We start from the raw sequence: 72089 nt of genomic DNA on the forward strand, positions 1-72089 counted from the left end.
TCATCAAACAGACTGAATGAAAATGGTGATGTACAATTCGTCTCCTGTTTCTTCTGCTGTTGAGTTTACAGTGTGTGTATTTTGCTACGTAACTAAACTCATGGTGCAACAACCTCCTTTAAGTCTGAATAACATGTGCAGATATTTTTTGAATTGTGCATTTTTATGATAAAAGAAAGTTGATACATATATCTGGAACATCAAATCGAACATTTTGAAGGTTGGAGGCACTGAAAATACCCCATAAAGTGGGGAGGGAGAATAATTGAAATGAGCACCATAGGGATCCTTAAAAGATCCCACGGGCTATATTTTGATACTAGCAGTTGCTTCGTAGATTTTTCAGCAAAAAATGCAGGCTCGATCAAGACTTGAACCCGTGTCTCTGGCATTGCGCCATTGTTCTACCACGGAGCTACCGAGCCATTTTAGGAATTAGCAGTTACTTGTTTTATATTGTCATTGAATCAGCTTGAGTGGATGAGAACAAGAGAGAACTTTTCTCTATACTTTATTTCCTGGAGTCTGTATTGTATTGCGTGGGCAATTAAACAGATGTTGTTTTGAAAAGTGTGTATCACTAGGACATTGTTAAGTTGCCCCAGCATGTGGTTATCGTGTCCAAAGTAGGTAGTTGTTGCTTCTTCCAGGTGGAGTGATGTATCTGCAGTGATAAGCCTCGGAAGCAAGGTTTTCAATATTACATCACATTCTGGTAGAGAATTTATTTCTCTCCACAAAAAGGGGGTGAAGAAGTGACATCAGCTTCATTTCCACTTGCTAACACAGGAACCTCTCTGCTAAATACATTTCCTGGTTGATGGGGCTCACAAATGAAAGAAAACCAGATTTGAAGGAATGGCTTCAAAATTTTCTATAAATACAAAAATAAATGTTACTATTATACAAAATACAGTGATTCTTACCTGTTCATTTCAGTTTGTGCTTCCACTTCTTCTGATACTTTTCCTCTGCTTCAGAAGTTTAGTAACAGAAAAGAAAGCATATGGTGAAAGAGGGAATATCCGTGCTGAAACAAATGAGCAACCTGCAGCTGAAAATATGGAAGGATCATATCAGGAAGGACTCAACAACCCATCATATTCTTCCCTCTATCCAGGGTTTGGTGATTTTCGGTATCGATTTGGAAGGTGGTCCCAAAATTTGAGGAACATATTTCCTGATTATGGAGGGATGTATCCTGGTTTTGGTAGAGGTTCTTCATTCTACAGAGCCAACCAAAGACAAAATAAAAAGACGTCATTTCATGAATGGAATAATGAAGATGAAAACTAAAAAATATGGATTCGCTCTTCAATTTGCTTAATTAGAGTAAGATGCAGTGCGAGTACCTCCTTACTAAAATACTTCGTGTAGAGTATCATTGTTATTACTTGTATTCCAGTTAGCTCCAATAAACGATGCATGTGGCTTCAAAATAAACAAGATTCAATGTTAAAGATTATTGCTGTCATTATGATTTCACAGCATCTGATGGGGTAGTGGGGCATAAGTTAACAGAACCTATGAAAACTCGGTTGGCGAATAAAAAACTTGAATGTAGAATATCAATTTATCACTGCAGTTTTTATTCCCTGCAAATTTGGAAATGTATTTATTTTTCAGAGTATTCTATTTGAGTTCTAGGTAAAACAAAAAGTTCCCCATGCACATAGCACTGTCATGAAGGCAGATTTAGGGGATGTGGGGGGGTAGCCCTACACATTCTCGATCTCAGCTTTTTTGGAGGTGATGTGATCAGCAGCATGCTGTGGCCACCTGTAACCCCCAGGTACCCATTGATTTAATGCTGGGTGAACCCCAGAGCTGCTTTATGCGGGGGGACAAGGCTGGAAAAATTCCGACAGATTACCCCCCCCCCCCCCAGGAATGAACCCAGGTCTCCCACATGGCAGTCAGAAAACTGAAATAAGTCTGAATATAAATAAAACTTGATTAATTTATCAGAAATGTATATTCAATATTTGTACATTGTTAGAATCAAACCAACATCATTACACTTGACTGGAGGACATAAAATTGAAGTTCTCATGTTTGCACTAGTTCTAACCTTTCCACAATGTTAATATTAATTACACACATTAATGTCTTGCAATAACTCACTGGAATGTCATATTTAATATAATGCATCACATCCAATGTGTACTAACCACATAAATACAAGTTCACTGGCACTATCGCTTCTTCGTCCATGTCGATTGGCATCTAATTACACAATTGAAATTATACTTGGACAAAATTCACAAGTCTTCAGAAATCTGTGTGGCATCCACTTGGATTCACACAATTATTGTTTGTCATAATGGCATTAGAGCATCATGCATGGCGTACTTCCATGTCCACGACCGTGCAATGTTGTCAAAAGATTTCCGGTCTTCAAGATACAACTTTCCAATCTCAGGCTCCATGCACACCTGCAAATAAATACATGAAAAGAGGATAAAATCACATTTCTTTGCTTGTATTATATGCACACAGAAAGAAATACCTCCAACGGATTTAAAGAACATCTTTAAAATGGAAAAAATGTACTATGTAGGGCTGAGCCAATACACATATTCTAGATTTAAAAACATTGCAACTTTTCTTGTTATCTTCATGCTACTTTTATAAGGTAAACCAAAATTACTATATCATGCATAGATATATTCAGTGCCAGCTAGTATGATGGGTAGTACAAACGTGATCAAGAAATGAAAAAAAAAATCTCTGCTAGTGTGTCATAGAAATCTAATGGAAGAGGTAATTTAAATTGAATTCTGCTTTCTAAAATGTACATGCTGACAAAATTTCAGAGGTTCTACTCTGAAACTAATCTGATTCACCTTCACTTCACCTTTCACATATTATCAGACACTTCACTTCATAACATTGAATGATTATATACACTGAATTGCACAGGAAATTCTTGCCTTGCTTTGATTACAATTCTGCAACTCCAGCAGGGCACATCAAAAAACAGTGTTACCAAAAAATAAAATATGGTTAATCCAGCAAATGTGGATTCAAAAATTGTAAAATGTAATGCAACAAATTGAATTCCATCTCCAAGTGAAATTCATACGGGTTTATTTAGTTTAGTATAAGTTAGATTGCAGGATTTTAATTTTTAATAATGTTGCCCGGCCAAATTCGTACCAGCTGCCACGGTTATAACAACAAGATAATTAATAAAAACATAAATCTACAAGGTTAAAAATAATTAGATATAATACTATCTCCAGCCACTATTAATTTTCAGCATTTTTTTTTTAAATATAAAAGTAAAAAATTCCCCGGTAATGAGAGTTTCCTATCATATTTAGACTTTTTTTTTACAAAAAAATATATAAAATATTTTCGAAGTTCAGTTGTAATATGTGCGTGTCTATGTGCAGTGGGTGAGAGGAAAGGATATATCTTTTCTTAGGGAAGAATTTGATAATGAAAAGGTGAATGGCCTCGAGACACATATATCCAAATTGTTATCTACATTCGTTCTTCCCAAAGTAGCCAGAAAAATTGATACTTTTCTCACGAAGTACTTCTCCAATGGGTATTCCGAATTGGTCAGAATTAGTGACTTCTCTCTGAAGTTGGCAACTATGTCAACACAATGCGAAAGCTCCCACATCCGGCCAAATGAAAATTGGCTCCTCTTATGGCCAGCATAGCTGTCCCCTACTACCTCATTCACCGCTAGTACATTTTCAAACCTCCACACATGCATCAACTGGACCATGGCACCTGGCTCAAACCACGAGTAGGAAGAGCTGGGGATGCCACATGGAGATTGAGGCATCTGTAAGCTTGAACGGTGAGAGATTAGGATCTCCTCGTCCATAAATGTATTAATTTAACTATATTTTGGTGAGAGTAGAGCTATGGCATGGTGGTTCTCCTCTTAGAGCTGCCACTGGATGCATTCAATAACGGGATGTGGATCAACTGACATATGAATATTATAATATTTAATTTATAACCACACAAGATCTAACCCCAATGTTCTATCAACTAAGCTACCCCATGCAAATCTATGCCCCCCCCAAAAAAAAACTTTCCAAAACTTAAATCTGCGGGAATATACACTATGTGGCCATTCGTCACCGGACACCCCTCAAAAAGTGCTCAGGATCGTCTGTACACGTTACACAACCTATAAAAGGCGTTGCCGGTTGAGAATACACTCATACCAGCTACAGCAGTCAATATGGACAGACAACGCGAACTGAGTGAGTCGGAAAGAGATATGATCATTGGAGCCCACAGGTTTGGGCCTTCGACCCTTGAAATTTCCAACAAATTTCAGATACCCCGGTCGACAGTGAGTGATGTTATCGTGAAGTGGAAGAGAGAGGGGGTCATGACATGCCGACCCAGACCGAGTAAACCGAAAATATTAACAGATCCTGACCGTCGATACTTGAAATGTGTGGTGAAGTCAAACCGGAAGGAGTCGTTACAGATGGTGGCACAGGAGTTTCGATCGGCTTCCAGTAATGCTGCAAGTGATCGTACTGTCTGCTGGGAGATCGTCGCACTTGGTTTTCATGGTCGCACAGCAGTTCACAAGCCGCATATCACAGCCTGCAATGCAACCCGTCGGTTACAGCAGTGGTGCAAGGAATGCCGCCACTGGACTCTCGAACAATGGAAATCCATCCTATGGAGTGATGAATCGCGCTACCAGATGTGGCGGTCCGGTGGATGTGTGTGGGTGTGGTGTATGCCTGGTGAACGCTGCTTACAGGACTGTATCGTACCCACAGTGAAATTCGGCAGAGGTGGCATCATGGTGTGATCCTCCTTTTCGTGGTTTGGTCTTGGTCCTCTTGTTTTAGTTCAAGGAAACATGAATGCCTATGCGTACCAAAAAGTTCTCGACAATTCTGCGCTACCGACATTGTGGGAACAATTCGGTATTGGCCCATACCTGTTTCAGCATGACAATGCTCCATGTCTCACAGCAGGCATTATCAACACGTGGTTCGAGGACATGGGTGTGCAACTTTGGCCAGCCCAAAGTCCAGATATCAACCCCAATGAACACCTTTGGGACGAGTTGGAGCGCTGCTTGAGAGCCAGGCCATGCCACCCAAAAAACACCACTGAGCTGTTTGCCGCTTTGCAGGGGGAATGGGGCAAAATTCCTGTTGACACGTATCACAAATTGGTGTAAAGTCTTCCTCGAAGGGTTGCGGATGTCATTGTGGTGAAAGGTGGCCCTACACGATACTGATGTGGTGCTGCGACCGGATTAACGTACTGGTATGGGGTGTCCGGTGACAAATGGCAACATAGTGTATGTCAAAGATGCATATACTGGTGATGCAAATGAGTGGATTGTGGTAGAGAGGATGGTGGATCACTGGAAGAGACTACCAATGAACAAAATTAGATACCTGGTTCGGAGACAGCAAAAGTTAATCCACATAAGATACTTCTGTTTGAATATGACTACTACTTGGTTCAGCTTGTCATGTAGTTGACTTACCGTCATCTTACGTGCCACTGCTGGGGGATCCAGGTTTATGTCTCGGCCTTATTCTTTGTTTCTTTCTCTCTTCCTCCTCAACCATCCATTCATCCATGTGTGCATGCTTCTTTCATTCATTTACTTAACACTCATCTGCATCATTGACCTTAATCAAAACTGGCAGAAAGATAACTTTCAATAAGAAAAAATAAGAGATAAGAAGGTTGAATCACTTCACATCTCATTCCAGCTGACTACCACCTATATAACGAAAACATTTTAAAAATACTTATCAATTACAACAGTATTTAAAAAATCAACCACTGAAATTACCTGACAGAATGGATCAGTCAGAAGACTCTGAACTGAAATGAGAACTTTTGAAATTGTTAAGGCCAAGCTCCAGTTATGCTGAATTGAATCAATACCCACATCCCCATGTCTTGACACGTTAGGATGGAAGATGCGTGTGATAAACCTCACAACAGGAGGGCACATTGGATAACTAGAAAAAGGTATAAATAAATATATCACACACTGGAAAACAAACATTCGACAATTGATAAAAGTAATTTTCATTTGCTTTTAGCAACATTAAAAGATGCAGATGGATGAAAATGGCTTACTACCAACACCTTACAATTAATAAAGCACAAACATCCATTGCATTGTACTTTCCAGAACAGAAATAAACAAGTACGATAATTATCTGGCATTCACCTAATTACCAATTTTAGAAACAATGCAATTCTTATACTGCACATAACAGCAAAAAGTTACATTTTCAATCAGTTTCGGAAACAGAAAATTATGTACCAACTGGTGTCCATTCACAGCGCAGAACGGTTAATTTGACAAAATCCTGTTTCCCTGCTGGCTGCTTCGGGAAGAAGGGATTATATTATTGTCGCTTCTTGACCAAGCAATAGGCCTAATTAGTTAGTTGATCGCAAGTTCCTTCGCAGCAACAGAGGGTTACTGCCATAAATGTGGTCTCTGCACCAGATTCTAGGCCGTCCCTGCTAAAGTATCAATATTACTGACTAAATAGTTGCAGTATCTTTGGCCCATGAAGACCATATTATGAAACACATACAAGTTGTTATGATTGTATTTATAGATAAAAAGATGATACACATTTATTTGTAAATTCTATTCTCTCTCTGCATGTTTTCTAATATTTCACGTGAACATCGTGCTACGACAGGGGTGCCCATCCCCCCCAAGGCCAATGGTGCAATCCCCCCCCCCCCAAATCATATCATTCGCGCCCCAAACCATATCGTAATACCCACAAAGTATTGAATTACGACATCATGTCTACCGAAAGTAACTTTCTTCTTAGCTTTACTGAACACTTTACTTGATCTGCCCCTCATCCCTAAACAGTGTTGCCCATCTCTCAAGACCGCCCCTAAAATCGTTCATCATAATCCCCCAAAAATAGTTTGGATGAATACGTAATAATTGAGATCTATTTGAATGAAATACCATGTTCAGCTGTCCATATTTTTTAATTCTTCAATTTTCGAAAAAAAAACTTAAAGCATTGATAAGTTAAATGTAGTAAATGTGGATACTATAAATAGTGTTTGTGAGTGGGTTTATAAAACTGGCAATTTGAGTATTTAACACAAATTGTTACACAACTTAAGATAAAGATAGAAAATTCAACCTTGGCAAATCAAATAACATACTCCAGCTGTATGACCAATTCAATTATTGTTTCATGAGACAGTGCAGAACCCTAGCTAGAAATTCTTAAGCTCAGGGCGATAATATAACATGATTTCTCTTTCAAAGAACTCATCCCTTCATCACCCCCATTTTCTTGGGGTAAATATAATTATTTTAGTAACCCATAACAATAATTAGGTGGATTTTATCTTCAGTGCAAATTTAATTTGTTCAAGTTAAATTTCCCTGTGACAAGAAGTTAAAAATGCAGATTCCATATATGTTTGTTCCAAATGATGCACCTGCTTTAAATAAAGCAGTATACCAACACTAAGCATTATATTTTTAGAAGTGATGTTATTAATGAATATCAAGAATATCGCTTATGTCTTGTAATGCAACTGTAATATAAAACTTCACAATCACCTCAGTAAAGCGCCAACCACCATGCTTGCAACACACCATTTCGAGCGAAGCGAGCAAGAAAATTTTAGCATCCATTTCCTTGCAGGCTTTCAAGAATATTAATTTAATGGAGTGTCAATACTTTCTTAGGATCTCGAGATACTTAGTCTTTTCCAGCTTCCCTTTTGGCACATTCGGGGTCGAAAACGTGTGGATACCACATCGCTAAATAGTCCCCAAAATTTAATGTTCGAACTCTCTCTCTCTCTCCACTACAGAAATTACTTGACAATCTAAGATTTAATTAACACTTTATCAAGAGCTTCCTATCTCCCCCTTTAAATTTAATACTCAATCCTACCACAAAAATTTCCATGCCCATTTTAGACTTACTGTTGATATTGAAGAGTGAATATTACCTACTTAAAAAAAAAAAAAATTCTCAGTCTCCACACCAGAATTTCCGCCACAGCTCTAGAAAATAGTAATATACAAGAATTGGATACCCCCTCAATTTAATGCTCAATCCCTCTAACTAAAATACCCGCCATAATCTAAGACCTAGAGTTGGATACTGTCGCCCCCAATGTTTAATTCAGAATTCCCCCAAAGAACCCACGTGTCAATTAAGGGCTAAAATGTAAGAGTTGGATATTTCTCTCCCCCCCACACCCCCTTCGAAATTACCCTTAAACACTTTATTTTGTCCATCTAATGGATTAAATACGGTGCATTTAAGGTGTAAAATTTGTACATATATTTTGTAGAAATATAGGTATAATGTTGAATTTTATATTATTTAAAGGGAAAAAATCCCCCCAAAACATCCCCCTGTGGGCACCCATGCGCTACAATGCCAGGCGTCCCAGGTTCGAATCCCAGCCTGTGCATGGATGTTTGTGAGTGTTCATTCATCAATTTCATCATATCACTCATCCCAATCTTTGCAAATTAGCCAAAAGTGGCACAAGAAGCGAAGTAAAATAAAGCAAATCAATTATATTTCATGTAACATCAGACATTCTTTCCTATGTTATTTCTTGGAAAAACTTCATGAAATATTAAAAGTAGCAACATGTGAAACACACTACACAAATAAGGAGACTTGGGTCTTGGGGAATGGTCTATCTGGAAGCCATGCAAATATCAACCTCTTATATGTAACTGTGACAGCCAATGCACATCACTTGTATAGAAGCTCTTTGCAGCCAAGGACTGGCCACCAGGAATTCCAGCAACGTCACTAGCCCCTGTTTCCCTCAGTGTTACTCTGTGTAGGTCATACTATGTGATCAGTAGATGCATGCATATTTCATTTTTGACGAAAACACGAAATGGAAAATTACATATTGTAATGTTAATTTTTGATGTTTCTGAAAGGTGTAAGGTGCATTTTTCTACCCTTTTTTGGTCACAAAATGATGCAAAATTAATTGCAAAATGTGAAATAGACTCAAACACAAAATTTAGTGTCTATTTACCTATGCGACACTTTCTGAAGTTTGAATTATCCTGCAATTCATGGAAAATTGCTTAGTACTCCTGTAAATATTTAAGAAGCAAAAATGGATGCCATTATACAAGAATAAACTTAACACTCTGGTAATTACATAAAATGTGGTATTAGAAGGGATATGTTTATTTCGTGTAACAAGTGTAGTTTATAAATCAAATTTAGGTATATATTCAAAATTTTAAAACCAAAATGTCATTCTAAATACTGCTCTTGATCCGATTTTTCACCGCTATAACACTGAAATTGTATTTTATTTATCGCTTTTGAACCCGAAATACACTCTTGTTTTTGTACTGAAATTTTGCATTTTTATTTACCAAAAATATGTGCACCTAGTGATCAGACCTGTAGCCAGAATTTTATTTCAGGGAGGAGAGGGGGCCTCATCCTTTATCAGCAGTCATCATCCAAAGGTGAAAAAGTTGCAGGTTTAAAAACCAATAAAACGTTTGTAGGATTTTGCAGCGGAAGGGGCTTCAGCCCGTGTCGAGCCCTCCCTTTTGCCCGTATGTCATTACACCTGTACACCCTGGAGACTGCATTGTTGCAGGTCAAAGAGGTTCTGGTAGATAGACCCACATACAGAAATATAGAAATGTACTTCACTCGATGTTGACAGTTTCTCAAGCAAGTAATATACCACAGAAAGTTGTTCCCCTAGGTTAGGTTGGGCTTTCTGGACATGTGTTGCAGATTGAAAGTTCACTAAAAATTCAGAATTACAGTTAAGGTAACGAAAGATGGGAAATTTTGAAATTGAGGTGTAGAGGAGAGAGTAAATAGTTGCAAACTTGCAAGAGAATTAATCATGGAAATGAATAGTACATATGATGCTATTACTACAGAATATAACATTAAAAGTTGTTCTTGGACTTTTAATGTCGCAGTTTCATTTACGCTAGAACATATTTTTGGTTTTACATTTCTAATTTACACTTTAAAACTGCTGAAGAAAACCCAAGGATTCTTTACTGTTTTTACTGCAAACTTCTAAAATAAACTAGCGTTAATAAATTTTTAATTTGCCCTGGAAAGCTGGAGGGCTTTGTTTTACATAGTTAAAACTAATACAAAAATTACCTCCAGTTGCCTTAGATTAATCTTAGGTTATAAACTAAAAGTAACATAGATTAATAAACAGAAAATAAACACTTTAATCTCAATTAAAAGAATATGGTCAACCTACTTACGAAATTTACTCAGCGCTGCATTTTCACTTTTACTGCAATCAACACTTCCGATATAAAAATACACATCTCGAGAGCTCTCGACACTAGAGGGGGAAACACTATTGGCAGAAGCTCCTTGATGTCTTCTTTCCGCTGCTTCTTCTTTCCCTCGAAGATCTTCAACGTCTATCCCTCGAAGTAATTCAGTGCCGCATTCATAGTTCAAAGGTCGAACTTGGTATCAACGTCGTCACCTCGATTAGCAATTCTCAGTTCACAACTACACACTTGCAGTGTTCTTTTCACTTCTCGCGCTATAAAAGTTGCCACGAGAAAACAGTCTGTATTTCAATAAAATTCCGCACGCTCTTTTCCCAATCACGCGAACGTTCAAATGTACGGAACACATGTCACTGTTAACTGTCCACTAGGCAAACGACATCTACAAAAACAGTCCCCGAATATCTAACTGCAACTTGCTGCCGATAGCACTATCAAATTCGCGAATTCTCCATACCCAGAGATCTCGACGCCAACTGCGCATATAAACTTCTGCAGCCAACGCACGAAGCAACGCGGCCTTTCACTCAAAGGCTCTACAAACACTGCTCGAAAAACTTCACCGCGTTTTTCTTTGTCCCTTTACACAATGAATAGTAAGGACAGTTCATTTTGCCCGAGGGGTGTTAATATCTCTATCCTCCTTCTTCTCTGAAGAAATAATCAGTCCTCAAAATAATCTGTTATAAGTGCATACTTGAAGGTCTTGAAGATGGCATCCAGTAGATGACGACCATTCCTCCTCACAAACCCTTTCAACTAGACCTACTACAACTAAAGGATCACTCAGATTCCTGTTCTTCAACAACTACAGGAATAAATACGGAGAAACTAGTACTCACTTAACTTTATCCGAAAAACTGTTTTTTTTCTTTTTCGTTCTATTAATTTCAGTGGCCACTGCCACCATCCTCGTTGGAACTTGCTGTACTGTTGCTTGGCGTGCGTCTTTTGTTTGTAGTTCTCCGGCTGCCGTATTTCCTCTCCCCCCTTGATAACATAGGTGTATACGATGCAGAGTGAAGTGCAAGGCACATTACATTGGCAGGTCCATCAGATGTCAATGAAAGAATCCAACAGCACCTAACAGATGCGAAAAAAGCCTGGTCCTGCTAAACACATCAAATACAATAGCCATAAAATTCAAAAGGTACAAGTCAAACACACTGCCCACACACTTGTGGACACCAAAATCAGGAAACACATACCATAATGCACTTCCCGCACGAGCTAAACATCGATAGTGAACAGGCACACCCCTACTACAACAGTTAACGCCGGGAAATAGCAGACGACACGGATGCAGACGTGTAGTTGACAACAGCGCACCTAGCGGCTACGAACAAAAGACGCACACCAAGCAACAGTACAGCAAGTTCCAACGAGGATGGTGGTAGTGGCCACTGAAATTAATAGAACGAAAAAAAAATAGTTTCGCGGATAAAGTTAAGTGAGTACTACTTTCTCCATATTTATAGACTACCGCTTGTCTCTTTTCCCAATTATGAACTGCAGGAAGTTGTGTGCAGGAATGGTCATCTACAGGAGGTCTTCAAGACATAATATACCCTTCTCTTCGGTGGTATGTACTGTTGTAATGGCATCCTATGTACTATTCATTTCCATGATTAAATCTGTTGCAAGTTTGCAACTATTTATTCTCTTCTCTACACCTCCATTTCAAAATTTTCAGTCTTTTTGAGACACCTTTTTAGTGCAATGACAAAAGTAATGAGAAAGCTTGTGCTACAGAGCATAAGCATACCAGTATGGAACCTGCAAGTACAGGTAAAATGTTCCTCCTTCATAAGGACTTCCTGCAGGTCCTGTGATTGAAGCCTGCCAGTGGCAACATTTTTGATCTAATGGTGTCGCTTCAATGCCTTCAGGTGGATCTGTCCGGAGACCTAGAATTCAATCAAAAAGATATTTTACTAAAATGTCTTGGGGAAAGGATTTTAAATATGCACTAGGAATATGACATGTTTTTCAGTATGGCAACACTGAAAACAACAGTGGAAATCAGTGGAGCCTCGATGTGCATTTTTCAGGGGACTAAGCTTAATATTAATAATAATAATAATAATAATAATAATTTAAAACATAGAATAATATAAAATCGATGAAAATTTTAAAACATTTTGCTGTATTGAGAACATCAAGATTGAATGTATAATGCAGGAAAATGGAAAATCCAGAAGCATAAAATTGGGGTCCCACTATAAATTATTTCCAATGTCTAAAGTTCGTACACAACTCACTCCATTATCATCTGTGATAAATCAAGCATACATTTACTGAATTTAATGTTACAAGGAACACGTAATTATTACCTTCAAAACAATAACATATATGTAATGAAATGGCAGGTTACAACTTAGCTCCTCTATTCCTTAATTATTTCTATCTGACCAAGTATGGTGCAAAATGTTAAGTAAATACAAAAAGGTTTTTTTTTTTTTTTTTTTTGTTGTGAGAACTAATTAATTCAGAACTGGTTCAACCACACCTACCTAGGAAACTATTATAAATGTCAGTGAATTCTGTATGTTATCAATGACCAATGCCTTTTTCTGGTACTCTGAAAGTTGCGTTGTTATTGTGTGATCATTAGGGGCATGCATATTTCGTTTTTAACGAAAAAACGAAATTTGAAAAAACACATTGTAGTGTTAATTTTTCATGTTTTTGAAAGATGAGAGATGCATTTTGTGACCATATTTTGACACGAAATAATGCGAAATGAACTGCAAAAAGCGAAATTAACTCTTAAACACGAAATTCAGGGTTTATTGACCGACGCGACACCTTCTGAGGTCTGAATTATCCTGAGAGTTATGCAATTCCCGGACAATTGATTAATTCTGCTGTTAGTATTGGAGAAGCAAAAATGGACTCCTTTACACAGAAATAAACTTAATACTCTGATAACTACACAAATGTGCTATTAGAAGTGAAATGTTAATTCTGTGGAATAAGTGTAGTTTTTAAATCAAATTTAGGATATATTCACAATTTTAAAACCAATATGTCTTTTTATATACCACTTTTCATCCATTTTTTCACCGCTATAACACCGATATTTTATTTTATTTACCGCTTTTGAACCCGAAATTGACTCCATTTTTGTACCGAAATTTTGCTTTTTTATTTACCAAAAATATGTGCCTCTAGTGATCATCATAAGAATTGCTCAAAATATTGTGGTGTGTTCATTAATGATCATGCATCCATGAAGTTAAACATACACTCATTTCTTTTGTTAAAATAAAATGGTTTTAGTTTTATTCTCATCTACAAAAAAGTGTCAGTATGGTGTATCATTGCGTATGCATACCTCCAGAAAAAGAGCACCCCCAATGACTACCATTAAATTGTCACACACACACACAAATGCTTCTAAGGTTTTTCCTCTTAGAACTGTACACTTACTTTTCAGTTCATTTCGGAGCCGATTCCTTCGCCACGTGCTTTCTTCCCCTGGAGGCTGCGACTGGAGAGCCATTTGCTGCAGACAGATCTTGCAGGGAGAACTTTTAATTCTGAAAATGACAGTACAGTTATTGAAGCAAATTATTTATTTATCTTGTAGTTTACGGTACATATATTAATGAAACAAGATTAAACATCTGATGAGAAAGTGTATGTTCTCCTGAAACGTTGCATTCAAAATGGTGTTTAAATGTGCTTGTAAGAACCATAAACTAGATGAGAAATAATTCTACAATGCAAGCAATACATACATACAAGTAAATTAAAGAAATCTGACATGTTTGTTTTGAAAGTTAATTTTAGATTCTGTTTACTACAGCCTTAATCTTCATATTTATCAATGAAGTCAAATCAGTAAAAAAAATTACACTGTATACATGTAGTATAAACATAGATATTGAATTATAAATAAACTTAGAGATGTTTCTTGACAATGTTTCTGCTTACTTAACCTCAGTCCTCATTATGAATTAATATCAAATAATACAAAAAATTAATCTCTCTTCTGTGCAAATGGCAAAATGTATTTTTCACAGACTAGAGAAGGCAGAAATGAGGTGGTATGAACATAGAAAGATTTGATTTGATTTTTGTTATTTAACATAGCTTTTCTGCCACTTTTTGCTAATTGCGACAATGAGGATGAATGATGAAAAGAGGAAATTGATGAAGGGAGACTCATACATGCCCAGGCTGGGATTCAAACCCGAAACCTCTGGCATCATAACATGCTGTGTTAACCTCTCTCTCATGGCGTTCAACGAACATGAGGATGGAGAAGGCCACAAAGCCATGAAATTACAACACAACAGGATCATGGAGATATTTAAAAGAACAAACTATGAGAGAAGACAACAAAAGTGGGGGAACAGAAAAATAGTGAAAGAGAAGAACAGATGCAGATGCCCAGTCTTGATGCTTTCATGTCCCTACGGAACAGTGGAGCATGATGATAATTGCATAATTAGTTAGTCCCATAATTATTAACTAAGCTTATTAGGCAGAGAAAGGTTTTCTATGGCTGTACAAATATTATTGAATGTAATTAATGACAGCTAATAAATAAAAAAACCTAAAGACAAATTAAAAACAAAAAAGAATCAGTATGAAACTCACAATTCAGTGTAAACTCTGAACCAATCATTTACAGATATCATCGGCTTGTACAAGGGCCATCTCAGAAATGTGTATATTTTCCACTTTTCTCCTCCCACTTGGGTGTGAAGTAAACGCTGCCATCTCTTGCACACATTCCCTACGCTCCATAGTGATATGTCGTCCAAATATGAAAAAACTTTCAGAAGAACTGAAAGAAAGGAAAGAGAATGAAAAGTTATCACATTACAAGCTGCTGACACACAACATAACAAAATTAATTTCTCGATACTGATAACCAACATTCTACCAAACCAATGTAAATTATTAAAGTGTTCTGTGGTTATCAGCCATGTTAATTCGATGTTAGCATCCAACGTTTCGAGCGCATACATTGCTCTCATCATCAGGGATGACTGCGCTTGAAATGTTGGATGCTAACATTGAATTGATAACCCGGAACACTTGTTTGAATCACATCGCCAGGAAAGCTACGATTCTTATAAATTATTAACTGTAAATAATGACCATTCATAACTTGATACCTATGAACAAAACATTTTCAAAGAATTGCTTCTAAACATTCATTCATCAACAAAAACTTGAAAAGTCATAAAATCAAATCCTGATTTGTCCAACCCCATCCAGGGGCCACCGAAATTTATAGAACTTTGATAATTCAGTATTGCAGTACTATATTGCATAAATATACTTTCAATGCATAATATTATGTACAACAGTGTTCAAATAACTATTTCTCTTCAATCTTCCTCACACTTGATTGACTAAATTTTTATTTTCCAACACAAATGTGTTTTATGGCATTGGGGACAATTCAAACAATGCTTTGTTCACACAGATTACTATTATTCCTATCCATTTTTTTATGCTATGATGTCCAATTTTTCATTAACATGGATTCATCCAGCATGCAATGGATAAGAACAGGCAGCACCAGCTTTTAATCTAGTGTTTATTTACAACATTTATAACATAGTGTGTTGCGAGAACCAGATGGATGTTAGGGTCGAGGTGGAAGCATGACTCCAACTAGAGCTCTTCAGAAGAGATACGTTACGTGCGCATGAAATAATTGTTTTGCTTTGGCCATTCATTCTTCATAAGAACATGGACTTTTGATGTGCCAAGCCTTCAGTTTGCAATTATACCCGCCGCAAAATGACTTCGGACCTCATGTGAAATCTGGTCTATCACTTTGTAGCCATGTATCTAGTGTTGTTTTGTTTCGAACACGGAATTGTTTCTGCATGAATGTATCTGGCAACAGTGTATTACTGCTGATAAGCGAGTTCATTTCATTTCGTATTGTTAGTTGACACAGGAAGGATGACTTTCTGCTGTAGTGTGTGGGATAAATTGCTGTGTTCTTGTGTGGTGCACTTTGTGTTGGATATTTTCCTACTGAATTGACTACTGTACAGGTGTATTTGTGATATGCTGGTAAAGTACTGGAGTAGTGTGGAAAAAGCCAGCATTATTGCATGGCGAAGTGAAAACATCCCGATAAAGACGATATGTAAACAAACCGGTCGTCCAAAATCAATCATAATGAAGGTACTGGCAGCCGCCAGAGGACTGCCTCCGACTGTCATGCCAAAACTCAAATTTGGTGGTGGGAGGCAAAGAAAAACAACCAAATCTACAGATGCTCTCCTAATGAGAGAAATAAAGAAAAACCCTCAACTGACAGCATCAGAATTTAAAGAAATGCACCCAAATTTGCTGGAAAATGTTAGTGAAGTCCAAAGTCATTTTGCGGTGGGTGTATGATTGCAATTTTCCATTTTTACCTTCGGTTTCGGATTTTTTGTTGTTTTGTTTTGTCTTGTGTTTTCATTTATTTGTTTTGCAACAAACCTACCTTTATTTTTTTTGACCAGATCGGACATGCACACACATTTCAATCCCTTTGATTCACTAGCTAATTTGTTTCAATTCCAAAATTTCAAAGGAAATTTTTTTGCCAGTGGGGATGCCGTATCATCCTTGACATTCTTGTGTAGTTCAGTCGCTCTACAGCTGGCAGAAAAGTTAAGAATGTGCTAAGTAAGATAGGAGGTATTGTACATTGTTGTAAGCTTTGAAAGCAGAGGAGAAAAGAGGGGAAGTTAATTGAGGGGAATGAACTATGCTTGGAGCAGGAGAGAGGTTAAAGTGTTGTTTCTTTGAGGAGAGAGGATGTGTTGTTGTTCTGGAATCTTCGAGAGAAGAAGAGTGGTTGCTTGGAGTTTGGGACAGAGAGAGAAATGGTTCATCTTAGGGAGAAGTAGGGAGTGAGTCTGTCGTTTAAAGTTAAGGAGGAACACTCAGTTTTTGACTCCAACGATTTTGGAACAGGGAGATATCAGTTGGACTTAAGATATCGACAATCAGTTGAATAGACTTTTTGGGTGTGTGAGATTAAGGAGGACCCATCAGACGAGATCTACAGCACGAGACAGGTAATCCCATTCATTAATTATAAACGTACCAGTTCAGTCGTAAAGGTATTTAAACCAATCTGTGTGTGCCACCTTTCATTTCAGTGTTCATTTAAATTATATTAGTTGTAGATCCTTCCCATGCTCTATGGACGACTAAGCTACTTACTGGGAAGTAATGCATCCAAGACACCGTGATTCAGTTTCATTCATGGTGGTAAACTGCCCTCAAGAGTGTTGTTTCATGGTTAAACAATTTGGAATTACATTCCACTATTTCTCATATGACAATAGATACCTCATTATTATTATTATTATTATTGTTATCATCACCTTCAGGAGGAAGACATTCTATAAGACCAGGAGTTAAACTGTCATGTTCTCGAGGTGCTGTCAACATCTGAATTCTCTCAGCCAGACGATCAGGTCTGTGAGGAGCAACTAGCGGGGGTGGAGGAGTAGCAGGGGATGGCATGTGGTACAGAATCAAACTCTGGCGCCTTTCCATGGCATAGTAGAGATCTGTAGGCTCATCATTTCCTGAATCACCATCATCAGTTTTCTGGAGAAAAAAATCATAGTAAGTGTTGAAACATGCACACATTTTTAAACTAATTTTACATATTAAAAGAAAGCATGTGTGTTCGTTTCCATACTGATTCCAGGGATGATGGCAGGCTGTAGCATGGTACATCCGACTACAGACTTTACATGAATTTTTGTGCATATTACTATGAAGACAGAAAGTTCATAAACAGATGGAAAGATAGATAGGGCCTGCCATCATTGTTGTGTCTATTATCATCTTTCTTAAAAACATAACACGATAAGAAAAAATGTTGAATAATCAAATGTGACGAGACAAAAAATATATATACACACACCACCATTCGTAACTTGATACCTATACATTTTCTAAACACGAAGAAATAATATCATTCAGAGATCATTATTCCATACATTAACTTGTTAACAAATTGAAGAAGTCAGAAAATCAAAATATGGACAAGTGCCCCAGGGAGCAAACAGGTCATCATGGGATTCCCGATTCACATGGGCAGTCAGATTCCTTAGTTCATGCAACACTATCTTCCTTGCCATAGTAGTTCCTAGGATAGTTGGTTCAGAACGAGATATCTGTCACGTGAACATACTCATTAATAAATAATTTAAAACCAGATCATTAAAAGTGGGAAAAAATGTAAGTAAATGTAGGTAAATATGTAAATATTTAAAATGCACTCACTGCATCTGTGTATATATTGCACTCCAACCAAGAAAAATATTCTTACACATGTGAAGTAAATAATGGAATTCATACAGCTGTAAGTAGCATGTAATAACAGATTCTAAATCAAATGAGCGTACTTAAACAGGGACATATCATCTTGCCCAAATTGAATGTCTTTATCCAAAACAACATTTGCAAAATACATTTACTTTTCCTGTATTAAAATCAGAACATAAGACAATACACCATAACAATAAAAAATTTTGAGCCATGGTAGCTCAGTCGTTAGGGCATCTGACTACCATGCGAGAGACCCAGGTTTGATCCCAGGTGGGGGAGAATTGGTTTTTTTTCAGCTGTTCAAGTAGCTCTGACACCCACCCAGCATTGTATAAAGTGGGTACCTGGAGCAAACTCTGAGGATTTGATTTGATTGATTTATTTTATTTTACTTTGCATTTTGTGCCTCTTGGCTAATTTGTGAAGATGGGATGGGTGATGAAATTATGAAATTGATGAATGGACATTCACAAACAACCATGCCCGAGCTGGATTCAAACCCGGGACCCCTGGCAGCGCAGCACAATGTGCTAACCACTCAGCCACAAGGTCCGGCGAAACTCTGAGGAGTAAAGGCAGGCAGGGTTATGGTGTTGATCATATCACCCCCATCTTTGGCCATGATCAAGAAAGAGGGGAAAAAAGCAAATTTACATAGTTAGCACATTTTTACTACACATACCCATAAGCAATAATGCATTGGATCTTGTGTAATACAAACCTCACTAAATATAGCCATTGCTTCTGGTTGACTCAGATCCTCTGGAAATAGAAAAGCATGACATGTAGCACACACTGGTTCTTCAAAACATGGGCCATAGTATCCATTGCACAGGTAACATGAGGTATGCTGTAACACAAAAATGAAATTTAAACAGAAGAGTGCAATAAAAACAGCATCAGATAAAAGTTTACTACTTGGTACATACTTGCATGAAATTTAACAAAAATATAATCATAATCAATTCTGCAACAAAACATGGGCCATAGTATCAATTACACAGGTAACATGAGGTATGTTGTAAAATAAAAATGAAATGAACAGGACAAGGACAAAGTTCCTTTTGTTTTATTGTGATTTCAACATGTTACATATGCATTATTTACATGGTTCGATTTCGATGAAGTCTGTTAACAGCGTATGCTTTTAGAAGGAACATGAGTTCAGCCAATACGCAGCTAGTGCTATTGCACTGTTGCGCTTTGTGTCCAACATTCAACTACATACATAATCCTCTCACTACTGTTCCTTGTGCCATATACGAGTAAACGATAAGTGAATAATTTTACACTGTCCTTGCTACAAAAACACTGCACTCAAACTGACTCAGACTAGAAATGTTTGAGAATGCCCTTGACAATGAAAGGTCATTGGGTATATTGAGATGAATTTAACACCCGTTGCTTTCCATTGCTCAACACGGTAGCAACGAAAAAAAACGGAAGGAAGGAAAATGAAAGGGTCATTATGTGTGTGTTGAGAGTGTTGGTTCCCAGTGTTTCTTCAAGAAAGAATAACTCCAGCTGTAGGTGATGGAAAATTATGAGACTTGGGCAGTCAGGGTTCAAAATATCTTGCCCCATCTTATGACGAACCATAAAGTAGCGAATTTTATGAAAACTTCTTGCACACAAACAAAGAATGCCTTGCCCATGGGGAGTACACATGCTTGCGTACGGAAATTTTTTAGTTTGTTTTCCAACATAAATAACTTTTTTTGAAATCCAAACATTGCTCATTACTTTGAGGAAGGTTGAAATTTCGTGTGACAAGAAATGACAAAATTCTACGATAATTAGTCTTTCCGCTAGGAGAATTTGAACAAATCATAGAACAATTCCACAATATAGTGATATAATATAATAACACACTTATAAGACACAATATTGTATCTGAGTACACATGAATTTACTTGTTTTGGGTCTGACTTACAAATGTCGGATGATTCTGCAAGGTAAGGAAAGACAGGAGAGCATATAAAGTTAGCAGAATGTGAATGCCAATTTCAATTTGGGTGACATTTCGAACAGAAAAGTTGGTTGTGAAAATTATCAAGCTCATGAATTTTATATGCTGGAATATATATGCCTATTATTCCTTACCTACTCAAAATGCTGACCTGGGTTCTGATTGTGCAAGTTTGATATTGTCATGGTACAAATATTTCCTTTGTGAATCTCATTCTATTCAGGTCTGTAAATACAGAGTGAATATCATACACATGTAATAGCAGAATTATAATGCTAAAAGTACCAAACCTGACATTCATAACCTACTCGAATAAGCATATGGGATAATTACATAATCAGAACTTGTGTCATTGTGTACATGGAAGTACATACAGCCTCGAGAAATCTAAAATTTTGAATGTTTGCTTTGTCCAGCAAAGAATTTCGCCATAGTTCAAAAAATTAAGCAGTACTTTCATCGATATATCAGAAATTAATCAAATATGTTCCGATGTCCAGTGTGCCCACATATTAGGTAAGGCTCCTATGGGTGTGCCATATAAATAAGTTCATATGGAATATTTAGTTTAAAGAGCATTGGGTCATTCCATGCCAAATCAACAAAAAAAAAAGTGTCATATTTGACCCGACCATCTCAAATTTTTCTGAAACGCTACTATTTGGTAGTCTTCATGAAGATATGAAATCCCGAGAAATTGTAGCATCATGTGTGGCGTAGTTATGGAGTTTTGGAGGCTCGAAAATACAAAAAATTGTCGATTTTTCGTTTGTGCCAGAGACTTTCATGGATAATTGTTCTTGCCCTAATTGACGTAGAGAGCTGGTTGTAGTCTTGTTTGAAAGTACATGAAATAAGCTTTCCAATGGTGTATCACATGACTATATTTAGAATAAAATCTTTTCAAGGTCATCCACTTTGAGCTTTGGACCTTGAACTTTTGAAGATGATTATCTGTGATTTCCTTGGAACTGAAATATATTGTTAACACAAGGTTACACTGCAGCATAACTGAATTTGAAGTTGAGACGATTATGGGATAATTAAAGAAAAACATTTAATTAGTAAGTGTATTTTTTCAGCCAGTCATTTCTAGTGGGGGTTTGCAACACTGCACTATTGCATTGCAGACTTGCTAATGTGCAATACTTCTGCAACTGGAAAGTGAAGGAGAATGTGTGCAGGAGTCTTGTTTGAAACAAGTGTCGTAGAATGTTGAATTGATAGTGTATTTAATGTGACAGTTTTAATACGAGTATCAGCTGACTTTTTTTTTTTTAAGATAGCTTGATCATCACCATCATGGCATCATCCAGATTAAAAAGCCTTTGAAGATTTTGAGATCTGTGGAAACCTTGGCAGTCCATATTTTGAAATTAATAAGTATCACCTGGAAATTAACACCAAAGCAGGAACAAACAGTGGATATCCACAGACAGATCAACACTTGAAACATCAATGAAGCCTGAAGAATAATTCATAGAAATTCTAGTCGGAAAAATGATCAGCTGATTGGATATTCTTTCATGCCAACAACAAGCTTAATTTCTCAAGCATTGTACTTTGTGATTTTGCAGAAAATTACTCCTTTGTGTTGCAAGATGCCTCACAAGGTTTTCACTAGAATAATGGTCAAGCAACAATACATCCATTCACTATTTATTATGGATAATAAATCCCAATACTTCGACAATTATAACTGAAAATTTGTTTTCCATATCAGATAGCATGATCCAGCATTAGTTCACTTACTCCAGAAAGTACTTATTACATTTTTGAAGGATAAATTTGGTTCTGACAACCTGACCAAGATATTTTACTTTTCTGATGGAGCAGCAGCACACTACGAAAATTGCAAAAACTTCTTCAATTATGATTTTTCTGTAACAGATGAATAGCAATTTTTCATCCCCACAGCACATGGAAAAAGCCCATGTGATGAACTTGGTGGAACGTTAAAGACTTGCAACAAAAACAAGTTTGCGAAGGCCATATATTGACCAGCTGTAATGACTCCAAGACAATTATATGATTGGACAGTGCTGAATATAAAAAAATATGAATTTCACATAGACTAAGCTTATGTCACACATGTAGAATATGAAACTGAACCATCAATATTGTATGACCAATTTTGTAAAGTTAATTCCAATCCAGGAATCCAAAAGGTTCATGCAGTACTTCTGTTACAAAAGATGTCATACATATGAAATGTTATTCTGCATGTGATGAATTTATAGAACATCGTTTCACAGTATGTTCAAATGCCTTAGAATTTACAGATATTACTGGATATCTTACTTGTGTATATAATAACAACTGGTGGCTAGTGTGTGTTCAGAACGTATCTGAAGACACGGTTGATTTACAAATTAACTTTCTTCAACCTCATGGACCATCAGGATCATTTTTATGTCCACATTTAGTCCAACTGGACATGTGTTGGGTCCCAACGTGCAATGTTTCAACAAAAGTGGACCCTTCCACTGCTACAAGAAGAACATACACTTTAACAATGAACGAAAGCCAGCTTGCCATGCAAAGACTGGATGAATGGATACCGAAGAACAATCTGTGAACTATGGTGCATGTAAGTTATTTATCAGGAAACGAAAATTCTCGTCCATTTTTCACTACTGTAGATAATATTATTATTATTATATGTAAAAAACAACAGTGTTGCTGTTAGATATTATGTGAGTTGGCACCTGGCAATATTGTTTACTATGTATTCTTAGCAATAGCCTGGGCAGTTTTTTTTGTTCTATGCTGTGTTATATTTCTGTCATCCCGGGCAAAAAAGTATGAAGATTGTCATGTTTTTTACTGTGTTGTACACATGTTCTTGAGAATATAGTCAAAAGGATATTAGCAGCGAGTATTTTATTTCTCGATCCCACATTTATTGGCGACCGTGACAGGACCTGTTTTTTCTTTCTGTGTTGGACAGGAAAAAAAAAGTAAATGCAAATATCGGGAAAAAATGTCAACGGACATTGTTCATCTCAAGAAAAGTCATGCAGTGGCTAGGTCAGCTTTTACATGTGTTTCGGAGAAGATTGCAAATGAGTTAGCAATGCAAACTCCGGACAGGAATGTTATTCAAGCAAATATCCGGTTGCTTGAAAATAAGGCAAGTGATCTGCATGCCGCTGACATAACTGTTTTTGATTTGATGTTGGATTCGGGTGCTAGTGAAAATGAGTTAGAGAAAGGACAGTCATTGTCAGATGATTATCAGTGTTTGTTCAACAAGGACGTATTGAAGTGTCGAACTTTCTGAAGTTGTCGGTAGGAAACTGCTGTCAAGGCGAGTCGTTTTCAGAAGTTTGGAGTGGACTTGAAAGAGTGGTTACATTTTTGGGGGCAATTCAAGAAGATCGATGAAGATGATACAATTCCTGCAAAGAACAAATTCCAGTATTTGATACAAGCGACAATTGAAGGTTCTCGTCCGTGCCAGCTTGTGAACAGTTTTCCACCAACAAAGGAAAATTACCTGAAAGTTGTGCAGTCCATGAAATCACATTTTCGTCGCGAAGATATGCTCGTGGAAGTGTACATGCATGAACTGCTAAAATTGGTGTTACAAAAGGTGTTGAACTGCCAAGAAAAAATTTGCTTGAGTACCTTGTATGACACACTGGAGTCCCAACTTCGAGCATTAGAAACGATGGGTGTTACCAGCGACAAATATGCAGCAATGCTGTTTCCATTGGTGGAGTCCAGTCTCCTAGAGGATTTGATGCATGTGTGGCAGAGAAGAACATTGTCTGCTGCTGAGGAAAATAATGAGACAACACCGACTGAAAGAATGCAGTCCTTGATGTCATTCCTGCGAGCTGAAGTGGAAGGAGAAGAATGAATCAACCTTGCAGCAGCTGGGTTTGAATTGGATGGTTCAGCAGTGAAAGTTCGGAAGAAAAGGTGTTCTCCACCACATCAGCCTATTATCCCCAGTGTGACAGATTTGTTAGTGGTGGTAGGGAGAAACGTTGTGTGTGTTCTGTGGTGGTAAGCACAGTTCAGATGATTGCTTTAAAGCCCAGAAAATGTCTCTCTCTGAAAGACAGAAGTTTCTAAAAGATAAAAAGCATTGTTTTGCATGTTTAAAATTTGGTCATTTTTCGAAGAAGTGCAAGACCAATTTGAAATGTATTGTTTGCAAGAAAAAGCATGTTGTATTGATGTGTCCTAATATTTCAGACAAAGATAATGATTCTGACCATTATTCTGAAGGCAAAGAATCAAATGTTGAGGTAAACAATACACTGATAAACCAACTTGAACATCCGCATGTATTCATGCAGACATTGGTAGTAGATTTGAAAGGTAACTACAATAAGAGCAGGAATGTGAGTTCTTATTGACACAGGTTCACAAAAATCGTATGCAAATCTCTTGTAACAGTTATGGGTTATAACTCCATTGGCAAACAAAGGTTGATACATTCACTATTTGGTGGTACCATGTCTAGTCTTTGTAATCATAATGTTTATAATATTGAGGTATGTAGCATTGAGAGAAAATATTCGTGCACATTTGATGTTCTTGATCAAGATACAATATGTGTTGAGATTCCTTATGTAACACCAGGTGTTTGGTTAAATGAGCTGAACAAAAGTCAAATAAGGTTAACAGATACAGGTAAGATGAAAGGTCCAGTTGAAATTCTTATTGGTGCGGATGTTTGTGGTAAATTACTGACTGGCCATATTGTGAAATTAAAGTGTGGTTTAGTGGCTGTGGAAACTCAGCTGGGATGGACACTTATGGGTAAAGTTCCAGGTGAAAACAGAAAATCAGATACTGATTCTTCCACGGTGCTGACTTGGATTCGACGAGAAGGAGTTTTGGGAGTATTTGTTGGGAACAGAAATTAGACAACTCTCTGATCCCAGTGAATGGAAATATGTACCCAGTGAAATGAATCCAGCAGATTTTCCTTCAAGAGGTTGTGATGCAAGGCAGATGTTGAGATCCTTATGGTGGGAGGGACCTCATTGGTTAAAAGGGGATCCGTGTGAGTGGCCACCTGTGGAGTTTCCTATCAACAAGGAGGAAGTTGACAGAGAAAGAAGGAATGTGCTACCTTCATCAACGATGTTTAGTATGAAAGCTCAAGATGCTGAGTCTAGATGGTATTACAGATATTTCTCTAACTATAACCAAGTGATTAGACTCATTGGATGGATCAAAAGATTTTTGTAGAAATTCGCAGAATCATAGATCTGGAGATCTTGGTGTTCGCGAACTTCATGAAGCAGAAAATGCAGTATTAAGACTAATACAACAAGAAGCATTCTGAGGAAAGGATGAAAAATCCCTTTCCTCTTTGTGCACATATGAGGGCAAGGACGAGATTATTCGTTTGAAAACCAAAATTATTGCCAGAGAAGATACTGAAAATTTCAGGCTTCCCATAGTACTTCCAGCACAACATCCAGTTGTTAAATTGCTGATAATGTATTGGCACAAGAAAGCATGTCATGCAGGTGTAAACATATTGCTAATTATTTTAAGACAGAACTTCTGAATCCTTCATGGTAGAAGATATCCATTAAGATATTTTTCAATGCTTAAAATTATCAGTTCACCTCGTAAAGAAAATTATATAAATTAATAACGGACGGAAACCAGCATTTAAATTTTTCCAGAAATGAACTTCTGAGTAAGAAAATATGTAAGAAATTATCGAAGGGTCATTTGATTGATTGATTGATTTGATTTTACTTCGCGTTTTGTGCCTCTTGGCTAATTTGCGAAGATGGGGATGAGTGATGAAATTGATGAATGGACATTCACAAACAACCCTGCCTGAGCGGGAATCGAACCCGGGACCCCTGGCATCGCAGCGCGATGTGCCAACCACTCAGCCACAGGGTCCGGCTCGAAGGGTCATAATTAGACATTTGATGACTGATGCCATGTCAGTCTGTCATTTGCGACCAATATTGGTCATGTGCAACATTTGATGACTTTTTGATTGGCGATTTTATGAGCTGAGTGAAAAGTGCCATTTTTGGGACATACCTCCGTATATGGCAACACTAGCAGGTCGAAACATGTGTCTAAGTATTGGTTATACATTTACGTGAAAAATCGTAAATCAAGATTTTGTGCCGAAATTGGACTATTTTGAGAGAATCTAGGCTTCTCTGGTTACATTGAATTCTCTTCGCTCACTGTGCCTGTTTTTTTAATTGATTCAGCATGGCGTATTCATTGGAGCAGTGCATGTGCGTTGCTGAAGAGTAATTTACTACTCATTCTTACACTCATGTGGAAGAGGTTTTCCAATAAAAATGCCCTGCTTCTGCTGTACCTCACAAAGTAACTGTTTCACAACCAGTTAAACACCAACAAATGATCCCACACATTTTTTAAGAGTTTGTATTTATTGTTGAAAATCAGTTCTCAGATGTTTTCAGCAAATTAACAATGTTTATTAAAATAATGTAATTGCATTTATTTAGATAAATGCTAACATAAATTTATGAACCCAGTGATAGCCTACAGGATTAGCTTAGTGCAGAAACCCGGTGTGAATATCTCTTACGATTTTCATGATATACATTTTTAAAGTTTGGATTGCACAACTTTTGAAAAATACTGTAGTATGCACAATTGCTAGTAGATGGTATCCTGGCACCTGATATTCAGAGCTGGTGCCTATCTTTGAAGAAAATTTTTCGAGCACTGAGTATATAGAGCCATTCACTTAGAGTTTGTTACTTCTCTATCAACTGGGATTTTTATCCAGGCTCTTAGACGATTCGTGTCAAGGAGAGGCAGACCCTCTGTAATCTAGTGATAATGGTACCAATTTCAGAGGAACTGAGAATACATTTCTGACACTCGATAGGAAGAAAGTTGAATATTCCACAGCTCAGCGAATCCAGTGGAAGTTCATTCCACACAGTGCAGCCTGTTGGGGTGGTTTTTGGGAGAGATTGGTTTGTGTCCTGAAGGGTCTGTTGAAAAGAACACTTGGGAAATCAGTTTTGTACTATGAAGAAATTACAACAATCGGTAAATGTTTACTATCCTTCGGACACCTATAACTTCTGAGTTTCGTCAATTATTGACATTTCTACTTACCTATCTGCTTCGCGGATCATTTTTTAACGTGTATTCACATTTTTTTGATCAATTTTTAATTTTTAAAAAAAGTGTTTTTGTAACTGAAGAACGTATGTTTCCGCAAATGGTTTGTGGGGCCATGTGTCAATGGTTCGTGGGGCTATGCGAGAATGGTGTGTGGGGCTACACATATTTTTTTCGAAACCAATTTTTAACTATTGTAACCTATTGTGACCCTACCTAACCTAACCTTACCGGAAATGGTTCGTGGGGCTATGTATGAATGGTTCGTGGGGCTATGCATCAATGGTTGAATTTCCGCTATGAAACATTCCCACATCACACAAAACACCTTCTAGATGTTAGACAATACTACAGGAACTTATTACGGTAAATAGTTTCTTCTGTAGAAATGAAGAAATCTGTCCGAAGGATAGTAAACTAGTACCCAACAATCCTCTGTGACTGTGAAGCCATAATTAATTCACGCCCACTTACCTACATGTATGAAAGTGAGACAGAATTAGTTTCTTTAACACCTGCTATGTTCTTACAAGAAATCAGGGAGACAGGTGTACCTGATTGTGACCACGTGGATTCTTCAATGCTCAACAATCATCTCCGTTACTGTCAGAAGTTGAGACAAGATATCAGGCATCGTTTCAGGAATGAGTATCTTGGAAAGTTAACGCAAAAGGCCATAAACAGAGCATGTGGGTCTGTCAGGGTAGGAGATATTGTGTTGATTGGTTTTGACAATATGAAAATATATAATTGGCCATTGGGTTGTGTAACTGAGATTCTTCCAGGTAAGGATCAAGTGACAAGATTGGTACGTCTGAAAACTTGCCATGGTGAACTACTTCGTCCTGTACAGAGATTATATCCATTGGAGGTGACTGCAGTGAAGGATGAAGCAATGAAGTGTTCATTACCTAAGCCACAAACCAAAAAGAAACATCAGACAGATGTTTTACTATGTATTCTGGGAAATAGCCTGTGCAGTTTTTTGTTTGTTCTATGCTGTGTTATATTTCTGTCATCCCGGGCAAAAAAGTATGAAGATTGTCATTTTTTTTTTTTTTTACTGTGTTGTGCACATACTAACAATTCACGGGGACGAGGTATGCCTACGAGGTTAGGTTCCATTAGCACCCATTTCACCCCTAAATATGTGCTTAATCATGGAAAAAAGGTAACACTTTACTATACCGGAGACGGATTTCTTCAAATTTACAGGAGAAAGTACTTACGCAAATCATTTTCTGTAGCGTTGTTGATGTTCGGGAATGTAGTTTTGATCCATTTTAATGCGAATGCATGTGGTTTTTTACGAAAATCTATTTCCGACGCGCTATTGCTGCTGCCATCATTTTCTATCTGCACGAGAGCACAATACACTCTCGTATTGTCCGTATATGCTAAATTGAACGAAAGGAGTGCTAATGGAACCTAACCTAACAGGCCTAACCTAACCTAGGAAGCAATTTTACAATACCAGGAATTTCTCCATTTTGTTTGAAATTCGGCATACTCACTAAATTAGGGCTCCTAATCACGAATCTGAGTTAAAACTTGGGGCTCACGTGTCAAACTTGCAAAATAAGAGGGTCAGTCATCGCAACCGACAATGCACAATTGCTCATTATTTATCGCAAGATTTTCCGTTTCGAATACTTAAAGAATGAAATATATATATATTCCTGATAATACTACGACCCTAAAATTTAACTGTTTTCTAACCTAACCTAACCACGTGCCAATGGTTCGAGGGGCTAGCGCCAATGGTCCGTAGGGCTAGCCATAATTCAGGAATTTCTATACGTGAGCGCCAAATTTTAAGTGCAGATTCGTGATTAGGAGACCCAAATTAGTAAGTATACGAAATTTCAAACAAACTGGAGAAATTCCCTGTATTGTTAAATTATACCTAAATCATTGATAGGTGTCTCTGGTATAGTAAAGTAGTACTGGAAAAAAATCGTCAGTACGTTCAATTACGCATATCCTGACAACATCGGCTTTTCTAGATTTACTCCTCCAGGAAATTTTTCCTCGCTTTGGGATTTACGTTGTTGAATTCCTTATAAAATAAGCTTTCCAACCATATATGACACGTATTCCTTACGAAAAGGACGTAAACTAGTCTTACCAAATCGACAATTTTTTGTATTTTCCAACCCCAAAACTCCATAACTACGCCACACAGGACACTACAATTTCTGAGGATTTCATATCTTCATGAAGACTACCAAATAGGGCTAGTAGAGTTTCACAAAATTCTGAGATTGTCGGGTTGTGGACTTCGTTGATTTGGCATGGATGACCCCTAGTAATTTGCCAGTAAGTAAGATGTAGATGTAAATACTAGGATCTTACCTCATATTGGAAGTCTTCATTTAAGTTTAATTCACTTATATTCTCATTTGTACAAACACTGTCCCCAAAAAAGTGAAATTCGCCGTTCCCTCCAGTTGCCATGGTCTTTGTAACTAAAAAAAAACCATCCGACGTTATGTTATTGTGAAGTCACCAGAAGATAAACCCAAAATAATGTCAACTCAAGGTGTCAACTGTAATTCTGAGAGGGATATCAGCAATGATAAGGTGTAGAAATGTATCGATAATCCTAGTTTCTAGCACCTTACCGCTGGATGTGGATAGTGCACAAATAAACAGATAGTGAAAGTGACAGTGAAAGTGGTGGTATTTCTATCCCTTCTCTTCGGACCTTGCTTTTCTTAGGCCGTGTCCGAAAGGTGCAAGACCGTACTTGAAGCGAGCATCCTCCGAGTATGGTCTTGGAGTGCGGTCTTCAAGTCGTGGACTGGAAGTACACATCTTTCGAATTGCACTTCGACTGCAGCGCCAAATACGATCAGTTGATAAAACTGAGTTCTCGTTGCTTTCCTCGCGTTTTAAACACTTATTTTTCACCATAGAAATTACATAGCATTTTCAAATGTTCGTACACATACATTTCCACACATTAGTAGACCTATAACCAACAACTTGCTGGCCCATAACCTGTGTCGTTGGTTCTTCTTCTTCTTCTTCTTTTTTTTTGTCCCTGTCAGCATTTTCTTGTCGACTTTGGACATCGTTATTGTTTTGTTTTTTTTCTTTTAATGTTTTCTTCTAAAGTTGGCAGTTAGTTTCACAAATTAATCGGAATCACAAATATATAACAATTATTATAAATAATTCACTTTTTTTTGTCCATTTTGCTGTTTCTTAAAAATCACTTTATATTTCAAGTCTACATTTTCGAGAATAAGCATACAGCATCCATATTACTGAAGGGGATAAATCTGTTAAAATGGATGATAGTGATATTGGAAATGGAATTTTTAAACGTTGAAAACCTTTGTAGAGTATGATTTGTTGATCTAAATAGATTGGACATTCTAGAATTAAATGTTGAGCATCAGGATTATTATTGCCACATTTACAATTTTCTTGAGTTTTAATTTTTATTTTTGCTAAATGTGCTGGTGTACATACGTGTCCGGTTCTTAATCTATTAATAAAAACTATGACTTGCCGTGGGAGTGTGTATGAATTGAACCAAGGGACTTTAGATTTAAATTCTGCAATCCATCTATATGTGTTGCCCACAAACTTAAATTGATCTTTGCACCATTCATTCCATTGTTCCATAAGTTTGATTTTTACTCGTGGTAATAAATCAGTATACATTAACCTATTGAAACTTATGAGTTGTAAATCTCTGGCCTGTTTAGCGTATATGTCCACTCTATCATTTCCTACATTAATATCATGTGCTTTGACATGACTGAATTGTATGTCAATGTTTCTTTTGCAAGCAAGTTGAATTTGTTGAATAATTAAAATAATAAGATATGATTGGTGACATAATTTGGGATAGGATGTAGATAATGCTTGAAGAACACTCAGCGAATCTGTAAGGAGAAGAATTTTTTTAAAGTCTTCCGCTATTCCATATTGTAAGGCTTTGTATAGGGCGTAACTTTCCGCAGTAAAAATAGATGAATCTATAGGTAATCTAAATTGTTGATAAATGTTTTTCTCTGGGATGTAATAGGCACATCCTACACTATTGTTATTCTTAGAACCATCGGTGTAAATCATTACATGCATTGGCCATTTTTCTCTGTACAATGCATGTAAACCTAGATCTCTGAAGTGGATTGAACATTGAGTATATAATGGAATATCTAGTTGATAGATCAAAGGATGTAAGAGAGTGAAAGTATTAGATCGAAGTTCTGGAAATAAGTAATGACAGTATACAAGGAAATATGAGGTGGTATGAGGATTTATTACATCGGCTTCAGCCCATTGTTTTTGTATTTCAAACAATTTATTAAATGGATGAGGATGATTTTCCCATGATTTAAGGAGGAATTTTATTGTTAATTGAATCCGCCTGTGACTCAAAGAAGTCTCTTTACTCTCCATATAAACACTTACATTGGGGCTTGATTGCATAAGACCTAGACAAATTCTCAATGCTTTTCTTTGTAATATATCTATTTTGTCGAGTAGATTGGATTTTGCTCCCCCGTAGCTGAAAGCTGCATAGTCGAAAAATGAGCGAAAGCAATTTCTATAAAAGAGAAGTAAAATTTTTGGGTGGCCTCCCCATTTTGTTGTTGTCATGCTACGAATTATGTTTAAAAACTTTTGACCTTTGTTTAATAAATATAAAATGTGTGTATTCCATGTAAAACGTCTATCAAAATGTACACCTAAATATTTGTGAGAATCTGTCATTGGGATGTCAGAAATTTGTAAAATATTATTGGGATAACTATCTGTGCGTTTGTTATTAAAGCAAATGATTTTGGATTTATTTTCACTAAGGGTTAATCCTGCATTATGAAACCATTCTCTAATGGTGTTAATTAATCTCTGTGTTTTAATTATACCTTGGGTTGCATCATCTGTAGTACAGTAAAAACAGAAATCATCTGCGTATTGTACTAACTGGAACGGATAAAGAGGTAAGGAGTGAATTTCATTTGTGTAAATATTAAATAATAAAGGACTTAAAGGTGCACCTTGAGGAATTCCTATGCTAGTGAAACGAGGGTCACTAATTGTTTCTGAGAACCATCCATATATCTTTCTATTGGAATATAGGTTCCATATGATTAACGATAATTGAGGATGAATGAAAAGATTTTCTAATTTGTTACAAAGCATATGTAAATTGATAGAATCATATGCTTTTTCCACATCTATAAAAAGACTATAACAGTGTGAACGACTAATTTTGCTATTTTGAATTGCAGTGCTTAGGATAGCTATTGCATCTTGACTGCCATAATTGATTCTAAAGCCAAGTTGAGTAGGATAAAAGAAACGTTGACGTTCTAGTGTCCAGGTAATTCTGAGGTATATCGTTCGTTCGAATATTTTTTCCAAAACTGAAATTAACATTATGGGTCTGTAAGATGTAGCACAATGTGGTGATTTATTTGCTTTTAAAACTGGGAGAACTATATAATCTTTCCACTCCCTCGGTACTATACCGGTATGGAATATGTTATTGTAAAAAGATACAAGAATATCTAAACCTGCTTTAGGTAGATATTTTATGGCTTGGTATGGTATTCCATCTAAACCTGGTGCAGTGGGTTTAATATTATTAATTATGTTTTTTAATTCCTCTGTAGAAATGGGAGGGAATTCAAGTGAAAAGTTAGAAATATTTTCCTCTATTTTTTTATATGGAAGGTGTACTGATGGTGGAGCCAAAAGCATTAAAAATTGGTCTTGCCAACTATTATCTATAGGTTTTCTACGAGGTGGACATGGTTTACGTAAGGAATTAAATTTATGCCACACATTTCGGGATGATTCCTGCATGTCTATTGAATTGCAATATTTAATCCACGCTTCACGTTTTGCTTGTAGAAATATTTTTTTTCCTTGTGCTATTGATTTTTTCCATAATATTCGATTTTCAAGGGTAGGATATGAAGCAAAATGATTCTCACTCCTTTTTCGGTTGGCTTTTGCTGTCTCGCACTCCGAAGTCCACCAATGAATTTTTGGAAAAATTAGTCGTGAAAAATTTACTCTTTTTCGTGAACTGAGAATGTCTAAAACTTCTGTGATATATTGGAGTAGTGTATAGTATGAAACCGATTGAGAGGAATTTATTTGTTCTTTAAGTATATAAGAATCTATTAAAATTGTATATGATTCCCATGATATATTATTAATTTTCCAGCGATTTATGGGAAATAAGATATGTTGAATTGGTTGTGAGGATATAAAATGTGAATGAATATAAATGGGATAATGATCACTACCATACATTTCTTCCGCTGTGGTCCACTGAAATTTTGGTAATAATGATTCTGATATTATAGTGAGGTCTATTGATGAGGGATTATTTCCGTTGCGTGGGACGTGGGTGGGCGATCCATCATTTAGAACAATAAATGAGTTGTTTTCTATCCAGTCGGCAATGCTGGACCCAAGTCTGTCTGATGATTGTGAGCCCCAAATGTTATGATGACCATTAAAATCTCCAACAATGATGTATGGGCTAGGGGTATTTTTTGTCAATGCTTCTAAATCTGACGGTTTTATATTCTGAGAATTGTAATTTGATGGGATATAAATATTGATTATTGTTATTTTTTTCCCCTCTATGAAGATTTGGATAGCACGTGCTTCTACTTTATAATCGCGGAAGAGTTTATGGTGTTTGGATATCTGAATTTCCTGATATGATATTGATTCGTGGACATATATGCTAATACCTCGTTCATTTTCAGAATAGGGTGGGCCTAAACAATTATAATGAACAATTTTGTATGTTTCGTACTGTCTACCCTTAGTTTCCTGTAAGCAAAGAATTAAAGGATGACATTCCGTTATTAATTTCATTAAGTCCAATTTTCGTGTAGAAAAGCTAATAATATTCCATTGAATGAGAAACATCTTCTGTTATGTGTATCCTACTTGTTCTGTTTGAAAGTAAGGTTTTGTAACACATTTAATAGATTTATGGATAGTTCATTGATATGTTGTAAAAGCTGTTTTTGTTGATGTAACTCTTTGAGTTCAACTAGAGTTGACCATAGGAGTGGTATTGTTTTGAGAAGTGAGGTGTAGACTTCGTGAATATTACCGATAGATGGGGGAGGTTGATCAATGATTTTTGTCGTTGGATTTCTACCTCCTTGATTTTAAACAAATGAACAACGAGTGCGGAAACCACGTGACCTAGTCACCAAGCATCTGCACTGCGAGCTGTGCCAAGACCATCTTGAAGTTCAGGCCACAGCGCTCAGTCAAGACGTCATCATCTGGAGGCGATCGTCTTAACGCTGTAAACTCCTTGTCGTAATTTTACCGTAGATAATTAAGGTATATTTATTTCTCTTATGAAGTTAAATTTTGACATTTACCCTTCCGACGAATATAGTTAGAAGAAAAATTTATAATATTCAATATTTACACCAAAATTTTCATTCAGGAAGTCACTATGGCCACCACAAAAATTCCTACCATAGCACAAAGAAAGAGTCGAAAACCGTTAGAAACTTCCTGGCGGAAAAATTAAAACATTGTATATATTTGAAAAATATTATCGGGAATATTGGTCAGCTACAATAAAACTTGTAACCGCTTTTGTATGAACTTTTGTTTGTAAAGTCAATTGATTAAATAAAACAAAAAACATGTTAGGTTGACCGTAAACTTTCCAAGTTACCTAATCAATTAAATTGTCTTTAAGTTTACCCAAAATTAATCAACCAATTAATGCAGATATTCTGTGTAGCCATACAATATCAATACAAATCCTTAATTTCTATATTCTTGCAGCAAAAGCGAAAGAAATAGGTACAAGGGCAATGTTACATTTCTGTGATAAAGACTAAACCTAAACCATTTGTCACATTGTAATTTCGATCCTATTGACTTTATTGAACGAAAGATAATAAACAAATTGAATCTTTTCATTGTCGTTAGTAAGATCTGTGACAATAACTTAAGTGTTTCATTGAAGAAAAAAGCAGATTACTATTTCCATTTTAACGTTCAATTGGAAAATAAACAGTTGGAATATTTCCTTATACTGTATTTTACATTTGTTAAAAAAAATCGTGAAGAATGTTAATAAATTATGAAACAATAAACATTATCACTGATTTAATAATCAAAGTTACGAACATTGAAGCTTCACAAAGACAAAAAATAAAAAGCAGTTCATGTGAAACAGTCTTAAAAATTTAATACATTTGATTTGTAGTTCATATTAACATAGCTAGGTAACAAAATGCTTTCTGTGTGAAAACATTTGTATTTGAAACATAAGTAATATATTCTTGGTTAGTTTTACACACGAACATTTCATCGAAGTTCTTGTTACACATCGAAACTTTGTATTTGAATGTACAACATATCTTCCATTAGCCTCCGATTAGCATAAAGCGGGAAAAAATAAGAATAAATGTACACATGTATCAACTTTGCCCCGTTGTATAGCTATCTTTCATTAAGCACATTTTGAAACTGAAAATTTGTGTAAATAATATGAATAATTTATGGAATGCTTGCATAAAATTTACGCTAACAAATTGCTTTGGTAGACGTAATATTGGTAACACTTTACTATACCGGAGACGGATTTCTTCAAATTTACAGGAGAAAGTACTTACACAAATCATTTTCTGTAGCGTTGTTGATGTTCGGGAATGTAGTTTTGATCTATGTTAATGCGAATGCATGTGGTTTTCTACGAAAATCTATTTCCGATGCGCTATTGCTACTGTCGCCACGATGTTGTCCATACATGCTAAATTGAACGAAAGGAGTGCTAATGGAAACTAATCTAACAGGCCTAACCTAACCTAGTAGGCATACCTCGTCCCCGTGATGGTTCGTGGGGCTATCGTGAATTTTTGGGCTAACGTCAATGATTTTTGGGGATACCCGTGGATGGTTTGTGGGAAATAAGGAACAACAGTAAGTAAGTACTCGTTAATGTCAGAAATAGACATTATTTTCGTTATAAATTCATGATTTCACCTAAAGAAATGTTCCGCAATGCAGAAGAGTCCGTTAGCAATGTAACAAATTGCAAAATAAATCATTGATAGGTGTCTCTGGTATAGTAAAGTAGTACCGTAATATTAACCAACGTTTGTAATTCAGGGTAAATTATTTGATATTTCTAAAAAAATGTTGACATGTTGTCCACATTTACGAGTATATTTGATGCCTATTCCAGACACATGAAATGTTTACATCATGAACTATTACTCTTATTTATTTTTTAGTATAAAACCTTTGTTACTTAACTTGTATCTTTTCGTAGTTACTGAATCACATGGAATTGCCCTAAAAATTTCTCATTTTTAACATCTTGAAGAAATGTGAACGTTACTCTTACATTTTTAATTGTAATTGCCTCTGCAATTTAGTACACAAGACTTATACACCATACCTCTTCCACAGTTAAGCATATTTACACGTCATGTAAACTCGATTACAGTTCTTACATTTGCATTACAATTCCATATTCACTAAAAAGGTCCAACATTGATTCCGAAGAAGCAAATCAAACATGGCGGCTATCTCGCCTCCAGTTGATGACGCTTAGTCACGTGACCGGAGCAAGCCATGACGCTTTCATATTGAGAAGGTAATGGCTGTGCACTTGCGTACTTCTGATTTTGGCGCTTTCGAACTGTACTAGGTGACGTCACTTCCACCAAGACCATACTTCAAGTCTGTACTTTGTACCTTTCGAACAGAGCCATACAGAAAAAAATAAGTTTAATCACCCTCTTAGGTAACAGTTCCCTATATCGGAGACACATTTCTTCATTTTTACAGAGGAAACTACTTACGGAAATGAGTTTCTCTAAGGTTTCCAACGTTCGTCGAGGTATTTTCTTTCATCGTAGAATCTATTTCACCGGAAAATCATGTATTTTTCAAGAGAAATATCGCACCGACGCACAAGTGCCATTGCTTTCGCTACGTGAACCAGATGCTGCATACGTTCGATGACGTAACCCCCTACCCTTTTTGTAACTATGTTTGCCTAACCTAACCTTAAAGAAATGGTTCGTGGGGCTATCCGTCAGCTACCCGTGCATAATGTACAATTTGCACACGTGACGAACACTATAGTAGGTATAACTAAACTACAGCACCTTGAAAAACGTAGTGTGGAAAACGACCCAAGAAACTGGTTCCCGAAACGATGAAAATATAGATGGCAGTGCAATCGGAACAGGTGCTAATTTTGTTATGAAAGTAATGCGGCTTAGTTAGTTTTTGGAATATATTGTGTAGATTTGTTTGTCTTGAAAGGCGGTACGTGAATTGATGGAAACAGTTATATTTGTGGAGTAATTTGCAGTCACGAAATGGCATTAATTTGGAAAGAAAAGAAAAATAAAATGAATAAATAAATAGCATGCGTGCGTAACACAAGAATAAACATCGCAATGTGATTCCGGACGTCAGGTCTTGGACTGTGTATTAGAGTTTAATTTATTAGAATATAAATAGTATCCTGACAGATATTTCATACCGAGGTGACAAACCACAAGTGTCGCTTGGAAGCGAGCAGTCTGTAATCAATGCAGCCTTTCGAACCGTAGGGACACAAGTTCTGACTGCACCGTTTCCTCAAGGAGATTTTACACCAACGCGACACGCGACAAGCGATACGAGGATTTCACACCAAAGCGACACGGGTTCTTCGGTCCAAGGCAACTTTCATACCGAAGCGCCACGGGAAGCACAGGCCAGCGCAAAGTAAGTATATAATATAGTTGAGAAAGTAGCAATGTCTTCCCTCCCGAAGCTGAAAACAGAGGGTCGTGGGCGGTCCCAACCATGACGTCACTCACGGGACAGGGGTGACGCTGTCACTGACCATCCCGCTTGTTATAGGATCTGCCTTGTGTTTCCTTTTTCTGTAGTTCTTGTGTGATAGTGGAATATTTTTTTTGCAACAACAATAACATTTCAGGAAAATGCCGCACAAATGTGCTGTTGCTTTGTGCCCGAACAACGCAAGAAATACAGTAGGTGTAAGCATAAGCAGGCACGAAAGTCTTCAGTTTAAACTAGATAAAATGAGGATTTTGGTTTCTTGTTGTGTAAAATATGATAATGTCACGATAATTTAATGAGAGAAATAATTATCGAGGCAAGATGGAGAATGTTTTATAACATTTTATATTGTTAATAGCACGTATCCAAGGTGGGAATCAGGGACTCGAGCCCCCCACCCCCTTCAGCATTTTTTTTGTTTACACTAGATAAAATTAATTTTTCGGCAACTTGAATGTGATGATAATTTGAGAGAAATAATTATCGAGAAAAGACTGAGAATGTTCTATAACCCTGTTATTGTTAGTAGCGCGTATCCAAGGTGGGGATCAGGTGGCTCGAGCCCCATCAGGATTTTTCAGTTTACACGTTTAAAAATTAGATTTTTATCTTCTTGAATAATATGTCGATAATTTAAGGAGAGAAATACTTATCAAGGCAAGACGGAGAATGTTCTATAACTCTGTTGTTGATAATATTGCACGTAAACGTTTCTTGAGCTTTCAGTGTTGTCGCAGTGAACTTGAGCACTATGTAGAGACTTGTCAGCATTTGGAAGCTGCACAACAATGGTAGCTCCACACGTAGGGCGATTCGTTGTAAATTCTAATCTCTGGAAGACGCGAGAGGGAATGTTGTTGAATAAGAGGAGTCGAACTACTGGCAATATTTATGAATCGTTTATCTACGGAACATTCTAGAATATAATGAGGATATAAATATGCGTTCATTAGAACCATTCCTAAATATATATTCTTTGACCGGACAGTGGATCCAATGAAAAAATGGCGTTGTCTCTGACGTCATTTCCTTTTAAGCGTTCAATTCAAGGACTTGTACATGATGTATTTGATCGTGTACAAGGCGCTTTACTTCTGTCTCCAATACGAAATGATAAAAACTTCTGGTGACTTGATTTTAAAAAATGTGTCCGAGGTAACGAGTGGTTTTCCCAGGATTTTCGGAAGGGAGAGTGGTTACGCTTACTACTTTTGGTGATCAGTCCTAATTTTGCCATCTTTTCCTGTCTTTGACGTTCATTCTTTAAAGGAATGCCGACTCAAATGAGGCTATGATCCCACCAACCCTCCCTTGGGCACGTCACTGGAGATGAATGAGTAGATAAGCATTTAATCATATTGGGAAAAGAAACATTAGATGTGTTGAGAAAGGAAGGGTTTTCACTGTGCATTAATTATTTCTTGATCCAGCTGTATTCTAGAAGACTTCCTTTGTTTCGTGCCGATGTGTGACAAGACTGCGGAAGCTGTGACAGACCATTTGAACACTTGCGAGTACTTACGCCTGAATATGAACAATTTGGTGGGTTTCTGCTTTTATAAGAGCTGCAAACATGGGAGGACAAGACATATTAGTGGTGTTCAGGCTCGAATCAGAGAGAAATATTCGAGAACTGTCTGTGTCCAGTTCGCAGCCCACAGCTTGAATCTCGCGTTGTCGAGTTGATTGTCCATCTCGTGCATGTGTAACAGCTTCGTAAAAACACTTTTGATACACAGATGGTTTGATGTCTGATCAGAAGAAATGGAAAAACACACATACTGAGATGGTTTCTGCACACAAAATTAGAGCATGGAAACAGAGGAATCAAGTGGTAAAAAAAAGTCCCGATTTCACGTTCAAAGTGTAAGAGGTTAGATCCTGTTAATACCAAAACAGCGACAGCGTGCTCATCGCATTTTCTGGATGCCGATTACGAACGGAACTTAAAAGCAGAACTGCTGAGCATTACCTGCGTAGACCGCAGCTTAATAAAAAAACTGTACCATGTTTACATTTGCCTGGTATTGTGGTAAATTGTACTATTCTAGTAGTGTTCAACGGCCAAATGACATAATTGATCGAAGTGAACGTGCCAATAAACGTCAGATTCGAAAGCGAGCAGTGGAAAGACTTGAAGAGTTGTCTCCTCGCAAAAGAATTTGCATGGCACGTAATTCAGAGACTCTGAGTACTGGAAATATACCCAATATGACCAATCTCCAACAAAATAGTGAGTTGGAAACTCTGAAAAAGAAATTAAAATGTGCTGAAGAACAAATAAAGAAACTGCAGACGCTACAGGATGAAAGTGCTAAAAAAGCAACTTTTGGATTATAAAACATGAAGTTGTAATGTCTCTGCCCCAGTGATTTATCCTCCAACTTCGCCCTAACACTCCACACATTTATTTAAAAAGGACAACTTTGTGGTCATTTTGGCTCTAAATATATCTTTTCACCCCCATAAACACGAACTTACACCACTCAAATAGAAAATTCTGAACAAACCTCTGCTCCACCTCCGAGCCGGCTTTCCCGCTTTTCATTTCTATTGATAGTTAACCTTCAGCGACACAGTTTACTAGATATAGTCTGCTCTATACATATACATTTACTTACACACACACACACTCCAGAACATTCATTCAATTTTTTAAAACAAATTTATTTCCGAAAACACGGAAGAAGTGTGAATTCCTTTGCCGTTGCTGGTGCTCGTCTTTGAGATGTCCCGTGGCTGACGTCATCCGTGGAGGTTTACGAATGGTTCCGAACTTTTCCGAACGCCAGACTGCACCTCCCTGGGCCAGCGTTCGGTTGGTGAAATCCTCAAGCGATAAGTGTCGCGTGCCCCTTGTCGCTTTGGTGCGCAATCTTCCTAAAGCAAGACACTCGTTGCATCGCGCGAACAACAAACCACGGTAACATGTTGCAAGCTATTGAGGAAATGGGCCAGTTTGAGCGACACACAAGCGACAAAGCGACACATGTGGCTTATCGTGTAGCCTAGATCTGTTGTTGTAATGTGCGGTTTATCGTGTCGCCTATCTGTTGTTCGCACAATTAGCAGCGAACGCTTGCTAAGAGACTGAAGGCACCATGTCGCTTGTCACTTAGTTGGGAACTCCCCCTGTAGCGCGTTGCTTCGGTCTGAGCACCCTTCCTTTAAGGAGCTTTCCGACCGAAGTAACAAGTAGCACGCGAATATGCCATATGAACGTGTCGTTTGCTGTTTGGACTCTCATGTGCAATGAATGCTATTTTACAGTCTGGAAGTGAGTGTCACTAGTGTGACAGTGTGAACATCCCGTGTCGCTTGTCCTATTGGTTTGGAAGTTTCCTTACACTCATGTCGATGGCACTAAGAAAGTTTTGTGAGGTTCCACTTGTCGTTTCATGCAATCATCATTATCATTATCGCAGCGATTAATTTAAAGCGGAAGAATGAGACAGTAAATATCTGAAATACGAATGCTTCAGTGTGTATATCTTTAACAGAAATGATGATGATGATAATAATAATAATAATAATGAACCTAATTCATACACAAAAATTTAGTTGCCAAGAGCATTCCACGCGCATTTTTTCTCCCGTATTATTAACGAAAGTATGACGAGAACAGAACGTGGTCGACTGTCGAGAATGTTCGTTAGTATCTTCGCGACCACTGTACCAAATATCATAGCAATTATCACATTCATAGAAATGCTTCATGTAAAAGAATCAGACGTTGCAGCGAAAACTCCGTTTACTTCCATTATAAGCAGACGAATACCACGCACCGGGACCACCACCAGCGCCTCTAGCGGTATCATTTTCGAGTGGAACCAGCCACACTACGTTATCAAGGCGCTGTACCTAAACGCTAGTCAACCTCTGCCCGCCATATTGTGTATTGCGGAAGCGAAAAAAGGAATAACAAAAACTACTATTTATGTGAAAAATTGTGTTTCTTTTCGTGTAAAAAACATAATGGCTCCTTGAACTAAAATATCCTATTTCAATGTGTCTCCGATATAATGAACTGTTACCCTGCCGTGCGTTTCGTGAGTTTCATTATGCTGTCCCAAAAGTCGCATTCCGTGCGTTTCGTGCAAGAACGAGATTCACCAAACGCACGGGCCAGGAAGCTGGTTTGTTCGGTGAGAATCGTCTTAAAATCTCGAATTCTACACGTCATTTTCAACTTAAGAGCCCGTATCACCGCTGGTGATGATACCTAAAAAATAGGTTCTTGCGTCGACCTTCTGTGCTCGAACAGTCAAGTGTGTGGCATTTAAATTTTACTGAGTTAAAGATCAAATATGAAATTAGTTATGTCGCGAAGCCTTTTTTTAAATACATTATTTATTACGTAGTTTTCCTTATCTCAATTTCGTAAAATTCACTTGCTCGCCAATTGTATGTAATAACTTAAATCAACATTTTAAAGCACAAGAAAGCTTCAACTGTTCTTCTACAGCAAAGAAATGAAACTGATCTTACATAATTTTCTTTAGAATGTCTGTAGTTTTTCGACGTACAGAGCAATGTATGTACATTTTAACTTCGACTTTTCTAAGCTGGTCGAGCTAGCCGTTTCCCCCTCTGTATCGCTCGCGCTCAACCCCGCCCCCCCCCCTCCACACTCCTCCGCCGTCCCTTCTTTCTTTCACAATCGGCCAGTCTTACAAGAAAACCGCATGCTGAGAGCTAGGAAAAGAAAAAAGAAGGGAGGGAAAGGTTTTGGGGGAGAATCAATGGTTTGGGCGATGCTTGTAAACAGTTCTTCACTATGCGATATCCTAATACTAAATCACGATGGCTTTGTAGTGCAATGACAACAGTGAAGGACGGGGGATTTCCCCAGTATATTGTTCACAAATGGGAAGGGCTGGTTGCACAGACTGAAGTACACCTTTACAAAAGGTTTTCCTGCAAAAGAAAAATTGTGCCAAATTATAACTTTTTTTTTGTGAGAACACGAAAGGGATTCTTTTTAGGGGGAAGGTGACTTTACCCAAAGTTTTTAGGTAAATATTGTGTAAATTCTATCTGGTGGTGGATTATCTACCAGCCACGCAAATGAATGACTTTTTAGCTGTCGATCATAAATAAGTTCAATCAACGTTCATTGTCAGTTTGAGATATTTCTGAGGGTCAATGGTAAAAAATAATGGTGATGATCTGTTATGGAAATAGTGCTATTTTGAAACATTTTGAACGTCCGTTGAATTTAATTTCGAATTTGACTCCTTTCATGATTTGTAAGTAGGGGGATAAAATATATTTACTTAATACTTTACTGCGTTATTTTATCACCAATTACATATATATATATATATATATACACACACACACACACACACACACACACACACACACACACACACACACACACACACACACACACACACAGGGTGATTCTAAAGGTATAGTACAAACGAAAACCACAGATACCTCCCATGAAATAGAGACGAAAGTTCCCCTTTCACTTTGCCGAGAGATGCCTCCGTGAGGAGCTAGACAACGCCGAAAACGTGTGAAAATGAACTTCACACCTCTGTACAGTCAGTACCAGTGAAGATAGAAAGGCGGAACAAACGAAGTCAAAAGGAACACCAAAGTCGCCCATCCGAAAAACACTAGGCGACAGCTGCGCAACGCATGCGCATGGGGTTCCACAAAGGAAATAGGAGTGTCCCGCAAGACAAGTGAAGGGAAAGGGTAGCGATCGACAACGGTAGGGAGAATAGAAGCTATGAAGCATGAAGTAACAATTGCACAGCGGGAAACAAACACCATGACTGAAGCAGTGCAGTCGAGAAAAGTAGTGCGGGGTTGCAGAACCACGGGAGGACGACGTAGGATGTAAAAACACACCGAGAATGCAAGCAAAGTGGTCCGTGACACTCGACAGGCAACAGACGCGTACATGGTTCGGGGCAGAAATGGCGGCGCTGGCGATGCAGCGCAAGGGGAGTCCCCAAAACACAGTGAGGAGACACCGCAGCAAGAACAAAGCACGGTGCAACAAAAGAGAAAGAGGACCGGACGGGGAATGGTACCTGCCAAGGAGACAACAAATGCGGGACGAGGGATTCCCCGTAGCAGCACCGAGGGGATGTCACACAGAGGTCGTGCGCCAGCAGGACAAACACAGCAACTACGGGCACAGGAGGTTATTGCTAATGAAATGTGCACGTACAGATAGGACCACGTACCCCGTACTGACGTTGTAACAAACGTCGTGATGGGGCCCAATCAGCCTCTTAGAAATGAAGCCGGAGACACATCGCTGGGTGGGAGCGGGCGAAAGGCTGCTGGAGTGTCGTACGGACCCCACCACTCCGTACGGTGGACGACACTAATGGACGACGTCGGAATGTTTCCATCCCGATCACCAGGTCCACCGTTCCCAGACCTGACGCGGCTGCTTACTTCCGAGCGCAACCCCAGCCGAACAACTCGAGTCCCTCCTCGGCCGCAGTCTTCCGCTCCGAAACCAAGCGTGGCCTCACACCACCGCAGCCGCACACTGCCGCGTGAGTGTGAGACCGGGCCGAGCAAGGCTGGACAGATAAACTGCGTGGGACAATCGTGTAATGAAGCTACGTGGGGGTATGCACGTCTGTTCAACCGCTGGGTTACCCCACATTGGTGTACGATCGTACGTAGTGCTCCCCGTCGGCTCGTGCAAGACGGACGAAGTACGTGTTGTGGGTGAATGGGGCAAGAATGAAGGACGCTACATGTGTTCCACGATGACAAGGCCCCAGAGTACATGGCCCCACCTGACGGCAGTGGTCAGGTAGTGAAGAGCACAGGCACGGGTGGCTCAGGAACGTCAGCTGATTGTACCACAGCGCCGTGCGGACGTGTGGGCTGATTGGAAGTGCAGCGTCAGGGAGCGTGTCAGTGAAAGAGCCGGTGCGGTAGTGGTGTGTTTGACGTACGACAATTGAGTACGTTGTTTCGAAGCAGTTGTGACCAGTGTGTTTGTGTGTGCCACCTGTGCACTGCAGTACAGTATTCCATAATTGGCAATATCCTCACCGTACCATGGAACGCTACACATTTGTAGAACTGAGGGACATGCATTTTGTCTACGGCCTTGCAGATGGCAATGGCCGAGCAGCTGCACGCCTTTATCGCGGACGGTATCCGGAGAGGCGACAACCCGACAGCAGGTTGTTTTCGAACGTGCACCGTACCCTTGGTGAATCGGGTGTGTTACGTGCAGGCCATCATGTCGGTCACCCAAGACATGTGCGCACCGCGGCGGTCGAGGAGGACGTACTTGCTCGCGTGGACGACACACCGTCCACTAGCACCCGTAGCATTGCACGTGCAGTGGGAGTATCACAGTCGACAGTGTGGCATGTCCTTCATGATGATCTGCTGTATCCCTATCATTCACAGCGAGTCCACGCGTTGCAGGCTGGGGATTACCCACGACGTGTGGAATTCTGTCAACGACTGTTGCAGTTTTGTACCGACGATCCCCGTTTTTTGCGCCATGTGCTTTTCACGGACGAGGCAACATTCACCCGTGAGGGCATCTTCAATTGCCGAAACAGCCATGTGTGGGATTATGAAAATCCACATGCAGCAGTCGAGGTGCACCATCAGACCCAGTTTGCAGTGAATATCTGGGCAGGTATCATCGATGAACAGATTATCGGTCCATACCTGCAGCCACCACGTTTAAATGGCCGCCTCTATCGCACCTTTCTTGCATCAGTCCTTCCAGAGCTGCTAGAAGATGTACCCCTCAACGTGCGACATCGTATGTGGTTTCAATTTTATGTAGCGCCTGCACATTTTGATGGCACAGTGCGAACCCTTTTGCACCATACCTACCCACAGCGCTGGATTGGCAGAGAGGGCCCCGTCCCCTGGCCCGCCCGTTCGCCTGACCTCACACCAATGGATTTCTTTTTGTGGGGCCATGTGAAAACACTCGTCTACGAGACCCCGGTGCCTGACAAGGAAACATTGGTAGCGCGGATACTTGCAGCATCGGCCGAGGTGTGTACCATGCCAGGGATTTTTGATAGGGTTCGCCAGAATTTCCTGCGACGCTGCAATGCCTGCATTGAATGTGGTGGTCGTCAATTTGAGCAACTTTTGTAACAACGTCAGTCCGGGGTACGACTACGTACTACGTACTATTCCTATCTGTAAGTGCACCTTTGCGTGGCAATAAACCTCCTGTGCCCGTAGTTGCTGTGTTTGTCCTGCTGGCGCACGACCTCTGTGTGACATCCCCTCGGTGCTGCTACGGGGAATCCCTCGTCCCACATTTGTTGTCTCCTTGGCAGGTACCATTCCCCGTCCGGTCCTCTTTCTCTTTTGTTGAACCGTGCTTTGTTCTTGCTGCGGTGTCTCCCCACTGTGTTTGTGGACTCCCCACGCGCTGCATGTGTTTGTTTCCCGCTGAGCAATTGTTACTTCATGCTTCATTGCTTCTTTTGTCCCTACCGTTGTCAATCGCTACCCTTTCCCTTCACTTGTCTTGCGGGACACTCCTATTTCCTTTGTGGAACCCCATGCGCATGCGTTGCGCAGCTGCCGCCTAGTGTTTTTCGGATGGGCGACTTTGTGTTCCTTTTGACTTCGTTTGTTCCGCCTTTCTATCTTCACTGGTACTGACTGTACAGAGGTGTGAAGTTCATTTTCACACGTTTTCGGCGTTGTCTAGCTCCTCACGGAGGCATCTCTCGGCAAAGTGAAAGGGGAACTTTCGTCTCTATTTCATGGGAGGTATCTGTGGTTTTCGTTTGTACTATACCTTTAGAATCACCCTGTATATATTACAGTCAGACCCAAAGAAATCACAACATAAGATAGTTCTGTGTCATCATATACAAAAATACTTTTAGGCATAGGTCTTATGTAAAATAATATACATTAATTATATGTTGTTTTTTCTTTTCCAAAGACATTATTTAGTGGAATAATATGACAGACTTACTATTGATAATGACCATACAAAACACACCATAAATATTTCATTCACTTTCAACTTTCTGGGGCCGGCCACCGTGGGGGAGTGGTTAGCACATCGCGCTACGACGCCAGGGGTCCCGGGTTCGAATTCCGGCTTGGCCACGGATGTTTGTGAGTGTCCATTCATCAATTTCATCATATCATCACTCATCCCCATCTTCGCAAATTGGCCAAAAGTGGCACAAAAAGCGAAGTAAAATAAAGCAAATCAATCAACTTTCTGGATATACGACAAATAATACTATTTCTGTATATGGAATTTTAGGCGTGCTCAGATCCTCCGATTATGGGGAGCAAGGGCCTTGATAAGAGTTCAGCTGACGAAATAAAGCCCTCATTCCATCTCACTGTTTTTATTACATTGGTGGGAACAAAACAGGGTCGTGTGTGTCCCGACCCACCTAAAATCACTTTATTAGATGAATTTCAACTTCAGTGTCACCATTGTTCTCTGCTGGCGCTTTATTTTCCATCTCTGTCGTTCAAAGACTAATGTACGCATAAACGTGGTTTAGTACCGCAAATTCAAAAGAACTACACATAATTTATTCATGTGCAATATATGGGCAATTTATTCTGCAGACACATACAGATAATACAACTAAAGAATAAAATATGTGGAGGTGTTAATAAGAAATTTGCTAGTGGGAGAGTCCAATTACATAGGAAGTAATTCACTACCCTTTAATTACGTAGTTACTTGGAACTTTCGTAGGTTTGAAAATAGTATTTACTTTTATTTCTATAAAAGCATAATGTTGTTTAAGAACGGTTATTAGATTCCTCTGCACTAAATTTCTAAGTGAGTCTATTAAGGGGCAACTTCTCCCTTCCCCCCATTTACTCACCGTATGCAAAGAGTGTGAATACTTTTTTGCTGAAATGGGAAAATGAACCACAGCAAGAAACTAATAAAATACGTCTGTTTTTATGAACAGCTGCAGAATTATCTACAAACTTGTTGAAATTCACAGTTTTGCCAGCTTGTACTCATTGGACGAAATACATTCAGCCAGGGACGGCGGTACAAGGAGGTTAGGGGGGATGAAACCCCAACAACAGATCTAAGCTCCCTGTAGCCCCCAGATTTTTATAGTACGGTAGACGCCTTGCGATCGAAAATTAAAGAAGTAGAAGCTATCTTACGTAATATTTTCCATTATAAAACTTCCCTTAGGGCAAGGCCATTGCAATGTTCATGTACATTTCCTGCTTTTATAAGATCGCAAGGTTATTACAACGTGTTGTACGTAAAATCGTGGTTGGAGGTGGCAGCTGCTGATCTGCATGGATCAACAACGGACCAAAGGATCCCCTCTACCAACCTACCACACACAAACATAAACACAAACATACCCTCTACGCTCTATATATAATATGTGTGTGTGTCTGTATGTATATTATAATGCATGTATGTGTGTGAAGTTCTTGATCTCATGTTGACAAAGTCACATCTAAGAGCCTAGAGGGTGATTCAAAAGTCCCTCAACAACTCATATATAAACACATTGGTGTGTTCCAAGTGGGCGTCATGGCACGGTGCTATATGCACAGGGTACTTTAACTTTACCTTTACCCAATGGCGGCGATTGGGTTCCAAAACCGAGGGGGGAGGGGAACAGTATATTTCTCATTGTAGCTACTGTACGGTTTAGCATAGTGCGGGGACAAAAGTGGCGAAAAGTGGGGGCCGACTGCCCCTCTCGCCGCCACTGCCTTTACCTGTATATCTTGTATTCGTTTCTGAACCCCTGAGTAATTAAGTTTAGTTTTTAAATACGCATATACGAACCCTATATTATGTCAATCACTGAGGGCCTTCTAGAGACTTACTTGTATCTACCCCCACCCCCGCACTGCGGGGTCTTGCGGCTTGAAGATCCGGCAGTGCTCGTTTCTGTGTTCTTCTCCTGTTCTTGTATTCGTGTCTTTAAATTATTCTTGTATGAGATCCATATCTCAGTGCCAGTGAGATCCATATCTCAGTGCCAGTGATGATGATGCATTATTGTCCTGTAAACACATTTCCAAATTATCTCATGAAAACTGAAAATTCTGATTTTTTTACCGTGCATTTCCGTCCGAAGTTAAAAAAAAAAAGAGCAAATGCTGTCGAAAAGACAACTTTGAGGTTACTAACTCGAGAATTTGTTCTGCACATTTTTCTACCAGAATGTTATGAAGTCTGAATTACTAGGAATTATCACACTGATAATTCCACTTACACATCAGCAGGTCAGTGTTCGCGCAAGACGTGTGAAATAGGGATGGCCAAATCCAGATTTTTTTTTTTTTTACTGTTCGGGAATCCGATGGAAAAATGAGAGAATCCGGATTTCGGAGGTAATCTCCCATTTCGGAGACAATCCGGATTTCGCTACAACCATAACTTACGTAGAATTTTCAGTGAAAAATGCAGGCTCAACGAGGACTCGAACCCAAGGATGAAAGGATGGAGAGAACATCGCTGACAATTATACGATTGCCAGCAGGCAGGGTTTCGGAGCTAGGTCGCGGTGGTACTAAAGGAGCCCTCCGGAGCGGAGTGATTCAGTTCTTTTTCACATGCATGCTCGGATCCGGAGAGATAGTTCGCAACTATGAATAATAGGAGTGTACAGTTAACAGAATCAAGCATATCTAGAAACTAGTAAGCTGCGTGAAAACTGACATACGTGTATTTCAGGATAACTATGGTAGATATGAACAAGAAACTGTATTAGCCTTATCTGCGGATGTTTGAAAAGTCCTGTAGTAAATTCACAAATTCGTCGTTCCGGTTCAATATGAGTAATATGCATTGGCTGTAAATAGTTTTAATTGTATCCAAAATGCTAAAAGTACACATTTTACTAACTACACGACTTTCTCAATGATTCCAAATAGCTAACTTGGAGTGATATTCATGTGCATTACCACTGGCATCCCGGCATGGATGCTCTTTGTGAGTGTCCGTTCATCAGTTTCATCATATAATTCATCCTCAGGCGGAGAACAAAGCACGACGCCTTAGGTTGTAAGACACGTTTTTATTACGTTAAGAAAAGAAAGAACATCAAAATCATCTCACCTAGGATAATCCACCAACTGCAGAAAACACAAAAGAATGTCTTCCGCCTGTTCTGCGTGTCGCAACAGGCTGAATAGCTATGCACTACTACAAAACATCGTCATTATTTCCCTAGTTTACAGCAGCATACAGTAGAGATATCCTGCTACTCGATGTTATAAACTATTCCATATATGTTGGTCATAGGCGTGCGCACGGGCGGGGGGGGGGAATTGCCCCATAATCACGGACGTTCGCAGATTTTTCCACAAAGGGACAAGAAAGGTATTTTTTTTCATGGGGCATATTACCCCGATACTAGTGCTGTCCCCTCTAAAAAACACCACTTGAATTTGAAATTATCGCATTCCTGCGTCCCCATTACATAATAATTAATGTAAATTACTATGACTGAAATCTAATTATTCTTGTGAAATATATACTTTTAGGTTGACCTTCGTTTTCGAGGTGTGGTCATCCTTGCCCACTTCCAGACGTTCCATGCCCCTATATTATTATACTTTCACCTAGAAATTTAGTGGAGAGCAATATTGTCGCTGTTATTAAACAATATTATACTCTAAAAGGAAATGGCGCAACCACAATGGGACAGGGGGGCATTGCTTATGCCTTTTTCCAACCTTGGACGGAAATCATTGAATTAAAAGAAAGCAAGACTAGCAGAATCTACAGGGAGGTTATTGCAGCATGCCACCGCAAGAGCGTCTGCTGCTTGCCGGCCCAGTCATGCAACAGGTGCCGGCAAATTGCGTAACATATAGCCCGTTACACAAACCGCTTGTTTTGTAATGTTTCCACTTTTCACAATTATAGTTACAATTACAACTTAAATAAGCACGTACCTTGTCGTAAGGATGCTGGAAAAGGTGTCCTCTAAAATACAAATATTTCTGGCACTTTATTTTTGACATGTAATCTTTCTTAGACACCGCGAGAGCGTCGGCCGCTTACCGGCCTTGTCATGCATCAGGTGCCGCCAAATTGCGTAACAGATAGTCCGTAACAGAAACCGCTTGTTTTGTAATGTTTCCACTTTTCACAATTACAGTTACAATTACAACCTTATTTCAGACATCTAATCTTTCTTAGACATCTCTACTTTATCCTCGGTTGACAGAAAGGGAAGACAGCATCGCGGCGCATAAAGCAAACCGAAAGTGTAAAATTATATTTAAAACTAATAATAATGATGATCACTAACCTTCTGTGTTATAAATGATGTTGAAAATGACCTCCTTCAACACCAATACATTTCCGGCATCTGCGTATGAAATTCCTCTGAACATCCATAAGCTCCTCAGGTGTGATTCTGGCAATTTCTCTTCTTATATTTTCTTTTAAATCCTCTATTGTACGCGGGTTATTCTGATACACTTTGTTTTTTAATGTTCCCCATAAATAATAATCACAAGGAGTAAGATCGGGGCTACGAGAGGGCCACAACTCAGTACTGATAATTCTGTCCTCAAAAATCTCGGCAATAAAATTAAGTGATTCATAAGCAGTGTGAGCAGTAGCAGAGTCCTGCTGAAAAAATGACTGCTGGCATTCAATGTCCGTTAATTGTTCAAAAAAAGGTTGTAGTATGTCTCTTCGATACCTTTCACCATTGATAGTACCTTCATAAAAAATAGGCCCTATTATTCTGTGCGCATTCAAACCACACCACACACCAATTTTTGCAGGATGGAGCGGAACTTCATGCACAAGGTCAGGTTTTTCTGCGCTCCAATAGCGATTGTTTTGTGAAATAACTCGGCCATTCAATTCGAACCAAGCTTCGTCTGAAAATATGATTAATTCTGGATTTACTCTGCCAGCAACAATATTATCCAGCATCCAGTTACAGAATCGAACTCTAGTCGCGTGATCGCGCGGTTGCAATTCATGAACCACTGTAATTTTGTAGGGTTTTAATCTAAGTAATTTAGTGGCATTTCGTGCTGAGGATTTTGAAATGCCTGTTTCCTGAGCAAGCCGACGGAGGGATTTTTTTTGGAGTATGTTCAAGTCGTTCACCAATTTCGTCTAGCTTTTCTTCCGTAAGAACACGTCGTCTGGAAACACGTTTCTTAGGTTCAAGAGATCCTGTCTCTCGTAATCTTTTAACGAGGTTGTAAACAGTATGTCTGTCCGGAACAGGATTGCCAGGAAATTTTCTTGCGAATCGCCTGACTACTTTTCTGCAAGAGTTCGTTTTCACGTAAGTATCGTACATAAAAACTCTTTGTTCAAGGCTATATTTGTTTGGCGGCATAACTAATGAATGAATAACAATTAACACACGATAAAGCACTAGCACTTAATAGCACACCAATAGCACAGTATAAACAACACGAGTACTGATAAACGCAAACCGAAGTGAACACGTCTAAACAACTGGTAGCCGACAGCTGTCGCATTCGCGTAGTATCGAGAGGCTTCTCGCGGCTTACCACTACTCCGATAAGCCGCTGACGCTCTTGCGACATCTGAGGAATTTCGCTTCTAGCGTCGGCTCTATAGACACTGGATGGACCAAATTTTGAGGGAAGCACAACAAAAGACTACTCTATGAGGATATGTAATGCTCCTGCCGCAACTTTGAAAAAAAAAAATATGGAAATTACGACGTTCAGAAATTTTGCGTAATTACGGGGAAAATAGAACTTTGGGATTTGGCGCCCGTTTCCCCCTGGACTCACAATTGTCGGAATTTACATAAAATGTTGCTTTTTGTTCATTCTTACATTTAGAATTTAAATTTCTTAAAAAGATGCAGTTGTTGAGCAGTTATAGCCTTTTATATTCAGTTTATCCCATAGTAGCAAAAGGGGAAAAGTGCTTATTTCAAATGGCGCTCTCAGAAAGAAAAACGCACACAGTGTATGATCGCTACTTTACTTCAAAAATATTCACACGTTAAAATTAAGTGACACTGTTAAATAATTCGTTTATCTGCGCTTTCGTTTTGCATAATAATGTATACGTAACCTCCCCCCTCGAAAATCTTGGGCACGCCACTGACTCTAGTGTTCAAAAGGATTAATCTTGTGTTATCTGCAAAATAAGAGTCACGGTTTTGTTTATTCGAAGGCAAGACAAGAATGAAAAATTGAATCCTTAATGTTGGATGAGTCATTGCTGTCAGAAGCGATATGGGCAGAAATAAAGTGCCAGAAATATTTGTATTTTAGAGGACACCTTTTCCAGCATCCTTGCGGCAAGGTACGTGCTTATTTAAGTTGTAATTGTAACTATAATTGTGAAAAGTGGAAACATTACAAAACAAGCGGTTTGTGTAACGGGCTATCTGTTACGCAATTTGCCGGCACCTGTTGCATGACTGGGCCGGCAAGCGGCCGACGCTATTGCGGTGGCATGCTGCAATAACCTCCCTGTACTAGTAGCAGGACAAAAGGATACTCAAGACGGAATTAGTTTTCACGTCCATCTTGCATTATTTCTTCCAGACGGTCAGGATCACTTGCAGGGGGTTACAGAAGGACAATTGTCCCCTCGACTTTAAATTTTATACAAATAAAAATACATTTAGTAAAATTTTCTTTCTCGCTTCGCTCGCGGTACCTGCTTTTCTTGCAGTCTTGTCAACTTCCGAGCCGTAGCTAGGAAGTAGCGGGAGTTGGCCCTGGGCGCCGAACAATCTGATTGAGAAAAATTGTAAAAGAGAATGCCATGCCGTCCCATGAATTTTTTTGCGCCCTATTAAATCAATACTGATTTCAACTTTCTCGCTCGCAGTTTGTTACGTACCCAATAGGACCAAGTAATGTGAATAGTTTGCCAAAGACGAATAGAGATGGCAGCACCAGTCGTGCAAGGTTAAGAATTGGCATAATATATGTGAATAACTTTATAAATAAGAACAAAGCAAATTGGAAAGATGAAAAACAATAGAATATATTATAAGAAGACGAAGAATAAATATGAAAGAAGTAAATTAATATATATATATATCTTATAAATCAAATCAATGATCACATGTAAGTTAATATGAAAATTAAGGAAGTCAAAGCACTGATACAAGTTTGTGTCTTTGAACAGATATTGTATCTGTATGATTGATTTACCATTCCTATAGGGGAAATTTTGTTTACATCAGTGGCGAGCGCTTTCTGATCGACGCCCCACACCACTTTTTGGTTGCGCAGTTTAACTGTAGCACCTACTTGGATGCGCATGTCAATCGGCTGCACCAAGTATACACTCTGTTGTACTTAGTTAGTGGTGGCGCGTTCCAATTGCAGCCCCAAGGGAGGATATTAGTATTATTCCCAAAGCTTAAAGGAAAAAGTTGGAAAAGGATAAAGGAATTCGTTAAATAGTCAAAACATAAACAAATTGAAATCCAGAGGGAAGTTCACAAAAAAGACAGGAAGGAAGTCCAGATCCAGAACATTCATTAAAGGGAAGTCCATATCCTACATATTGAGAAGGAAGTCCAGATCCAGACCGTCCATTGAGAAGGAAGTCCAGATTCAGACCGTCCATTGAGAAGGAAGTCCCGATCCAGACCGTCCATCAAGAAGGAAGTCCAGATCCAGATCTGTCCATTGAGAAGGAAGTCCAGATAGAAGAATATACAAATAGAGAAAATAAAATAATAAAAAGCATAGAAGAAAGTAGCTTATCATGTAAATATTCTTACTCCATGTATCCTGTGTTTAAATAATATATTCGTTTAAACGTCTCCATTGGAAGGCATCCTGTCTGGTTTCGTTGTCTACAAAGAACCCTACCCTGTAGATAAGCTAGCTGAGTTTTAAGATTAAGGTTTATGTACCTTTGCACCAAATGAAGGTAGCAAGTTTCTTTTCTCCAATACATTGTAAATTACCAGAGAGAAAGAAATAACAAATAAGTAATGCAGACAGTTGCTGCTATAACAGTTTGGTTTGGAGGAAAACGAGCGCTCACATTTCAGAGACAATCTATATAATTTTTGCTGTTGGTTTGTTAAGGGGCGGATGAATAGATGAAGTAATGTATTTAAATAATATGTTAATATCTAGGTGTGTGTATATATATATATAACACACACACACACACACATATATATATATATGTGTGTGTGATATATATATATCACATCAATGCAAAAAAACTAAAACAGTGAGATAAAATGAGGTTTTCTTTCCCGATCTGACTGAATTTTCAAGGCTTTTGCCCCCACCCCCTTATCAGAGAGTCTGCGCACGCCTATGATGTTGGTACCTTCTTCTAATAATAAAAACAAATTAAAATCACTGTAATATTAAATTAATAATTAAAATATTAATTAATATTGTTATTACATGAATGGGAAAAAGACGGCATATGAATAGGAATATAACCGCACACATTCATTATCTAGCTCACGAATAGTTAAGATCGTTTCAATTTGTATAAAAACAACTGCCCTGGCAAGGTGATTGTGAAACAGATAAGGAATTGAATATTGTTTGAATAACGAAAAAGGATGTTAGATCCATTTGACGAAATGAAAAGCTCTTAATTTAATATTTAATCATATTACTTAAGTAGTGGTGTGCATAAATCTTATTTGATACAGTCATCCAAAGTTGTTTGACCCCAATGTAATCCTTCCCTTAGAATATGTTTGACGGAAATACACGTCTCTCGATTATACGACAGATGCTAAACAAAACAAGCATATTTACATTATTTAATTTTAGTACTTCGTAAGTCTCTCGTGTAAGATTCGGACTCCCTGGACACCCCGCCTCCCCTAAATAGTCCTTGGCTCTCAGTTGTATTGCGATGTTCGTCAATGTGTGTTTTTCTTCTTTCAGACACTCGGAAAAAGTTTTGTCTTGTAACAGGAAACCTGCTATGGTCAGACTCTTGAGCGGGAGGAGAGTAGCGGACAGGGAACCTTGTGGTCTGCTTCTTTCGACAGAGCAACCCCTCCCTCCACCAGTCTCAATAGGTCTCCCATGCAATGGATTTGCCTTCGAAGGGGGAAATGGAATCAATATTGGTAAGACTAGGAAGAACAAATGACATCTGTCCGCTGCTTTTTTCGAGCGACGCTGATACGGGCTCTTAAGCCCCTATCACACGAAACTGGATTTCTAGTAGGAATGACCTAGTTGGCGCTGAACTAACTTTCTAGGTAGCAATCATGGCCGCCTGGCTGACTGCTTGACTGGTTTGGAGGAATATGATAACTGTCGCTGCGCTTAAACTTGCAGAACAATTATCAATGCAAATAAAATTGCGTAATTAACGATAACCGTTATATTTAAAATAAATACTATACAGGGGCAGAAAATCTCACAACTTCCATCACCATTTTTAGTACTTATTATTTTTCGTTGCTATGGTTACAGCAATTTGATTTCTTGTATTTTATACAGCGTGATAAGATTATTATAACAATATATATATATATATAAAACAAACATGCATAAGTTAAAACAACATCAATAACATAAATAATATTAACTTTGAACATGACAATTTGAGAATAGGACAGTCTTAATCTCTCCCCTTCTCCCGGTAAAAAGAATGAAGATAACATTTATATATATATATATATATATGATTTGATTCCTGCTTTTAATATACACTCATCAGGATAATGAGAGTTCACTTGACATAATGAACCAATTCACAAATTTACAATACTCTTTTTACTAAAGTTCTGAAAATGTCACCTTAGTGTTCGAATTTACAGCTACTTATGCATCACTTCATAACAATTACATTAGTTTAAGCAATTCTTCCTTTTTCTCATCAGAACAATTAAATTTCTTGATATTTGACAAGTTCTGCATTGTTGTTATCTTCTTTCCGTCCATAGACATCAAAATTGTATAATTGTTTTTCACAGCATCAACTATATAGGGTCCAAGCCATAATTCCATATTTTTATGAATTTTCTTGTTAATTGCACTACTATGTTCATGATTTTTCACTAAAACAATATCACCTGGGACAATCTTCAATTTATTTGCATCACACTCAATAGTTTTGGGCTTATATCTTTCCTTAATACGTGCTTTGGCGATAAAATACTTATGTTTCCAGGGCACAAACTTTAAATCATCTGGCCAGTTAATTTGATTGATAATTGCATCCTTTAATTCGTGATGGAGGAAAAGTTCACTAGGTGTGAAACTTGTTATTTCCGAAACGGAATTATTAAGAAGTCCTGTTACATGATTCAAATATTTTACCCAGTCCTGATGATTTTGCGAAGTATATAATCGTAACAGAATTTGCGAAAGGCGAATAAACTGACGTGGTGATATGTTTTATGTTACAGTTATCCATATATAAGTTCCACTCTTGTGATTTAAATCGGGAACCGTTATCTGATAATATTACCTTACATGCTGGATAGTGGTAAAAAATACTGGAGCTTGAATTTGTTAATTATTTCACGTGACGTTGCCTTCCTTAACGGATATGCCATTAAAATTTGGACATCGTGTTAACTATTGTTAATATGTAACTATATCCTTGTGATTTGGGTAACGGTCCAACAAGATCTATTGATAACATATCATGTGGAGTAGTGGCATATACATGCAATTCATCCTTATTAATTTTTGTGTGAGCTTGTTTAGTTTTTGCGCATGTTAAACAGTCGTTCAAATACTGCTTGATACTAACTTTCATTTAAGACCAATAATATAAACTTTTGCACTTATTAAATAGTTTATAGTATCCAAAATGACCTTGTAAATCATGTAATTTATGAAGAATTTTGGGTACAACAACAATAGGTACTACAAGTTTCCACTTGTCCTCTTTCAAATGTTTCAGGAATAATATATTATATTGAATCGAATATTGCCTTTTTATATTCTTCGACAAATTCCCATTTTGTAAATTTTGTACAATGGCACTGCAATAAGAATCCGAATTTTGACTTTCTTGCCAAAATGTTACACTATCTTCGTCAAGAAAATCAAGACTTATGTTATTTACATATAGTTCCGATAGAGTTAGAAAACCTGTACTTAAATCAGGATATCTGCTTAAAGCATCTGCAGCTTCATTAGATTTTCCCGGCACGTGATGTACATTATAATCAAACATTTGTAATTTCAAACTCCAACGATTTAATCGTGGATTCAAAGTTTTAGTAGATTCTAACCAAGATAAAGATTGGTGATTGCTAAACAATTTCACCTTAGTTTCAGCTATGTAAATGTAGAATTTTTCAAAAGCAAATAATATTGCTAAGCATTCAATCTCGTGAATATTGTATGATAACTCATTGCCTTCAAGAGATCTGCTAGCGTATTGAATTATACGTGGTCCCTCTTCAGAATTTTCAGTTGAACATAGAACAGCTCCTATTCCTTTCTTCGAACCGTCTGTGTTGACATTGAAAGGCTTCGTGAAATCTGGTTGATACAAAGATTTTGGAGATGTCAGTAACTTGCGGAGGTTTTCAAAAACTGAAGCATGAACATCATTCCATTGCCATTTTGATTCCTTTTTCAACAGATCATACAAAGGCTGTGTCATTTCAGCAAATCCTTCAATAAACTTTCGCCTCCAATTAGCCAATCCTAAGAACCTTCTCAAGGAGCGTTTGTTAGTTGGAATTGGAAAATTAATAATTGCTGAATTCTTTGCAGGATCAACCATAATTTTATCACCGGACACTATGTGTCCAAGGAAGCAGATTTCTTTGTAAGCAAACTTACATTTGGAAAATTTAATAGACATATTGACACCCTTTATCTTTTGTAAAACTAGTTCTACATGTTGCATATGTTGAGATCAATCTTTGCTGAAAATTAGAATATCATCTAAATAACAAACAACAAAATTTCTGCAATCGGTGGAGAATATTTTATTCATCCTGTCCTAGAACACTGAGACTGCTGATCGAATCCCAAACGGAAGATAGCGGAAAAGATATTGTCTGCCTCTATAAGAAAAAGCTGTGTAAGGATGTGAATCTTCAGTCAACGGTATTTGAAAATAACTGCATGATAAATCAATTGAAGAAAAGTAAACACATCCTAGGAACCTCTGTAACATTTCGTTAATTGCTTCTACTCTCACTTGTGGAGAGATAACATGTTGATTAAGTTTCCTAAAATCGATCACAGGCCTCCTTGTTTTGGCACTATATGTAGAGGATTAAGATATGGTAAAGAATCCTGGTAAATAATTCCCCATTTCACCCACTTGGAAAACTCTTCTTCTAAAGGTTGTCTCCTTGATATTGGTATGGGATAAGTGTGCTTGTAATAAGTGTTACAGTATCTAATCGAATCTTGTAAGGTTCAACAGTTGCTTTCCTAGGTTTATCTGAAAATTGTACGTGATAATACGACAGAAGTTTGAACAAATTAGCTTTCTGCAAATTGTCTAAATTATCATTTCTAAAAACAGACTCAAAAATGGACTTCTTAGATGGCATATATTCTACATCATCATTCAAAGTTGACGCATCACGTAACAATCTACATGAATAACTTTCATGATCATTTAATGTATCTTCGGAACAAAAGTTAGACTTTGTACAATACTTCGAATCTTCTGTAGAAGAACATTGCCGAGTTAAAACATAGGAAATTTCCTTTCCTCATTTAGCAAACTTACATTCCCTTGTTAAAAATCAATTACCGCTTTATATTTCCTCAAAAATGGAACTCCTAAAATGACATCGGCATTCAACTCTTTAAGAACAAAAAATTCCATAGAATAGTATTTGTGCTTTATCTGCAGATTAATAATTTTACTACCAACAACTTTACACTTCTTGGATCCAGCGAAACCGGTGAGTTTTACATCTTCCACATTATCCAGTTTAATGTTCCCAATCAAAGACGATAGTTTACACCAAACGTCAAAATTTAGAACATTTGCCTGACTTCCAGAATCTATAATACAAACTACAGGTATTTGACAAATAATTCCATGAATATCTGGAACTTCAGTTGTAACGGTATAGTTTGTGCTTTTAAGCTGATTCTCAGCAACATACACAATATACACAACCATACATTTTTGAATCCTTGTCCCGAGGTTCAAAACTTGCAGTACCTGAAGTTCTGTGGATGCTAGTTTAGGCAATAGTAACGTACTTCTTCAAATTATAGCTTAACGCCCATTTCCTTTTAGATATATATAGGTTTATTCATAATATATTTACAGAAGTTAATTCTTGGCCGCTATTCACAAAATTACATTTCGGTTTACCCTGTCCCCCTTCCCGAAGAGTGTGTGTAGACTCGCGAAGCCACTGGCTCCACGAGTAAAAAAAAGTATATAACCCTCAGTACCAAAAAAGGTGGCTGAAGGTATGTGTGTTGTGTACCCGGTTTCCCACATGAAATAAACTATTGGAATAATGTGAAAAGAGCAAGTGTGTGTATTAAAAGAAAGAAAGTTAACATCCCCGCCGTCGGTTCACATAATAAGGAAAGAAAGCTCGCCCAGCCGCTCCCCTCAGAGAAAAAGATACCTCTTACATTGCTGTACTCCGCCAAACATCTGAGGCCGACTGCTCCCCTGCCCTTCCTATTTATAGGCCCCGCTAATGACCTAAACCGTTACTGGAAACTTACCGCTCCCCAACGGCCAAGAACCCAAAAGTACAGAAATACATAGCCATACACAATTTATAACATAAAAAAGGATCCAGTAATGATCGCATCATTACACAGTTAATGGAACCGGAATATCATAATCACTAACAGTCCATTCAGGTTCTTCTTCAAACCATTCCAATAAAAAATACCCTTGTAGTGGTTCCGATATTAAGTCTTTATCATTACGTACATTCATAATTTCCTGTGTTTGAAATGAATTTCGTTTGTTCAAATTTGGCCTCTCTGAAAGAAAGCAGAGTGAACAAGACGCTTCCATCCGCTCCTTTAATTTAAATTTGTTGTTGATTGGTAAGATGTTCCAATACCAGATTGTCGTGTAAAGGTCCTTGATACATTTTCAGAAGGAGAATTTGATATTCTAGAAGCTGTAGATTCATTTTGTGGTTGTAATGAAGTCACATTAACAGGTTGACTGTAAGTAGGAGCGAGAGCAGGCTCACTTGTATACTGCGCTTGCTTATTGTAGAAAATCCTTCCATTCTGACTACTGTTAGGTAACTGAGAAGTTACAGAATCCTGATTATAATGCCTATTTGCAATGTCACCGGAAATACCAGAGTATGCATTATTTCTTTGGAATCTGAAATTATTTCTGTTGTTATATGAAAATCCTGAATAGCCTCGATTATTTCTACGTCCTCTAAAACTACCATTGCTACCTCTAAACGGTCCATATCTTGAGTTAGCATTGTGAAATTCATCAGTAAAGGGTACTTGAGCATCCATCGACGAAGTCTGAGTAGAAGACGAGCAAGTGTTTTTGGTGTGTTTAACATTAATTTGCTTGACACTAAATTTTAATTTCATACTGTCAGGATTCTTGTTGGGTTTAACCTTACTACTATTATCGGTTTCTTCCGGTAGGAAAATAAGTCCTCTTCTACTAGTTTGAACAACATCTAATTTCCTTAACATAGTTGTTAACTGGTCCATAGAACGTATCTCATGACAAGTTATGTTATTAGCTATATTATTTGGTAACTGGCTAATAACTAATTGAATAACATCCATTTCGTTTGGGTTCGCAACTAAATTGCAATAATTGGAATATGTTTTCAAAGCAAAACTTTCTAAATCACCATGTACTGTAGGATCATGCTTCCTGTTCCTTAATACTGATAACTGAGACTGTATTATTTCCGGACTTGCAAATTGTTTCATGAATTCCCTTTGAAAATGATCATATGAAGAAAACATACGTTTGTGAGTTCTATACCAGTCCGCAGCTCTCTTGGTGAAACACCGCTGAATACTCTGTAGCCTTTTGTTAATTGGAATGCCCATAATATCAAGCATGGAATTAAGATGTTCTAGATATTCTCGAGCCAATTGGTCTTCTATTTTCCCAGAAAATTTGGGTAAATGAGACAGTTCATTTATTTTTACATATCTGTTTCCTCTATCCCCAACAGTAATTACAGGTAAAGACGTTGAAGAAATACAACGATCAAACTGACTTTGTGGATTATCACAGTAATTGTTATTTGTATTTGGCTCATAACACAAATTTTAGCATTTGGACAACTTGTGCCAGTCATTAAATTTGCATTAAGCCTTTCACCTTGAAACCATGTTCTGCAAGCTTCATTCTGCAAGGAAGAAACATGATAAAACCCTCACGTTTCGCCAGGTACATTACTACGATGAACGACAGGAAGGTTAGATTCTTCATAGTATGTAAACATTTGATTTATGTAACTATTTTCACCATCAGCAGAACAACATTGTTGAACATTGGAATGTTTATCAATATTTGTAACAGTAGAATTCAATCTAGAAGTTGTCTGCATATTGTTAATCACATAATTACTGTTATCCTTAAACTGTACAGTATTAGGTGGCATATTATTTCGATAATGTTCCTCATTGCAGGTTGAAATAAATCTTTTGTTTCGCTTCCAGCGAACACGATTTCGAACATACGGTTCATCGAACGTTGTTTTCACATGGGTTGTTGAAGATTCATCAGATGAATAAGTAATTAGTCACCCCCGAGTCAACTGCATTTCTAGCCCTTTCACGTGATGTCTTAGTTTGAGAACTATTTTGTGCAAGTGGAGGTTTCAGATTTCCCTTTGTGTTGCGTTGAGAATTTGCATAATTAGTTTGTAAAACATCAACACGAGATTCTATATGTTGCAACCTGTTATTACAATCAGTAATATACGTACCAAAATGTACATTTTCCTAACCAGCAACTTCCAACGATGATAATCTATTATTAATATCAGTTATTTTGGATGAACATACTGTAATAGATTTATCGTATTCACTAATCAAATCTTTATTTATTAACATTTGTTGCCCTTGAACGTCTTGTTCTGTTCGGATTTGAGAAATATTGCTATTTAAAATACTTCCCAAATCTTCGTTTTTCTTGACACATTCGGAAGCTATTGAATCAAGTTGTGTTTTAACATCGGAAGTCAAGTTGTCTAATCTTTGATTAACAGTATTAATTTCTTGATTAACCAATTCAAATTTGGAAGTTAGGTTACTATAAATATCCAATTGCAATTGTTCAAACGGAGACTTAATATTCTCATTAAACCCTGCAAATTTTTGATTAGATTGCTGTAACTGTAATTTCATATCTTGGTTAGCAAGATCCATTCGTGTTTTTAGTTCTTCATTAGATTGTTCTAACTGCAATTTCATTTCAGCATTAGACTGTTCTAACTGCGATTTCATTTCAGCGTTAGACTGTTCTAACTGCGATTTCATTTCAGCATTAGAATTTTCTAGTTTCGTCTTGAGGTCTTCATTAGAAGCGACCATAAGCAATTGAATACTCTTAACAGTACTTAACAAATCACCAAAATTCGGGTTAAGAGTTTCTAGATAAGCTGGCAAACTAAATGGATCATAATCTGGTTTGCAACCTTTACAATAATAATTTTCTAGTGTAGTCGAATAAATTGTCCAGTGAGTGACTGTAAGTTTGAGACAAGATATATGATGCCATGACGAGCACTGTGTACACTGAACATACCTCAAATCATTGTCAGGATCATTACAACAAGATAATTTATCAGGTTTTGTAGAACAATCATCATGTTCTGTAGTATTCGCATTACTGGAAGCGACTAAGGGATTACCAGCATCAAAGTAAGTAGTCATTGTATTAGCCTGAATGTTTGTTTCTTTACGCGACGATTTAGATTTACTTTGTTTTAACTTATCAGCCATTGTGATCTTCACACATATGACGATTCATTTAAGAAGTTACGTTATACAAGCACACTGAACGATTATCAATGCAAATAAAATTGCGTAATTAACGATAACCGTTATATTTAAAATAAATACAATACAGGCGCAGAAAATCTCACAACTTCCATCACCATTTTTAGTACTTATTATTTTTCGTTGCTATGGTTACAGCAATTTGATTTCTTGTATTTTATACAGCGTGATAAGATGTTTATAACAAAATATATATATATATATATATATATATATATATATATATATATATATATATATATATATATATAAAACAAACATGCATAAGTTAAAACAACATCAATAACATAAATAATATTAACTTTGAACATGACAATTTGAGAATAGGACAGTCTCAAATAGGACATGTTCTAATTGCTACTTGCTTTCCTCGACTGGATTCTGTGGAACAGCCAATCAGAGCAAAGTTTCGCCATGTGAAGATAATCTGTGAGTGTGGAAAGGAGCGCTTTTGTCTGTGGTTTCCCAGTGTTACTGCAGCAATGTATAACGTATACAGCATGAAAGGCGCGTTGAGTGCACGGTGTTTACATTTGAAACAACTAAAATATTCTTCCATACGTGTACAGTAAACGTTGTAAAGTATGTATTTAAGCAGCGCCATTGTTTTGTACCTAATAACGTTTTATACGATACGTTATTCCTCTCGGTTGAATAGTTATCGGCTTTTAAAATTGTGAAGTGATACATTGTTTACATCTCACGCGGCCGCCATTACAACTTTCCTCGTATGGGAACAAAAGTATATCGACAAGTACGCTGATAAGTATCGTGTGAGGCGAAAACTAGCAAATTGGTAGGCAGTACAGCACCAACTAGGGCATACCTACGTGAAATCCAGTTCCGTGTGATACGGGCTTTAAGTGATTTTTTTTGCAATTCTGGAATAAAAACAAACAATTTTCGATAAGTTCCAGACACTTTCAATGCATAAAACCTCGAGAATTAACAACTTTTTTAAAATGACTATTCGGAATTTCCCGACTGCTCGGGATCCCGAAAAGTCGAAAAGTCATTTCCTGAAGTCGGGATCCCGCACACCCCTAATTTCCTGCAGTCTCCTTCACGTGCCTTAAGGGAAGAATTTATCACTAGCAAAGAATTTAACAATTCTGGTCCCATTTTACTTCTCTTTTTTGTTTTTGTATCACTTAGCATTGAAAATATTCTTTCCGTTTCCGCGTTAGCACTATTTTCGCGAGAGTGGAAATGTTTTCAAAAAGAACTTGTCTTCAAAGTTCTTGGTAACCGATAACATGTTCCAAAATTCTGATCGAGATTTGTTAGCTAGTTTTTCTCCTCCTCGCTAAAGGCTCTGTCCGAAAGGTACAAAGTACAGACTTGAAGTATGGTCTGTGGTATGGTCTTGACGAAAGTGACATCACCTAGTACAGTTCGAAAGCGCCAAGAACAGAAGCACGCAAGTGCACAGCTCGCAGTGCAGATGGTTGGTGACTAGGTCACGTGGTTTCCGCACTCGTTGTTCATTTGTTTAAAATCACGGAGGTAGAAAGCCAGCGACACAAGTAGATATAAGTTATGGGCCAGCAAGTATATGTACGTACGAACATTTGAAAATGCTGTGTGATTTCTATGGTGAAAAATAAGTGTTTAAAACGCGAGAAAAACAACGAGTAGTATCCAGCTCATTCCAAACTGAGCCGGGGCCTCCGAGATGCGTATACTTCGTGTATACTCCGTATACAAGCCGCAACCTAATGACGTCAAAAGATTTAGTCGTGTGTTTTGGCGAAATACATGTATTTTAATGAGAGATTTGTACGATAAAGAGTTCCTGTAAATCTATTCATTTCAGAGTAAGAACAATAATTATTATCGCAAACTAAACATAGTCGTCTCCTGACCAGTTACAAGTAAATTTATGCGTTTGTATGTAGTACAACATTTAATTAGATGTTAGTAAAAAAGTCTGTGTGCAATCAGTGCGATGTGTACGACATTTAGGAATTTGTGAACATGGCTGAATGTTAATATTAATTACATGAATGCCGACTTTGTAACTATTATATTACTTTATTTATCACGAAAAAATTTTGATTGTTATTTATATGTCCGTTTTATTGCTCATACGTTGTCTGAAATTGTGCCGTTTAAAGCAAGGTTATTAGAAGTAAAGTTTAAAGTGCAAGAGTCACGTCTTACACATTTTCTTTCCAGTCACAGTAAAGGATATTCACTTACTTTTTCATGCTATGTTCCAGTTTAAAAAAATTATGTGCTTCATATACATGACGTGACAGAAATACAATGTACATCAATAGAATTTTACGACTTTTGTTCAATTTTATTAGCATATTTCACAAATACATTGTGGATAATTTTGTACCTTTGTACTCGGTAATGGATGTTATATTTTCGCTTTGTCGATTATTTCTGTCGAAAACAGAAATATATTTTTGATTATTGCGATGTAGTTAACGAACTAATTATATACAAACGTGTACTTGTGTCAACAACATTTAAGGTATTTGGAAATGTAGACAAGTTGCTAAAGTGAAAATTTACTATGTAAAGAATAACTGTTATTACATTTGCATAGTCAGTCATTGTGATTTCGGTACTACTTTACTATACCTGAGACACCTGGGAATCATTTCTTTCGCACTATTTTACATTGCTAACGTACTATTCTGCATTCCGGAACACTTATTTAGGTGAAATAATTGAATTTGTTAGGAAAGTAATGTATATTTCTTACATTTACGAGTACTTACTGTTCTTGTTTATTTCCACACACAACATGGCGATAGCTTACCGTTGATCGTTCCTTGAGCCAGAAAAACCATTGACGTTAGTCCAAAAATTCACGATAGCCCCACAAACCATCACAGGGACGAGGTATGCCTACTAGGTTAGGTTAGGCCTGTTAGGTTTGGTTCCATTAGCATTCCTTTCGTTCAATTTATCATATACGGACAATACGAGAGCGTATTGTGCTCTCATGCAGGAAGCAAATGGCGGCAGCAGCAATAGCGCGTCGGAAATAGATTTTCGTACAAAACCACATGCATTCGCATTAAAATGAATCAAAATTACATTCCCGAACATCAACAACGCTACAGAAAATGATTTGCGTAAGTACTTTCTCCTGTAAATTTGAAGAAATCTGTCTCAGGTATAGTAAAGTGTTACCGTGATTTCATGTAACACATTTATGCTCTGTGGAAAAGTAGGAGAGCGAGATATTATCTCAACTTCTCAACCTGTTCTAAATGTCACAAGCACAAGGGGAAAATATAATTATCAACTTATATGACAGCGAATATTTGCATGACACGATTTCAGTACATGTCCAGGTAGAGTTAGAAATAAATTGTCGTTATTAGGGATGAATGAAACACGCTGATATATATTAAAACTTACGCCTTCCCTGAAAATAACTTTTACCATTATCTGGCATGCTTACCAAAAAGGAATATAATTATAAGGACTTTAGAATACGATATTCTTTTTAAAATAATCTCCTGGAAGCATGAGGTTTATTGTATTCTCTTGCTTTTTGCTTTGGGCTTCTTAATTAAAGTAAGTTGCTTCTCAACGAGTTTCATTTTCCGTGTGATCGAAAATCCCTTTTCATAGGCTTGAATTACTGTTAGGTTATTTAAGATTGATATTCCTAGCATTTAGGTATTGCAAATAGGTTAGGCTAGACGTTTGTCACATTACCATTTTTACACTTTCTCTCTTTGTTTGCATGTTAAGATTTTGATTCGATTTTTTTTTAAAAAAAAATGTAACCTACAACCAAACCACGGGAACTTGTGCATCCAAATATTTACCAGATTTATAGAAAATTAAACATTTATCAAATTATACACGGAAATTGAGTTTCGAAAGTTGGAAAGCTTATTTAATACGAAATTCTAATCTTACAAGCTCTTTCCTCAACCATCTGTATGTAAACTTTTACAAAATTATCTGGTAAATGTCTGTTATATTGGAGACACATTTCTTCATTTTTACAGAAGAAACTACTTACGGAAATGAGTTTCTGTAGTATTTTGAAAGTGCGTGGAGGTATTTTCTCACCGTAGAATGCTGCACAACAAGAAATAAGCACTTTTGATATTATAAACTTGCATTTTGTGCAAAGTGACAACATTATGCCGTTGTTTCCATTATGTACAGGGCGCGGCACGTAAAACCAGCCCGCTGTAATCCCGATGTAATTGCTTTGCTAATGAACATGTAAAACATCTAAATGAACATGTCAACAGAAAATGGCGTTGCATGAGTTACTAATTCTGTTTCTCACCAACAGGTGGCTTGTGAACCCGTGGTCGAGTGAAAGCAGTTGAGAATCAGGCCTTGTTGGGTAAAGCCGTGATAATGCCGTATTTGATTCCTGAGCGTGTTGCAATTGTTGAAGCTTTTGTGCGCACCGGATCCTTTGTGCAAACAAGGAAGTTGTTTCAGGAGAAATTTCCAGGACGTCCTGTCCCAGCAAAACGCACAATACATGATTTGATTGGGAAATGGAGGCGTACAGGATCTGTTGCAAATGCTCCCAGGGACAGACGACCATCTGTCTGCACACCTGAATGACGGAGGCAGGTGCAGAACATAATGGCGAGAAGTCCTCGTAAATCAACGAGGAAATTAAGTCAACAGGTTCCAGCTAGTGAGCGAAGTTGTAGACGTGTGTTAAGGGTGCTGAAGTTAAAACCTTACCGGATAAGTGTAGTGCAACAACTGAGGGAGCTTGACCCGGGGAAGAGGGTGGATTTTTGTTCATGGCTATTGACGAATGTTGCCAGTGGTGTTTTGGAAACATTGATGCTCATCAATTGAAGAACTCAAGACCTCCATCCAGAATGTCATGAACAGCATCACCACTCAAGAATTAACAAAGGTGTACATGAATCTCCTGAAACGTGTTCAGGCGTGTGTTGAAGTGGGTGGAGGACACTTTCAGCATCTATTGTGAAGGTGAGAAATCTTAACACACAACATTAAATTTCATTTGGTGTATTGCTTTTGTTTGATTTTGTTTTAATTTCACTTAATCATTCAAATTGTTCATCTAATGATATCTTATGAAGGGACGGGCTGGTTTTAAGTGCCGCGCCCTGTACCTGCAGATGGCGCGAGCGTCGAAAGTCACGCGGTCTCGCCAGTGTTTCCAAACGTGCCTTTTTTTACCAGAATTTTATTATTTTTATTGTTTTTAACTATGCTTACTTAACCTAACCCAACCTAACCTAACCTTGCCGGAAATGGTTCTTGGGACTATCGTGAATGGTCTTTTAGGCTATCGTGAATGGTTTTTGGGGCAATGGTTTGTGGGGCTATCGGGAATGTTTTTTGGGGCTATCCGTCAATGGTTTGTGATGACATAATGAACATGAAAGTAGGTATTTTTTGGTTAAGAAGGTTGAAACACTGCATACCCACTCCAAATCGACAAAACACAAGCACGACGCTCGATGATCCACAGCTGTGCGCGCCATATTGTATGTTCCGCAACGGAAGAAAGGGCCCAAAAGAATTACTCGTAATGTGAAAAATCGAAGTTATTTTCGTGTAAAAAGCATAATGGCACCTTCAACTATGTTCCGCAATACACAATTGGTAAGTACGAATCATTTAAAACTGAAAATATCCGATATAAATATGTCCCGATACAACAGACATTTACCAATTATCTTGCATACATAGTAAGTTCTCATTCCACAGCAATTTAATAGCAATTATATACTAACGACGATAATTCTTTACGAACTTACAGTAAGTTCCAAATGTAGGATGAAATTTTATCTATATCGCCATTTTTCCATTGGTAATTTGAAAAGGAAAGGTACTTTATGTAGCACGGTAAAAATTGGATTTTATTTTTATCAATATTATTTACGTATTTTCCAATGTCATATAACATTTGAAACGTTCTTCAGGTGAAAGCAACGTTCTGAACGAATAAGAGAGGACTATTCACTCAGAAAACTAAATATTATACTCTTACAATGCACTTTGTTAAATGTTGTAAATGGACTATGCTATACTAATCCTGTGACGTCACGAAAGCTGATGTGAGGCCCGTACATAAGTATAAGTATCTCTCGGAGGCCCCGACGGAGCGCGAAGAAAGTGCAACTGACTGGCGGATTGTCAACTCTCTCACCTGAATTTCGAACAAACATTTTAGGTGTGGAGGAATTTCGAGTGGATAGAGAATCTACTAGTGTTTATTGTGCTTTGTGATTTAAGTTAGGATTATATTCGTATAAACTGAGAGTAATATATAATATAATAATTGTGTGAACGAAGTGAATTGATAGATTAAGTGAAGATAAAGTGATTAATATGATATAAGTGTTTAATATGGCTCGACGCCATTAAACAAAATGAATACCCAAGTAAGTGACACAGACACTTCGGAATGAATGGAAGTTTGGGTTCCTGCTAGCGTAGCTAGTCAAGACAAAGGTGATGTCTCTCAGGAAAACCTGTCACAGGATACAGTAAATACACATCAAGTTAAAATATCTAAAGATCATGAAACAATTACATACAAAAATACCCAATTGGGGCCTTATGATGTATTTGTAAGAAGTACAAATGAAATTAATGGAACAAATAGAAGAAATATTGGTCAGCTACATATACTAAAATTAGGGAAAAAACTTCATGAAACCAAAATCGAAGGTCTAAAGACAATTGAGACCATGGGGAAAAATCTGGCAAAATTGGAATTCAAATCTGCGAAAAATGCTAACAACTTTCTCTCTCATCCAGTTCTAAGGAACAATAACTGGTTTGCTTATGTGCCAGCACATAAAAGTGAGGAGAATGGGTGTAATTAAGGGAATAGACACCTCATTTACAGATGATGAGTTATTAGAAAACATAAAACCTAATGTTTTCAATGTACTCAAAGTGAGACGAATAATGAAATACAAAATTGACGAAAATGGAAGTCGAATTGTTGAGCCAACGAGATCAATAATATTGACATTTGATGCCCAATCCTTACCAGCATATGTAACTTTATATTATTCAAAGATTGATGTAGAGCATTACATTCCCATGGTAAAGCAATGCACAAACTGCTACTATTATGGGCATTTCAAATCTAACTGCAAGAGTAAATTGAAGTGTAAACGTTGTGGGCAAAATCATGAATTCTCAAGCTGTAATAATAATATCGTATGCATTCACTGTTCACTAGAACACTGGGCAACAGACAAGGACTGTCCAAAAAAACAGCGACAAAAGGATATAGTTAAGACTATGGAGCTTGAGGGCCTATCTTATCATGAAGCTGTGAAAAAATACCCAAAAGCTACTTTAAATACTGCATCAGTAGTACCGAGTGAGAACAGAATATACAACATGTCCTACGCATCAACATGCAAGGAAACAACACAGACCCAATATAATATTAATGCAAATACAAGGCACGTCCAGAAAGTAAGTTCCGTTTGGTAATAAAATTAAATTGTGTACAGATACAGAAAAGTTATTTATTGCACAAAATTCTACAACTCTTAAACTACTTTTGAAATTTTGCAGGCATTTGTCATAGCGTGGCACAAGTTTTTGTATACCTTCTTCATAGAATTTTGCCGCCTGTGTCTTCAACCAGTTGGAAACAGTTTCTTTCAGCTCGTCGTCATTGTTGAAGTGTTGACCGCCAAGGAA

The 72089-nt window shown here is 37.8% G+C and overlaps 1 protein-coding gene across 1 annotated transcript; it reads right to left on the minus strand.

The window, feature by feature from the left end:
- Positions 1-1982: 1982 nt before the first annotated feature.
- Positions 1983-30348, minus strand: morgue (modifier of rpr and grim, ubiquitously expressed). The gene is made up of 8 exons (XM_083138579.1): positions 30054-30348; positions 19344-19472; positions 17665-17893; positions 14912-15101; positions 13736-13845; positions 12069-12210; positions 5810-5981; positions 1983-2435 (listed from the first exon to the last, which is right to left on the minus strand). The coding sequence occupies exons 1-8, from the start codon at positions 30153-30155 to the stop codon at positions 2319-2321; spliced, it is 1191 nt and encodes a 396-aa protein (XP_082994705.1). The 5' UTR covers positions 30156-30348; the 3' UTR covers positions 1983-2318.
- Between the last annotated feature and the right edge of the window lie 41741 nt (positions 30349-72089).

This window comes from Lepisma saccharinum, chromosome 17, assembly GCF_977018435.1.
Source record: "Lepisma saccharinum chromosome 17, izLepSacc3.1, whole genome shotgun sequence".
Taxonomy (NCBI): Eukaryota; Metazoa; Arthropoda; class Insecta; order Zygentoma; family Lepismatidae; genus Lepisma; species Lepisma saccharinum.

What these genes read in the sequence shown, in the direction of transcription:
- morgue (XM_083138579.1), bottom strand. Translation starts at nt 30,155, where the DNA reads ATGGCAACTGGAGGGAACGGCGAATTTCACTTTTTTGGGGACAGTGTT. An exon ending in GCTCCGAAATGAACTGAAAA is followed by an intron (nt 12,211 to 13,735) that starts GTAAGTGTACAG and finishes ATTGAATTCTAG; the next exon opens with GTCTCCGGACAGATCCACCT. An exon ending in TACTTGCAGGTTCCATACTG is followed by an intron (nt 5,982 to 12,068) that starts GTATGCTTATGC and finishes ACCTTTTTCTAG; the next exon opens with TTATCCAATGTGCCCTCCTG.